Here is a 71,295-nt window from a genome sequence, read left to right as displayed (position 1 = left end):
GTTCATCATTAATTCATAATCATTCATAATCCTTTCGCGACTTTTCTTTTCTTTTTGTGAATTAGGCTGACTTACATGCCTCTTGTCCGTTGTACGATTTAAATGTTTAGTTCGTTTGACGCTTCGAATCTCATACCCAGACAGCAACTGTCACGTGTCTGTCCTGTCTTGTATTGCACTTGGGTGTCTTTGTTATGTTGGGCCATGTGCTCTCGTTATTGTTTGATCCCTCCCCCTTGTTACCTGATTAGTGTTTGAGTTCTTCCACCTGTTCCCTCTTGATTTGTCCCCTTTTAAGTCTCCTCTTGTTTGCAGTCTTTGTCGGAGAAATGAAGGAAATATTACAAATAAATTCAGGACATGTAGGGTATAGAGCGATATTTGTGTTTTTGAGTAAAACAGGACTTAGTAGAAGAATATGAGTTGAGTTGTCTTAGAAAGTTGTATTTAATAATAATGATCATGTATGAATATTAATAATGTTATTAAATATTTATGAAGTTATTTATTGGTTTTATTATGGATGTATGTATTTATTTATATATTTATTTAAAGGTAGTGAGGAAAGGCTATTGTGATCCACACTCCATATCAGAAGGTGGCGGTAATGCACACTTAAAAGTTGTTTGCCAACCGCCATTAAAAGAAAGAAGAAGAAGAAGAAGAAGTCTTTGTCGGATCGTTGTCATATGTTTCCCAGTTTCCGTGTGATGGTCTTCATGTTCAGAGTCAGTATTTGTTCTTTAAGTTCAGTTTTGTTTAATGTCTCATTTATTGTGTTTTCCCCCTTGTGGGTCTTTGCTTTGCGTTTTTGTTTTCTTTTGTTAATAAATCATCCGTTGCTGCACTTGAGTCCTCCTCTCCACTTTTGTAACTGTGTCGTGACAGCAACATGTGGATTCCACGCGTACCAGATGTGGGCCAGTTCTACCAGAAAGACTCGGGAAAATAAATACTGTAACAATAAATACATTTATTGATAGCCCAGCAAGCAATAAAGTTCTTTGGCGTAGGCCCCGTCCATAGCTCGCAATCCGAGGGTCTGGACTCTGCATTTCCTGCCTGAAGACGAAGGCAGGGGCGCAGCCGACCCCCTGGGAGGTATAGGAAGGGACCATCCTGATGGTGGTGGGGAGGATGGAGGGGAAGGGACCATCCTGGTGGTGGTGGGGAGGATGGAGGGGAAGGAACCATCTTGGAGGTGGTGGGGAGGATGGAGGTAAATGAAAGCGTCAGCATCTGCGAACTCAAACATGTGTAAGTACCCGGCTTATATACCGCAAGTATTAGACACGATTGGATAGATGAGAAGGTAATAAGTGACGTAGCAATTGAGTCTTCCTGGCAGAACTTAACGCTAAAGCTTCCATATCTGGGCCGACACGATGTTGTTGTCTTGATGATTTAAAACGTCAAGTTGTTATTTGAACTGACCGTAATCGTTCCAGCAATGACATGCTGTAATTACAGTTCGCACTAAAATCCTCCTGTGTCTTTGAAAGCGGTTATTTGTTTCAAAGGGGCGAGGCTTCAGTGAATGATTTGTTCACTTACAAGATTCATTCAAAAATACTGATTCCTACAGTAAAAAAAGAATAAATCTTGGGCTGTAACTTTTTGATGACATGACCTTGTGAGTTTGACACTGCCAATTCATATTGTTCATACTGTCTATCTCCTTTAATCAACCACAGTTGTTTTATTCACTCTATCACAGTGTTCATTAAGAAGCTCTGGCTAATCCACATTTGCCTTGTCTTAATTCAACTCTCTCATTTATTTCCAATCAGTTGCAGGTCTCAGAGCTGTCTTGCATTTAGTTAAATCTCAGGTAGCGGCATCCCTCACAAAGAGACTGGTGGTCAGAGTCTATTAGAGTCTGACCTCCTCGTATCACTGTGGATGTTAATTACATCCTCACTCACACACACACACACGCTCTGGCTGTCCCTCGTATAAAGGTATCGACTGTCTGGTCACTCAGAATGGTAAACGTCGTCCACAGATCTATGAAATCGAGGTCACCTTCATTTTAGTAGACTGTTGTAATCTTCTTTCTCTCAGGTCTGAGCTGTCTGTCAGCCCCCTGCATTCAGACTGGGAATAACTTCTTTGACTTTAATCTGTCCTGGGGAATTGCACATCACATTGCCTTGATGGAACTGCCATTTTCACATGTTCTCTATCTCCCATACAGATTTGCGCATGTCACACACACACACACTTAGACAAATAAACAGAAAGCATCGGGTGTGTGTCTCAGTAACTGGAGAGCGAGTAAACTGAGCTGGAGAAACAAGATTGCTACAGTGCGTTTGTGTCCATGACCTTCTATTTCTCTTCTGCCCCCATCAGCTTTTAGTACAGAGCCACTTGCTGCCTCACCAATACGCAGAGCAATCTCACAGAGAGAGGGGTGAGAAGACGAAAAGCTGACCTTTGATCCAGGACAGAATTCAATTTGGGTAAAAGACCTTGGTGGCATCAGCTTTCTATGGGATCTCTCCACCGCAAGATAGATAAACAGGAGTGATGGATGCCCATGAGATTTTTTGGCAAGCAGGATATTGTTAAGATGACAGAGAAGGGTATAGCTGAGGCAGGAATGTGACGTGCTTAAAGGCAGTGTTTGGTGTAATCAAAGACTTTATATATAGAAAGTGCACTCTACTGTGAATGAGAGAAAGTGCAATGCGCAATATGGCGGAATAAGTCCCGCCTTATAAATAAAAGAGCCTATCGCCAATTGGTAAAGTCATCACAACTGTATCGTATGATTTTAGAAGACTTGTAATATAGTACATGGGATGTAGAGGTCAGTAAGCCGGGCTGAGTTGAGTGGGGGACGGAGGGCGGTGACTCTGGGACGCCAGAGTCACTGTCGAGCCCTCTTGAGGGGTCGTGGGCTAGTCGACGAAACACTGAGGACGGAAGGTGCCCAGACCCTAGAGATGTCCCCTACTTGGCTCAATCCAGACAGTTGTCATGCTGGTCCACTAGGGAGACCACACTGTAGTTGCAGCCGTCGTGTGTGCTGACGCGCCAAGTACACTGCAGTTGTTAACGCCGGACAGAAGGGGAGTCACACCACCATATGGAAAGAAGCGTAAATGGGTGAAGCATAGTTTACTGTAAAGCTACGTCTTAGTGTTGCTTATCTTGGCGAAAGCCGAGTACAAATCAGCATGAAGTTTTAACATCTACTCTCGTGTAATGGAAATCACAAGTAATTTAATGTAAAAAGTGATCAGTTGATTTAACTTGAAACTATGATACTTTATGGTGCTGTAGGCTATGTCATTTTCGAAACTTGAAAGCATTAGAACCTATTTATTGTCATTGTATGGAAAAGACTGACCCACACAATTAATTAATTTGTAATTTATCCTTTTGTGTTCCACAAAAGAAATAAAGTCATACCGTTTTGGAACAACACAAGGGTGAGATGATGACAGAGTTTTAATTTTTGGATGAACTATCCCTTTAATTCTGCTTTGCTTCTGGAGAGGAGGCTGATTAGGTTTACCAGAAAAGGTAATGTTTCACAATAGCTCTGATATTTCCTAAGACTAAAACAGCTATTTATGTCTTATAGTTAATTATATTAGAGTGGTAGGTTATTAGTGTGTTCAATCAGAGGAAAGTTAAGAGTTCCTCAAGTTACACAGTAAAATGCCACCGTGGATTTCAGTTTTTTTTATTGTGGTGGTTTAGTTTTAATGAGAGTGCATTTTAAAATGATATTGCACAGTAAGTACTCAAAGAGTCGCCCTCATTAGGTCTCTGTCCTTTCCAAACACTGTTAAAAAGAAAACCCTGAAGAAACCTGTGGGTTTGCAGCCCATTATTTGCTCTTCTTAAATGTTTCTGTTATGAAATAGCTGTTTAATAAAAAGTTTTTCTGAATTGAAAGTGAGACCAGGAAGCTAAAGAGCACATTCAAATATGTTTTCACAGAACTTCTGAACATACCAAAGTTTTTTGAACTGTTAAAATAATTTTTACCAAATGACTAAAGACTAGTCTTTACCAATACCAGTTTGTGAGCATCTTCCATATTTTCGACATCCAGGCCTCATTCGCATCCTGAATCATCATGAAGCACACCCTCCTCCGGTCCTCCCCCACAGGGTGATGAAGCTGAGATGTACCACTCAGTGACGGCACATTTAATCAGCACTCCGAAATGTATGATCGCAAAAGACACGGCTCCACGCCACACGTCTCCGCACACCGCTCTTACAAGTACGGAATAACCATGCGTGATCACACAATCAATCCACCAGCAGCTTTTAAATTAGCATCTCAAACCCTCAGCACATGTTTTGTCACAGACTGCCAAGCAGTAAAATTGATATTAAGAATATTGACTGTTGTACATGACACTCTATTAATAATGGCAGGGGTGAATAGGTATGAGGAATATCTAGGCCTATAGCTCCGTCAGATTGGGAGGGTGAAAGGTATGATGGGATAGGTGTTCCTCTGGAGGGTGATGGATTGTGCTGCGCGATTCATTCCCTGATGGCACTGGCTTCAAGAAATTGGTGTATATGCAATCCATTGTTGGAGAACAATAACAAATTGATCAATCAATTTTGAAGTTGATAATGAATAGGAATCTTATAAAGGGAATAAATCACTGAGAAGTACTCTCTTACACTGTAAAAAAATTAAATTTGAGGGTTCCTCAGATCACAACCACACTGATAGAAGCCTCTGAAGAACCTAAGTGACAGTTTCAAAAAGGGCAGTTCTCTGAAAAACGTACCTGAATGAACTCTAAAGGCTGTAATCTGTTTCTTCATGAACCATGCCATAACGTGTCCTAACCAGGCGTGTCGTCGTTGTATGATTGTCCACACAAAATGCGGAAAGCACGCATGAGGTGACGCAATAGCACTGTCAATCTGAACAGTTTTTCCTCTCTCTCCTCACAAACGCACTGCTGAAGAGCGTTATATACCAGCAGCGCCATCTTTGCATCTTCTTTATTTTTAACAGGAATGAAAGCGAGGCTGTGTGAGGGATAGACATACTTCTCTTCAGTGGGTTGATACTGTTATTTAATGTGTTTTTGGATTGTTCTGCTCACTATTTTTCCAAGAAATTTCAGTAGATAAAAAACTCCAGACAACATGAGCTGATCAAATATAAGTTATCTAGCAGCAGCTTTTCACAGCCTCGTTGTCATATTGTCAGCGCCGGCGCTGCTCAAGGTCTATACTTTTATATACTTTTGTATGCTGTACCCTCACACTAAAAAAAGATGGTTCTTTAAAGGTTATTTACACGTATAACGGTTCTATTTAGAACCATATCGCCCTGAGGAACCCTTTATTATGCTGAAATGTGTTGGAGTTTAGGGTTCTTTACTCAGCTATACAACTACACAGACTGTCAACATACTCTCAAAAGGTGTAACGGTCACCAGCTGGAGTGCCCTTGAGAGCCACCAGAGGGCACTCCACATCAGACTATTGTCATTCCCTCACAAACTACATTTCCCATAACTCACTGCCCGGACTCATCATCACTGATTGCATCCACCTGTGTCTCATTACCTTGTCAGTCTCAGCCTATTTAAACCATGTACACTCATTCATTCCCTGTGAAGTTTTGTATGTTGTAGCGCTGCATTTCTATGTATTTTGGTTTTTGGATGCTCTGCCTGCCTTTGGATTACCCGTTTGCCTTGTTCCCAACCTTGTGTGTTTTGTTTGTTTGGACTGCCTAAGTTTTGACCTGTTGCCTATACATTGGATTACGTGTCTGGATTGACCCATTATTAAAAGCTGCATTTGGATCGCAGCCTTCTTGTCTAAGAGCAGTTCATAACAGATAAATGATTTCTTGATTAAATTGTCAATAAATTAAAACTTTATAAATTGTAACCGGTTTCCTACCAATCATGTCTTTTTAGTTTAACTGAACATGTAAGTGTGAGCAGCTCTGTTTAGTTAAGGATACTCTCTTCTCCACAAAGTAAGTAAGAGATATGGAATTTGTTTATATTAATTTGTTCATGATTTTTTTAAATTATTACTTTATGCCTAACCATACCCAGTCACAAACATTAAAGATATCCCATGACTTTATATCACTTTTTCCTTTTAACATGGTAAAGGGCTCATACTGTCCATTTTTGCTAATGTTGGCCTTCATGAACATAATTGTTTTTACACAATCAAATGGAAGAGACACTAATGTAACTCTAAACTCAACTGTATTTCAGATGCTGTCACGTAGCCTATCATAACCTCATCATCTGCAGAGAGAAACTGCCACTCAGAATACACACATAATGAAGGACATAAAGACATCATAGAGGATTGTGAAGATATTTTACTGGAACTTGGTCTTCATCATATCTATATCGTGTTTAATGTCAATGTTATTTATGAATGTATTCAGCTAACAACTGTTGTTAGAGGACTGTCATTTTTGCTACAATCTGCCTTGTCAATAAAAAAAATGAATTTTTCTTTTTTTTTTATGTAAACCCCAAATTGAGGCAACAAGATATAATAAGACCAGGCAGATAGAGAACTAAAAAACAGTATTAATAAATAATATACAAATATAAAATGAAGATACTAATATTCTAATATTAATGGAAATAAATATTCTTAAAAGTGTACAATTAACACGAATATAGCACTTTTAAAGCATGGCTCTTTATGGAACCTTATAAAAAGGGTTCTATTTAGCACCAAAAAGGGTTCTGCTATTGTGGCAAGCCGAAGAACCCTAATTTGGTACTGTTAGAATCATTCTTTTTATTATTTTCCATGTAGAACTTTGATGATTTGCTTGTGGATTTGTAATAGCTTAAACTTCATAAACCAGTTTCTCCACGTACATATGTTAAGTTTTTTAAAGTATTTTTCTCATTCATTTCTCCCATAGAGATTTGAAAAAAAGTCTTTGTTAAAGATTGAACCAAAACAACTATTTATGAGTTGAATCACATTACAAGGTATAGACTGTGTACTCAACACTTCAATGAGGGAAACAATCCAATGAGGCACTCTAAATTACATTGATTACAAAAATTAATAAATATAAACCTCACAGTAGGTCTGTCTTTGTTAATGGTTAATAAGTTATCGCATTCTACAGAATATTGGATGCACTTTCTGAGGAACACAAAATGGTCCCGTATGCATCTGTACATCTTGACAGTTTAAAGGGTGTAAGGTGTGCCTTCATGTGCAAAAAGTTAAAATCTTAAAATGATTAGTAATTCATTGAAAACTGGCAAGAATATTCCCCAGCAGGATTCCTCTCCTCAAAGGTAAGCAAAGTTGACAACTGAAGGAGTCTCCATAGGATTTGACAATGAACATTCTCACTCTCCCTGTCTCAGCCTTGCCAAATCACCGGTGGTCACTAATAAATTCAGGCATGTAAAAAATGGGCCTTCCTCCATGATGCCCTCCATAAAGTTGAAAGCTTCTGAACCTCAGGTTAGAGATGCTGCTGGAGGGGGGAGTGGGGAAAGGAGCAATAAAACATTCATATTTTCAAAGAAATGTTTTATTTAAGCACCTCACAGCAGAACTAGGGAGATGATAAACATTTACCCATTGGAAATGATATTATGACCCTGGCAGAGGCCATGTGGTGGCTTGTTTATTTTGTTCCAGGGAGCTATTACGAGAGGTGACTGTGTGAGACGGAGAGGGCAAGACGGAATAGCATTCTGGTAATACAAAACAAAGCCAGGTAGCCTACTATTTTGTCCTTTAAAGTACTGACATGATACTGCCTTGCATGTGTATACAGAATCGGATCTCAGAACTGAGAGCACTGAGAAAAAAACATTCATATTTGCTGGGTAATCATATTTGCCAGGTGCGTATTGATGCTAATGATCCTAATAACTATAAGGAGCTGTTGATTGTTCATTTAAATCGCAGACATATTTCAATGTGCATAATGATCTCAAGATGCTTTTGTTTCAATTAAGATGGATTTGGATCCTTACAGCACACGGGCACCTACGATTTGTCAGAACCCCGGCTGTTCTCGTTCTTCCTCACGGCTCATTCAAAGTGGATTAAAACATCTAAGGAGGTAATCAGACCTTCTAACACAAAACAGAAAGCCTATGTGCCCGATGACTCTCAGCGAAGTGTAACCAATAACTGTTCCATTTCCAAGACGCAGCTGAGCTTGAAATGAATACAAATCTCTTTTATTTCAAAACTGAAGACTTTGAATTGCCAGCAGCACTTCCAGGTGATCTTACTGTATACCAATTAGGCCGCTTGCAACGAGTAGCTCGGCTTTGCCTCTGATTGATGTCTGACCTCTTGGGATCCTTGAAAATCACTCGCTCTGCATTCTGCCGCTGCTCCCAGTGGGATCCTGATGAATGGCGACCCAAACAAATGAAAATGTTTATCGTCCTCTTATCAAATTAACCACTCTATTGCACAATTAATTGTTTATTAAAGGACTTAAGATGGAATCACATAATGAACCTGGTACCGGTCTTAAGCTTTTTTCCAATTAGGAAATGCACTGACTCATGTCATCTGAATGATGTCACTCCTATGAAACTGAAGCTGCAAACTTTTATTTATTTCATTTTTACTCATTTGAGGAGGAGATGGACATCAAAAGGAAATCTTATCCTACTGTATGATCCGCTCTTTGTTATCAGAAAAGCCACAGCACCCCCTAATGGATGCTCAACACTGGATCATCATTAAAGGCTTAAACTTGAGAGAAATAAAATCTCAAGACCATGTTCAGAATATTTAATTATATTTTTAGATATATTTTCTGAATATATCTTCTAAATTTGGTAGCAAAAATACAGTGCAACATTTTAAACCCTGGAGGCTGGAATAATACAGTGGTTGCATCACAAATCTGAAAAATACAGGAAGGATATTGAGGCACATCCGACTCTGTTTACGTAACATCCTAAGGTCTTTTCTAGTTGGTATACCACAATCACAATCCTGTGCATGCATTTAGATAATGAAAGATTAAAAGCAGTGCCTGAATGAAGTGGCTGAAAGAAGTAAATCAATTAATAAACATTCTTTTTATTATTATTGTTTTATTTCTACTGAGAAATAAGTATCACCAAATGTGTCTAAAGTTTTGTCTAAAGCTCACTTGAATTTGTTTTAGACTAGATATGATGTTACGGTGCATTTGAAGTTTCCTTAGAAGGTTAATTGACTGACTGAGCAGTGAGGCAGAAAAGCGGCAGATTCACGGTGTTTCAGAAATAAGTATATGTTTGTCAAATATGCTGTAAAATGCCAAAGCGCATACAAAGTAACCTCTGCTAGAGTTTCCTAATTACAAACTGATCTGCCATAATGTGAAATGGCAGTTTACCATCAAATCTGAGAAACCTCATTAGGCACAAACATGTGCAAAAAATTCTACATTTAAGCTGTTGAAGTGTAGAGATGTGTGAAGCACAGATCACACAGAAACCAAGAAAATTTCTGTTGGTCTACAATCCGTGACCAACAGAAAGGTCCTGGGTTTGCAAGTAACTTTGTGAAATTCCAGATTGCATAGATTCCTTTTGACTTTCACCTGCGAAAATTCGGCGAACAACAGTAAATGCGACTGTAGGAGTACAACTGCTTGTCACTGGAGCCTTAGACAACTTTGTACCTCTTGTAACCCTAAACGGTTTACAATAGTACCTTGAGGGAACATTACTTTAAAGTATACTAATAATGAATGTTTTAGGGGTAGATGAGGTGCAGAGTTGTGCCTTTAAGGTTACAGCCTCAGTTGCAAGCTGTTGTGTAGTTACAAATTTTGCACTTTTTCTTTCTGAAAGTGTATACAGTTTGTTCAGTACTGACTGATCACAAACATTACCTGTGTGAATTGTATGTGCAAAAGTATAAGTTTGACTATAATTGTTGTGAGGGCCAAATTATATTAAAAAATTCGAATATAGTGAAATACTGGCCAAATCATGTTTTGCTTTAAATCTACTGATTTCAAGAGGTTTGTGTATAGCAAAAAGTACATTTCATTACCTCCATATTAAAAACCATTGTGTGCATCCACCTTTTTTCCTACACCCCATGATGCTTTTGCGCAAATTATGGGAGTAACTTCCGTTAAACTGTAAACAATCAGTTCGATCTATGAACACAATAATAAGCATTTACAAAAACTGGATATAACCAGATGACATTATTCTACTCGCCCTTCAACCATCAAACATTAAAAGGAAATTTTAAAGTGTAAAAGCAATAACAAATTACAACAGACCATGAATAACCTAAATAGCTTGTTGCAACATACGTTGCCTTCATCAAAAACATTCATTATAACTGGAACATTGAGTGATAATGTTTCAAAGTGACTTACGTCATTTTGACACACAGACAATAAATATTTTATTTACCAGTTTCTGAAACATTCCAGTAAACACTGCTAGTAGGGATTAAAAGTGGAATTGGGAGACAAACAGAGACGTGAGGATTTAGGGACAAAAACGAGAGATTCTTAGTGCATTTCAGTTAATTATTTATAGGATATATCGTAAATGAAATTAATTAGATCTTCTTGTTATACCATGTCATATTAATTAAAAGCATTGACGTCTGAAAATAGACCATGAAGAGAATGTTTACAGCACATACAGTCAAACTGACAGATAAGGATTATTTGTGCAACCTTATGATTTGAAATGATTTGTTTCATCTTTTTGAGTGGAATTTCTCTAAACTATGAATACTAACAGTAACATAGTGAAAGCAGCAGGTGTGTGTTTAGGTATCTGTAAAAAAAACAAATACAGTGAATCTCTCTTATAGGCTACTTTAGATGACTAGTAATGATTCTCCACAATGAGTCACAAGTCAATGAGACATCACAGATCTTTCACTCTGATACCTATAGTGGGCTATTGTAAAACTGGGGGCCACTACAGTATATTTAAGCCTTTTCTCTAATTCTCTGTCCTACTGTTTACCTTCCACTTCATTCACTCATAATCACACATTTGTGCTATATGATGTCCATAAAATGGAGTCATTCCATCTTGGCTGCATGGCTAAAGCTCAACAGGGCAGACCTTCATGCCGAGTTGACTTTAATGACTTTTTAATAGGTCTCTCCATTTTAACGATGCAGTACAACAGCTCCAGTCATTTTATTGGAATGATGAATGATTGAGAGGAGGCTAACATTAATTTAATTTACAGCACATGCTTCCCATCTTTAAAAGACCAAGACGGTATCGCAAGAGGCAAAGAACGAGAGGGAAGGGGTGCGTTCATTATGTCGGAAAAAGGCTGGGGTGATTTATGATAGCAGCATTGTTGTTTTCCCTTATCTCTAATTAGACGATTTTGTCATGCTAACTGATTTCAGTGTCAAAGCAACAAACATGGTTAACAAGATAGGCCGTCTTGTTCCTCATCATTCATCATTCTCAAAAGAGTCACTTGAGTCAAAACGTCCAATCATTTCCTGACACCCCACGTGCTTAATTAGTCTCAGTCACCTGGAGGGACTGGGATGATTTCCTCTACGGATATATGTCGCTCAGAGAAAGCGAGCATTCATTTCTCCTCATATGTGTGTAGCAGAGGGTTTGACGCATGTGTGTGCCCTGTCCTCAAAGACAAACTCTACAGTGTGCTTAAAACTACATGCCCTACAACAGGAATGATAAACAGGTTCTGTTTGGCACTAGTGCCCTCTGCAGGCTGTAAGATAAAGCAAATTCACTTAGCCAGAGTTCAGGGAAAACTTCACTAGGTTCAACTGGCCGTAGGTTGTATTGTGAGAGTTAATGTCCTCATCAAGGGCCTCAAATGTCCTAGTTTGCTGCCCTACACCTGTCATTTCACCTCTTACCTGTAAAACTCTCTCTCCCTCTCTCCTCCTTTCTTTCCCTGACTGTATAAAAATAGTTCCTGTCACACAAGGCAGTGAGAACTGTATTGGTATTGTAGTCATGACGTCCATTCTCTCTCTCTCATCTGTTCTGTTGGCTCTAAAGCTCTGCTCAGGTAAGGTAGAATATCTATCTATCTATCTATCTATCTATCTATCTATCTATCTATCTATCTATCTATCTATCTGTCTGTCTGTCTGTCTGTCTGTCTATTATCTGTCTAACTATCCAACTATGTCTAACTATCTATCTATCTGTCTGTCTAACTATTCATCTGTCTATCTGTCTATATTTTCATGTATCTGTCTATGTCTTTGGCTGGCTGGCTGGTTGTCTATGGCTGAATACAGTTGAGTGAATGACTGCTCTAAGAAGAGGCTGAATTTTGGCCTGACAAAATACAACTACATTTTTTTGTATGTCTTGCATAGAAATAATATATTTTTAAATAAAGTTCAATCTTATTTGATACAGTTTTTAGAATACATTTTTAAAATGCAATATTCGGTAGGCTAACTTTTATTTTGAGTAGCTACCATTATCTGTATTGTAGCCTATAGCATAGCTTTTAAATATAATTATTCATTTAGGGCTCCAAATGATAAAATAAAAATGTACAAAAACTGTTTAAAATCTAGACAGTCTGGAAAACTTTGTGTGCAATGCATCCATATTATGTTTCATCAGATAGACCTGTCTCTACGCAACGATGAACCGCGCCAGCAATGATGTGAATGTGAATCGTTCATGTTACGAGTTCACACACAACGGTCTCCCTCACATTCGATTCGAATTTCGAAATGAACCGGAACGTTACTGTTTCTACACTTTAACAGCGTGAGTTGTTAATTACAACGTGTAAATAAAGATACAGCTTTATTGTGGACTATAGCCTGCGTTAATAATAAAGTATGGATTTAAAATGGTTGGCTACTATAACAACATTTGGGAACCACCACAACTTAAATAGTCATCAACATAAAACATCAACATGATAGCCTACCACTAAACATGCGTTTTTCTAGAACACAAGTGACACATAGGCTTAAAATTCTAAATGACATATAGCCTATTGTCATTAAAAAAAAACGTGCACCTACAAGTAAAAAAAAAATTTTTAAAAAGTAAATAATTCAAACCAAGTTATTCCATATTCCAACCATCTGTCAAGTTGTTTTAAAAAATATATAATATAGCCTACATAATAATGGTCATCAGTTAAAATTAGAAAGTGATTCGTACCTGTACGGCGCAAACATAACTTCCATCCCTTCACAATTTTGCCTTCTAGCAGGTGAACAGAACATTTAGAAGGCTGGGCACGCGGAACAGAGCGGGCGCGATCCCGTGAAAATTACGTGAATAAGTGAAGTCTGCACCCTGCACGAAGTAGCTAATTAATAAACCCAAATATATGCACACTTTTGAAATATGACATGTGGCTTGTCTATTAATGACCCATAAACAACAGAGTCAAAGTTAATTTACTAATTTATATTCGGGACTATAGAAAAGATAACCTTTGGGCTTCAATGTTGCCTACATATAGGCCTTTATAACTTTTTTTTTTTTTAAACAAAGCCATATAACCTACTGTAGATATGATTATATCACATAATTATGTGGCAAGTCCTGTCCACTATCTGAAAGCTGTTGACTTGAGATTGCTTAACCATTGTGGGAAAATTGTAGCCTAAATGTTTGTATTGTTGTTGTTGTTACAAAACAATAATCAGCGGTCCCTATGCATTAACAGCTCTACCAACTGACTGGTAGAATTTTAGTCGAATCACAGCCTCTCATTCTCCTGCTCCTTGTCCTTTGAGTGGAATGGAGTTGCATTCTTGAACTCTAAAATAATTAATTTCTTCTCTACCCGCCCTCTTTGTTTTGAACTTGAATATGTCAGGTATAAATTGTTGTAAAAGCCCTTGCCCTGAAATTGCAAAACAGAGGGGTGTCAGGATTATTTGAAAAGTGGGGGTAATTTATTAAGGTATGGGAAGGTGGACTGTTTAAAAATAATTATGATCCAAAAGTAGAGGCAGATGCTAAATGTATCAAGTGTGTGTTTTGTTTAGGTATGGATATTTGTGCATTTATATAGGCACTAGGCGTACTGGTTAACTTACCTCCAGATAATAATATTTGCAAAAAAAAATTGTTAAAGAGGGACTTCAATATGATGTTTGCACATGTCAAGTTCAAGTTGCAATGTATTGCTGCACATTTACTCTGTCACTGGTTAATCTAGCCTGTACCGCAGTGCATCTTGGGTTACTGAATCCAGACAGGTTATTTTTTAACAGAAGTCACCTTGTGTTGTGCATATCGTTTATATTGTCTGACCTCTTCAAAGTTCACCGTTTCCTTAAGATTTCACATGCTAGTACTTACTGGACAGATGCAGATGTAATACATGCAGGTGCCATGTCAGCTTCAGAACAACCTTTGTATAATGTTTTTTCTGTAGTCATCCTCATGCTTAACACCCAGCATCACACTCTCAATTCAACAGAAGTTTTATTTGCAACATTGTTCACTGCAATGAAGAACAACTGTTTACTTGGAAACAAAAAATTCAAATGCTAAACTTAAAATAACCAAAATAATCTCAAAATAATGAAGAAAGAAAGTCGTACATGTTTGAAACAACTTTAAGGTGAGTAAATGATAAGAGAATTTCCTTTTTGTGCAAACCAAGTTGAATGGGTTGAAAGTGCACAGGTGGACAGTGGGTAATAATAAAAAAGAACACTTAAGGTGCCTTTGCATTCAAGCACATGTTCTGCTGTCGATCAAACCTGGTGATCAGGAGGGGAACTCTGTTAGATGGCTCACTGATTATCAGGAAAAACTTTGTGAATCAAAGCATGGCTTTATATGGCCACAAAATAAACAAATTTGTTAGTTAATGACCACCATCAAAACTGGCTCTGAACCTTGGCTTCGAGTCACGGATTTAAATACTTTCCAAAAGTGGTCCATGGAACAGTTTTTTTCTCTCTGTTCCAGGCGAGTGGTGCTACGAGAGCCAGTCCTGTGACAGCGAATGTAGAGGTGAGAACTGGGGCTCAAGTTTTTGCATTGTCATCACTAAAGCAAAGTCCTTGTTCTTAAACAGTTGAACGTATACAGTTAGAAAAATGTGTTTTCCATTTGTGTCATCCAGGGCCTTCAGAGTGGAAAAAAACGTATCTTAAGTGTGGAGGTCCAAATCAATCGCCCATCAATATCATCACACGCAAAGTGAAGCATGACCCAAAACTGACCAGTTTTATCTTCGATGGTCATGAGGACATTTTCAATATGAGTGTGGAAAACCATGGACAATCAGGTAGATGGAACTGAACTTTAAAGGGATAGTTCACCTAAAAATGTCAATTCTGTTTTCATTTATTCCGTATTCAAAACACAAATGAAGATGTTTTTTATAATCTTTTATCACTTTTGTCCATCTATTGAAAGTCCGCCCAACCAAATTTTTAAAGCATCAGAAAGCGTAAAAGAAATGACTGAACAAACCTCATTGGTATACGTTTGAGCTACCATTTGCATATTTTATGAGCTCTATATGTGAATTTATCAGTGTTTATAAAACGTGGATTACTTTTATTATGTCTTCATAAACTTTTTTATTGTGAAAGTTTTGGTGGAATGGAATTTGAATGGAGGGAGTGAAATCAAATTTCACTGTAAAAGAAAAGTTTTTAAGTACAATCAACTTGGATGTTTAAGTAATTTTTTTAACTTAAATTACATTAAACTGACTTAAAGAATCTTGTATACCTTATAAAAAAAAGTTAAGCAATTTAAAAATATGTGTTGTAATAACTTATGGATCATATAATTATTTGCAGTGTCAAAGATGAACAAAGTCTTATGAGTTTGGAACAATGTGAGAGCAGGAACAAAGTTTTGGATGAACTATCATTTAAAAGTGGACATGAAATGACGCTTTACAAGGGCACATGAATTTGAAAAAATACTGATGTGCACGGATAAATACTGAAATATTCCATAAAAAAACAAGAATTGTCAATTTTGAATTCCATTCAATTTAATTCAATTGACTTTTGAATATTGTAATCGTACAGTTAAGGATGATAACATGCTCTATACTTCTTCCCAGCTCACTTTACACTCCCTCAATCGGTGCGTCTCCGTGATGGGGGTCTGTCAGGCACATACAAGGCTGTCCAGTTCCACCTGCACTGGGGAGAGGACGGCGGCCAGGGCTCAGAGCACTCTGTGGACGGGGAGCGTTATCCCATGGAGGTGAGAGTCCATGTCACGGTCAAGGATATTTGGATGATTAAATGCAAACAAAGCCTATTATTGTTTTAAGTTAAGTTATAATGGGTATTAATTATGCATTTTGCCTCCCAGCTGCATATTGTTCACATTAAAGAAAAGTATAACAACTTGAGTGGGGCTCTAAACGACTCTACAGGGGTGGCAGCACTAGGCTTCTTTTTTGAGGTACTGATGCCTTTCTGATATTTTGTCTCATAATTATACAAATTAAATAAAAAATTAAAAATTGTGAGGAAATCATCTGAACACAAGCTCTTAAAGGGATAGTTCACCCAGTGTTATTTTAATATTATTGAGATACTATTATAGTTTTTGTTAATATTTTGAATTTATTTTTATTTTTATATTCGGTTTTAATTTTAGTTAAAGTTTTAGTATTTTTGTTGTTTATTTCATTATAAGTTGACAATATATATATATATATATATATATATATATATATATATATATATATATATATATATATATATATATTTATTTATTTATTTTTTATTTTTATTTTTTTTGTTATTGTTCACACTTTAGATTAGGGTCCAATTCTCACTATTAACTAACTATTAACTACGACTTTTGCCTCAATAAACTGCTAATTATTGTTAAATTGTTAAGTTTAAGTTGTTTTAGGGTAGGATTAAGGGATATAGAATATGGTCATGCAGAATAAGGCATTAATGTGTGCTTTAATAAGTACTAATAAACAGCCAATTTTCTATAGTAATATGCATGTAAATAAGCAACTAGTTAAAAGTAAGAATTGGACCTTAAACTAAAGTGTTACCTATAGTTATTTTAGTACATGAAGTTAAACTACATTTTTAAGTTAAATTTAAAACTTTATTTTATTTCAGTTGAAGTTTATTTTATTTCAAGTAACAAACGTTTTTATGGTTTTAGTGTTAGTTAACTATAATAATCCTGCACCAAAAATTGAAAAAACCTATTGTTCCAAAATGACAGACATTCTTCCATGAAACTCAAAAGGTGAATTTATGAAGAATTTTCATTTAATGAAAGTGAACGAGGACTGGGGTTTTCAAGAAGAAAAAAAAAAGATTTACGGTAACTAAATTATTTTCACTTTGACCTCATACAATGCTTCAATAAGGACTACTTTTATGACATTTTATGTTGCATTTTTGTCATTTTGTGCTTGACAACCCCAGTCCTCACCATTCACTTTGCAGCCATTTTGGGTGAAATATCCCTTTAATGAACCATGCCGATAATAACTAATAAAACACAGACTTTTGTCATCCCCCATTAGGTGTCTTCAGAGAAAAACAAAAAGCTTGACCGAATTATAGAGGCTTTAGGAAAAGTCAGACATGAAGGTGAGTACTTAATCTTTTTTTGGGAACTGAATTTCTCATTTTTGATTAGTTTATCTATTTAACATGTTTTGTTTGTCTGTATTTTGGTCCCACATTATGCAATTTGATCAAAAGGGAACAGCAGTGAAATTGAAGACTTTCGACTGGCTGACATCGTCCCTCAAGCCAATACACTCAGCTACTATCGGTACTCGGGTTCCTTGACCACACCAGGTTGTGACCAGTCTGTTGTGTGGACGGTCTTCCAACAGACTCTGCCCATAAGCAAAAATCAGGTACAGAGAGAATTTTTGGCATAAACCAGACTGAGATATAAATGTTAGTCCAACTTACAGTTTTAATCAAAATTATTCAACACCCATTGTAAATCGGGTTTATTGGCAAATTTGACAGACTTACAGCTGTTTGTGATGAACAAATCAAGCAAAAATAATTGAAATAGCTTAACAACAAATGTTTCAAGTGGTTTCCCCATATTCAACTGAAAATGCCACTTTTAATGACTTCTGCAGTCTCAAAATTATTCAACCCCTTAATGGCAAGCATCTTTAGTACTTAGTAGAACACCCATTTGCTGTTATGACCTGCTGCAAACTAGATGTATAACCAGACATCAGCTTCTGGCAGTGTTTCTGAGGAATCTTAGCCAATTCCTCATTAACAATGGCCTCCAGTTTAGTAATATTCTTGGGTTTACGTGCTGCAACCACCTTTTCCTGCAGGTCCTTTGCAGTCACTCAACGTTTTTTCTGAACCTGCCTTCTCAGAAATCTGGTTGCAGCCTTTGATAGCTTCCTTTTTCTGCCCCATTCAGGTTGTGTAACCACTGTTCCTTAAACTTTGAACTTGCAAACTATGTTTCCAACGGTGTCTCTAGGAACATTTAGTGCCTTCGCTATCTTGTTGTATCCAGTTCCTTGTTTGTGAATGGCGATGAAATCTTCTCTTAACCTTTGGGCCATTCTTTTGATTATTTTTCCATATTCTAGCATGCAATTAAAAGTAACACTCAACAAACTTATTTCATGTGTTCTTGCACAAGCACACCTGGTGCAACTAATGAAGCCCTTGATTAGTTGCATCAGATGTGCTTGAGACAACACCTATTTTGTAGATTTGTGCTGTTGTGAGGGATTCTATTCAGGGGGTTGAATAATTTTGAGACTCCAGAAGTCATTAAAAGTAGGATTTTCAGTTGAATTTGGGGAAACCACTTGAAACGTTTGTTGTGTTGAGCTATTTCAATTACTTTTATTTGATTTGTTCATTGCAATGGGGGTTGAATCATTTAGATTACCACTGTAGGAGATCTCAATTAAGTAAATAATTATGGAAAGGTTGAGTTCACTGGTGGCAGTTTAATTCAAATGTACTGATCCTTTTGGCCGTCTTTCTTTTTCTACTTTAGCTGATGTCAATGTATAAACAGCTGTTATTCGCAACAGAAAAGCCAATGACTGGAATATTCCGTCCTGTGCAGAATCTGAATGGACGAGTTGTTTACACATCTGTGAAATCTCACTGTCTGTGTGTCCTGCCCAATCTAATCACCCTGTTTCTGTGCCTCTTTTGTGTTTTTGGACAACAAAGGTGTTTTCACTGAATGGTAGAGAACACGCCTCTTTTAACACAGGATGTTCTGTTTCCAATTTCTACAAACAAAATACAGCTAATAAATCTTTCAAGCACTGAACTGAAGTTAATGGAATGGATCAAGGCTATTAAACCTGACAACATTATTATTTTGTAATTGTTTGTTCACAACTATTAATTGTTTCTCTCATACCTCTTTGTCTACTCTCATTCTCCTTGGACCTTTAAACATGGGAGCTTTATCCGACTTCTATCAAATTCAGGATTCCTATCTGTTTTCCATGACTTGATTGTTGATGATTACTGCATTTGAAGTATTTTTAAGGAGGTTTGGGTTGTCATTGTACAAATAAAGTCTTCAAAATACTAAACAAAACCACTTGGGATGTGAATGTGGCTCGTTTGAAGCTTTCTGAACCTCCACTAAGATGAATTCACTGGGTAAATTTCCAACATTTTCATGATTTTCCAGGCCTGGAAATGCCCCAAAAAAAAATAATTCTCAGATGTTTCCTGGGAAACCCTGTAAATTGAGTGTTTCATACAGCTATGATTTGATGATTTAACAATTAATATGCATATGCAGGGCATGTGATGTTTAAGTTGTACATAATGTACGTTTCCAAAGATGTTAATAAAACTTCAAATGAAGTGACTGCACAAATTATTTATTCAAATGTAACTGCATTTCATTGTACACGTTTTGTCATGTAAAATCCTTATTCTGAACCAATGAAACTTTCCTTAAATGTAACACACAGGCAAACCCTTGACTTCAACTGAATCTGTGATGACATGAGATAATAGCAGGCATAACATGCCAAATTCATCTCTGAAGAAAGAGCACCTACTGCTGACCTTGAGACTATGGTTACTGTTTTTGTGCCTGTAACCAGGTTCTAAAGTGCTCGATTTGAGCCGTGATGCTACTCCTCGCTGTGCCACCGGGTGCGCTGTACTGTTCAACGCTTCTGATGTAGTCCCACACTGAAGAAACGTCTTTGTCAAACAAAGGGCTGGAGAGAAAGAGAGAAACAAATAAATTAAAAATAAAAACATTTCATATACTTCTATATGCCATTATTGTTTTAATGTGCCTGCTGACCTGACGGTTTGAAGGTCCTCTAAAGTGAGTTCAGACAGACTGACTTTCTTAGTCTCTGCAATATAGACGGCTTTTCCAGCACAACTGTGGGCCTCTCTGAAAGGCATCTTTAATATACATGGATATATATCAGATTTCATTTAGCTCAATTGAAACACAAAAGCTATATACTATAAGTAGATGAATTGATGGACTCACTCCCTTTCTGACCAGGTGGTAGGCAAGATCAGTGGCCAGCATATCTGGGCTGAGGGCCGCTTCCATCGTTATTTGGTTGACCTGAGCGATGGTAAAGTATGAGTGCTTAAGATCTACCACTCAGGAAATAAAACAACAATTCGTTACGTTGCTCAAATTGCAGACTGACAATGGATACATGCCCAACACATTTGCATCTTATTCATCATGTCACCTACTGGCTATTTAAACAAGGTAACAGTTTTGTTCTTGATTGCCACTGTCCATGACAAAGCCACATTAACTTGTAGAATAACCCGTCTCTTACCTTTAGAGTTGAGATGACACCTGTAGCCACCTGCAGCACAGCATTTACTGTATCGTATGTGTCGAACATGGCCTCCTTATCCTCCTGCAGTGATAAAACATATAATCAGAGGACAGTTGAAAGCAAAATAATCGCATTCTCTGCCTGTTATGGACATACCTGTAGGTCTTTGTTGTATGTGCTGGGTAAGCCTTTGAGAGTCATCAGAAACCCTGCAAACTGTATTACAATGAAATTTAAATTAGATAAAGACTGACGGTTTTTGTTGTCCAAATTGTTAACTGTAAATTTGAGTGTTAATATTTGATAATTTTATTAAATAATATTTTGAATATTACTTTTAATATTATAATATATTTAATCTTCTAAAAGATTAATCTAAGGATGCACTGTTATGAAAATTTTGGCCGATAAGGTTATAATTAATTTTATGTTATGGCCAATAACGATAAATTGCCAATATTAAAATATGTTTTTATCCGTGTTATTAAATATGATCCCTTTTAGAGTGAATTTAGGCATCACAACATTATAATGTACAGTATGAAAAATGAATAATCGGTCACAACTTATATTAGGTGTCCTTAACTACCATGTACTTAGATTTTTAAAAAACTACAATGTACGTATTGTGTTCATATTGTATTGCAAAACACTCAAGCTGCTATTGAGGTGCGATACGGGTAAGGTTAGGGACAGGTTTACTGGTATGGTTAGGTTTAAGGGTAGGTTATGGTGTAAGGGAAGGTTCAACAGTATCATTTTAGATGGAATTACAGAAAATCATTACAGCTGTAATTCCATGCAGGTATTTTTTCAAATATAAGTACAATGTAAAAACATGTATGTACATAATAAGTGCATTGAATCAAATGATTAATTTAAATGTTCTTACATAGTAGATAAAGACACCTAGTATATCATTTTTAGATTTTCTAAACAAAATCTAACAATGTTATTCAATTATTCATGTTTTTAAAGATTAAGTGAGAGTTAGATGACAGCGTCTTAATTTAAAAATAGGAGAAATAAGCACGCACATTACATATCCATTATCCGATAACCAATAAGGTACCATTATATCGTGCATCCCTAAATTAATAATAACATTCAATTGACAGCCCTAGTACTAATTATTCAATTTGCCATAGATTGACCTTAATCATAAGGGCAGTTCTTTTAAAGACGTGATTATCTCTGTAGGTCAGTATCCATGTATCGTGTTGGCTTCATTAGTCAGTGTTGTATCTTACTCTGCCAAACACTCGTCCTGCTTTGCTGCGAATGAGCTCCAGGCTGTCTGCGTTCTTCTTCTGAGGCATTAAACTGCTCCCAGTGCTGCACTCACAAACACAAACGCTCTGATTAACTACACACACTAGACACACATACAAAGCAGAAGTGGACTGAATCTCTCAGTACACATCAGCCAGCTCATGTTCACAGTCTCTGTGTCCCAAGGCCACTTGACGCCGGGTTGTTTGCTGGCTTGCCATCGGTTCTGCCTTATGTCAATTGTTTTATATGCATAGTTATGGATGATATGGTTGTTTGTGTTAGAAAACACAGCTGCACTCATACCTATGATCGTCATTTACTTCTCTCTACTACGGACTGATGCAGCAGACGCATCCCTATTGAGGACCACTGCCTAAACTCACAGGCTTCTTCTACCTTTCCAGGGGTTACCTGTTACTCGACGGCTTGCACTCTTCATCACACACTGTAAAAAAGTATTGTTGGTTTAACTTAAAATTTTAAGGCAGCCAAGTTACTTTTTTAAGTTCATTGAAATTAAAAAAAAATTGTTGATAGTGATACAATGAAGGAGATTGGTTTTATCAACAGAAACTCATAATATTATGTTATCTGAACCACATAAATGATCTAAGTTGATTTGACAAAAGAAAAATTTGATAAAATCATGATTTTTTCTAGAAATGTACACCCATTCGCAAAAAATCTGGGTATATTTTTTTGATTCAGAGTTGAATTTTGCAAAACAGGTTAACGCTGTGGTGAAAACTAGTTTCTACTACCTAAGGTTAATTGCTAAGATAAAATCTATCCTTTCATCTAGAGATCTGGAGACAATCATCCATTCTTTTATATCATCCAGACTGGAATATTGTAATGTTGTGTATTTAGGACTCTCCCAGGCATTGATGAATCGATTGCAGCTGGTTCAAAATGCCGCTGCTACACTATTGACCGGTATGAGAAAGAGGGACAGAATCACTCAGATTTTATCTATGGTTACCTATCAGATATCGCTCCCTTCAATGGTTACCTATCAGATATTAGATCGACTTCAAGGCCCTATTAATATTTTTTTATTTTAACTGCATGGTCTCACTCCCTCTTTTCTGTCAGATCTTGTTATTCTACACCAGCCAGTAAAAAATGTGAGATCGGGCGATAAACTTTTGTTTCAGGTACCGCGGCCACAACTCGAGCGAAAAGGAGATTGTTTCTTTTCGATAACCGAACCTTACCGCTCTCCATTCGCTCTGCCCCTACTTTGAATGCTTTTAAAATGGCTTTGAAGAACCACTTTTACATCTTGGCTTCTGAGTCTGACCCAGGAGAGAACTAAATATTAGTATTTTATGTTGTTTGTCTTTATGTTTGGTCTTTGTTTGGTTTTCTTTGGGCTGCACTTGTGGCAGTGGAAATGTGCTTTATAAGAAACTAAACTAAACTAAACTAAACTGTGTTGAGTGTCATCCACCAATTAGACAACCCCTTTGAATCCTGCATTCTGTGGCAGATGGTCAGCTTTTACTAACATGGTTTTGGTGTTAATAAATAGGTAATAATTATTTTTCAGCAAGTATTTACTTGTTAACTAAGGCTTGTTAATTACCAGCTTCATCGTCAGTTAATGTTAAAAGACCTAAAACTTCACAGGCCATTAAGAATTATAGTATGAGAATAAAATTGATTGCTCCAACAATGGAAAGTGTGTAATGGCAGGAACATGTACATGTGTACTCACTGACATTTCTTTGCAAGTGCACCATAAAAGTCATCTGAATTCAAGACCCATTCATTTGCAATTCTGCCTAAAGCACAAGCCAGCAGCTCCTACAGTTTCATGATGAAAATGTGCATACGTGGCTAGTGGGGTAAAAATAATGCAGAACATGTAAGGAGAAATGCCGTTATCCCAAGGGCTTCAAATTAATGATCTCTGTCTGCTGTGACATTATGGGTTATTATGGGGCCTACACACGACATATTCTTGAGTTCAAACTACTAGGCAAAATGTTAGGTTAATAAGACAAAAAGAGGCTTTGCACTTCATGGCTCAGTATGTCAAATTCAGTCACATTTAAATCTGCAATCTGAACGGTGAGATTATTTAATGCTTTTGAAAGAAGTATTTTATGTTCACCAAGTTTGAAAAAAAAAAAAAAAAAAAGTTAGTTATTTCACAATAGTATTACAATTTAAAGTAACTGTTAACCATTTACATTTTTTAGCATCATTACTTTTCTGTTTTACATGATCGTTCAGAAATCATTTAAATATGCTGATGTGCTTTTCAAGACACATTTGTTGCATTCATTGGCTGGACAGTAAAGCACAGACCAGAATGGGATTAGAACATGACCCAGGTCAGACTCGAACCGTCAGCCAAGAGCTCTTATATGTCATGGGTGTATGCATAGCCAGATGAGTGTAGCTTTTAATTAAAAAATTGTATTCTATTCTCAAGATTAACCACTGCTATCACTTCCCATTATGGATCATATGCTGTCCTCACCTGTATGCATCAGTCAGAGTGATGAAGGAGAATTCCTTGGTACTGTACAAAATCAGATCCTCCGCCATCTTGCTGAGGTGTGTGAGACACATTGATCCCCAGAAGAGAAACTCCACTGTCCAAAAACATACACAAACACGCAGTTAAAGAGATAGTTCGCCCAAAAATGAAAATTCTGCCATCATTTACTCTTATGTTGTTCTAAGTCTGTAGGACTTTCTTTCTTCTGTGGAACATAAAAAGATATTTTGAAGAATGGAAAGTTTTGGTGACCATTGGCTTCAATTGTATGGACCAAAAAAAACAAAAGTCATAAAAAAAAGTCATACAGGTTTGGAATGACACGAGGGTCAGTAAATGATGACAGAATTTTCATTTTTGGGTGAATAATCCCTTTTATTACAATGATATCTGTTACTTATCATATGCTTAGATGATTTTTGAAGCATTATTATACATACCAACAAAATCCCTCTGTCCAGTAGCATCCATGCTGTTAATGCTAATCCTGTCAAAATTTAGTTCTGGGGAGTGATACAAAAAATTATAAATCAGATTATAAATCAAGTGAACAATTCTACCTGTGTGTACACAAACATACATCACAGGAACATACTTCACGAATCATTAATTATATGGGAATTGGGAAAAGAAATAAACTCACATTAATATTTAATATGAAAACAGAAAAGCAAATAACAGGAAAGCAAATTCATAAAACTATGTCAACCTTGACGAAGAAGTTCTCTATCAATGTTGAATGGATTCCCAGCAATGGCTCCACTGCAAGGCAAATATATACATCATATTTCAATGTATCTAAAAAAGATCCATTTAATACAATGAAAGTGTGAAGTGTGTAAACAACCGTTCAGCAGATTTTTGTTTTTGTTTGAAAGAACTAAATACTTTTGCTCAGCAAAGATGCATTAAAAGTTATGCACTAAAGTGTCAGTAAATAATTTCATAAGGTTACAAAAAAGTTGTCAAATAAATGTGTTTCTTTAAAACTTTCTATTCATCAAAGAATCCAGAAAAAAAAAAGTTTTTTAAACATTGATAATAATAAAAAATGTTTCTTGAGAACCAAATCCAATGCATAAATAATGCAGCCTTGGTGAACATAAGACACTTACTGTACAGTATCACAGTAGTGTATATACACAAAACTAACCTTCCTAGGGGCATCACATTAACACGTTTTCTGATGTCGTCCAGCCGCTCAACATCCCTGCTTAGCGCCACTGCATGACTGCGAGAAACGATGAACATTGAACAATTGTGACCAAACATATGTATCAACAGGATGAAGGTCTTGACACTTCACTGTAGCTTTACCTTGAGTAGATAATAATTAAAGGGATAGTGCATAATTTATTCACCCTCAAGTTCCAAACCTGTATGAATTTCTTTCTTCTGCTGAACACAAAAGAGGCCCATCAATGGGGCCCATCAACTGTTATTACCCATATTCTTCAAAATATCTTCTTTTGTGTTCAGCAGAAAAAAGAAATTCATACAGGTTTGGAACAACTTGAGGGTGAGTAAATGATGACAGAATTTTCATATTTTGAGCCTACTATCCCTTTAAGACTGAATTTGAAATGCACCTGAGAATCCAGTGACTCCATCTGATTGGCTGGGCCCTCTGCATGTGAGTGTATCCAGGGCATAGGATGTCAATCTCTCTGATTGGGCAAAGGAAGATAGTTTGCGATGTGTGTGTTTGGTAATTGTACATTAGTCCGATCTCTACAGGTATCTAGATTATTGAGCATTCTTACGCTGCAGCTCTTTCCACCATAGTGTTGATGAGCTGCAAAGCTAGTCCTTTCAGAGTGGCAATAGCGTCCCGTAGCCAGAGCCGCATATCTGTTGCAACCTATATCCAACAAATGAAAACTGTTCAGTCAAAGCCATGCCTACAGAGAAAATATCATGTGACCAAATTCGGTACAAGCCAAACCTGATCATTCCTGCTCCTGCCTGTGTGAAGCTTTCCAGCTGGATCACCAATAAATTCCTTTAAAAAGAAAAAGACATTAATATTATAGGAACCAAAAATTCAGTTAAATGTTCTCTTCATAATACATAATACAGACCTTCAGCCTGCGTTCATTGGCTGTGTGAATATCCTCGTCTCCTGGTTTGATCTTGAACTCGCCTTTGGACCACTCATCAAAAACCTAATGAAGACATTCATAAATATCTGTGAACAGGCAATGACAATGAAGTAAAATGTCTGAGAACTCTTTCTGATTTCAAATTTACAATATTTATTTACAGCCATATAGGGGAAACACAGTGCTAGTCGGAAGCAAAATGCTATATCTCAGTAGCTTTTGAATTAAAAATACAATTACATTTCTCTAGCTGTTGTGCCCTGGTTTCAAATTCTGTATTAAATTAGAACATCTTTGTGATTTGTTTATCCTCCAAACTAAAATACAAATATTTTCAACTTCAAGGGTAAAATATTCACTTTATTTTGAATTTAATACAGGGTGAGGACATTTTTAAATTGAATGTGCGAGCTTCGGGTGTCATTCACTTTTAGATATTATTTTAGATGTACAAAAACAGTGCTGCTAGATATTGCAAACTGGTATTTTTGTCATATTATTTTAGTTTATTATAAACACACAGTTTTATAGCCTAAATAATATACTTCTAGTTATTTACTTAGAGTGGCTAATGGATCAGAAGTCTTGAACCTTCATATTCATAGCTTACATCTGAGGAGAACTAATTTGAATAAAACGTATATATTATATAGCGAGAACTAGATTTCCTCTAAAAATAATAGATTACATTTTTATCAGGGTAAGTTGTCACTTATTATGCGTTTTAAATGTATACCGTACATTAATTACAGTAATTGTAGGTAATCTATTACCCTTCAGAATTGTGCTGTAATACTGTTTTAACTTTTTAAATACCAGGCCATGTTCACGTGATCAATCTTTTTTTCCTGGTCAATAAGAGTGGAAATTTACAATAGCTTTTTTGTAATGTAATGTACCTATACAGAAACTGATATACAAAAATGAAATATGCACTGCATTAAAGGGATAGTTCACCCCAAAAAAAAAAAAAAATTTTGTCATCAAACCTGTATGAGTTTCTTTCTTCTGTTGAACACAAAAGAAGATATTTTAAAGAATGTTGGTAACCAGTCAGTTGACGGCAGCCATTGACTTCCATAGTATTGTTTTCCTACTATGGAAGACAATGGGTGCCATCAACTGTCTGGTTAACAACATTCTTTAAAATATCTTCTTTTGTGTTCAAAAGAAGAAAGAAAATCATGCAGGTTTGGAACAACTTATGGGTGAGTTAGATGATGATTTTTAGGTGAACAATCGTTTTAAAACGTGTGACAACTAGCCCCAGTTGGCTGGTTGTTGTTATGTTGTCAGAACAATATACAACATGTTAAACGACTGTAGCTTCGGTGAAGTTTACAATAGGCATCATCAGCAGCATTGTCACATGGCTATTGTTGTGTGCACATGGAGATGTCTGTGTCAGGGCATATTTTTGTCTGTGATGTATTAAGCTTTGGTGTCAAAGGGGGAATGGACTATGGTATCCTGGTAAATATTTACAAAGTGCACTGGGGTACATGAAGTTTCATGAAAAAGATTACTGTAAAAGAACACACATATAACCTGGAAGCAAGTAGACAGGTTTATGAGTCAGGTTGTGTGGTAAATGGTATAATCACCTTGTCAAGGCCTGTGCGAATCTGTTCCATCTCGTTTTGGGTGACCAAACCTGCTTTCTGTAAGGCTTTGACATATGCTTTACTTCCTTTAATATCAGCTTCCCACATACGCTGGTCGTACGCGATTGACGCATTGAACTTTTCCATTATAGGGTCTGTGTTTCCCACAAAACGACCACCCCATAGCTTATTTCCCTGTTCAACACAAAATAAAGAACATAAACATTACGGTAAGGCATGGCAGGTTTGGAAAGCCTGTGACAGACAAGAAACGCACTAAACTTTAGAGAGATGAGCAATCTTTACCTCTGAAGTTGCCATTGTAACAGTCTCACTTTGACTCTCAAGCAGTCTTTATGTGCGAAGAACAAACGGGAAACTAAAGCATATTATTTAAATCAGATAGAGGAAATGTCAGATAATTAAAGGATCGATTCAGCACCGAATGCTTTCACCGATTCATAAGAATGAATAACTGTAAGAGGCGAGGCTTTAACGTTACATCCAGCAGCTTGCAACATTTCCTCGTTTATTTTGAGAGGGCGAAAGCCCCGCCCATTATATGTAAATGAGGTGCTCGCCTCACCAACCAACCAAAATTAAGCGTCATTTTTCGGGAGCTGTCATTTAGCCTAAAGAACCAGTGGATGGCGCTATGCCCCTGTGTCATTTAACCGAAAAGATAAGAATGAATCTAACTATACTTCATATATATAAATAACAAATAAATATATTAAAATAAACATATTAAAATTAATTAATTAAAGTGTTCTATTGTAGTTCATCTTCTTTTATGTTTAATAACTTTCAAACGTATAAAAACAGGAAAAAGCACATCCTCTAACCCTTGCTTTGAATTATTTATTTGCATTGACCTACGCCATATATGTTAAGACTTAAAAATATTACATTTTTAATCAATATTTTTCTATAGAATTGCTTCCACAACATTTCAAAACCGTTCAATGTCCGTGATTTATTGATGGTTTTGAATTTTGAGGGTTTTAATGGATTTATTTTGCTGTTGGGGGAAATAGTCAGATTCAAATCTCGTCAAAAAAATATTTTTCAAACATTAGGCTAATAGTTACAGGAATACTTAAGCCTAAACAAATGTGAACATGACCGAACATGACACCTGGGTGGGAACGTTTAACAGAAAGCTTCGTTTTCTCGCCGGATGGTTTTTAGTTGTCGAACCAACAAGGAAAGCAAGATGGAAGTGTAAGCGATCTAATTTACTTCTACACGTTTGAAGTCAAACTCAGCCCATATAATAGTTGGTCTTTTGTTGGGAAAAAAAGTAGTATCTGGCGCTCTGATGAGTAAATACATTTTCCTAATTTATAATGAACTGTCGATTATATGCGGCTCACGTGGTGGTCACTCTGTTATTAGCCGTAAACTCTGCATATGATGTACAGTGGTTCCAGCCATAACTCTCGGATAAACTTGATTATGAGCTTTTCTAACTAGCTGATCTGTTTGAAATACAATATATAGTCACCAATAATTGCTGAAAAATAATTTGGGTGTAAAGAAAGACTGTATAATCTAGTACGTGTTGAATACGGCCGTATTGTATAGGGCTAATATCGAGAGCAATTTTGAAAAACTCGCAACAAATAGTTAACATGAATAGACATCAACACAAACTACTAATCCAAGTGAAGTAAATCTCAAAGAGATTGTAAGACTTCGAGAGCAGCTCACACTGAATATTCGTATTCGTTGTTAAAGAAATGTTAAAACATTGTGACAAAATGGTGTCTACTAACGATCAATGTCATACTATTAAACTCGATCCACTTGATTGTGTTCACCAAAAAAAAAAAAAAAAAGCCCAGTTCCTGTCACCATCTGAACTTCCTAAACCAGGGGTGTCCAGTCCTGCTCCTGGAGAGCCTGAGCCACTGTCCTGCAAAGTTTAGTTCCAACCCCAATTAAACACACAAAGCAGCTTAGACATACTAGAAACTTCCAGAGAGTGTTGTTGAGGCAAGTTGGAGCTAAACTCTGCAGGACAGTGAAAGTCCAGGACTGTCACTGACTGTGTCAATAAATAGTGTTTAGGGCAGGGGTGTCCAGAATATTTTTTGTACTGTATTTTTTTATATAGTAGCCTAAAGATAGTGCAGTCCCACTGCTCACACACATGCATACATTTCAAATGCACAAAATGCAGTGGTGTTTGTTGCAATGCTCCAAAGTGTTGAAGCTTGTTATTTTGCCCTGGAACATATAAATAAACAAAGGTAATTGCCACTGTTTATCTATCTGAATTTATCTTAAACTCGAAATTGCAATTAGAAAAAGTCACAATTGTGAGACATAAACTCGGAATTGCGAGATAAAGAGTCAGAATTGTCAGTTAAAAAGTCGCAGTTAACTTTTTTAATTATTATTCCGTGGCGGAAACAAGCTTCCATAAAGGTCTATTATAGCTGCTGTTAAAATACGTTTAGGTCATTTAACACAAGTTAATCCTAATTTAAACATTTTGTTTTGTAGGAGGGACGCCAATGCTGCAATGCTGAGCAATTATGAGGTCAGTATATATACATTTAACCTTTTTAGATTCAATTTGTACCCATTTTTGGTTGTACATTTAAAGGTGTGCGTTATCAAAAATGCATGCATGCATGCAGTTTTTGTTCTTGGCTGTACAAATGCCCTCTACTCCACCAGGTCTATCAGCTGCTGACAGACCTGAAAGAAAAGAGAAAGGAGATGGTTAAAAATAAGCACAGCACCGGGCAGCAGAATCTCAACACCATCATGTATGAGGTGCTTGTCTTTGATGTGACTTAAAGCAAAGATGATATTTATATTTCCATCTTTGTGAGATGAAAATCTTCAGAAAGGGTTGCTCGCTCATGCACTTTAACATTTGATCTAAATGCCTCAATAGACCCTGAAGTACCTCTCCAAGACACCATGTGTTCATCAGAAACCAGAGACTGTGAAGGAGTTCCTCACTGCCATGCTGCCTCACAAGCTCACTAAGTTAGTTTTGTTTCTTCTTTTTAAACAATTGCTTTACACATTTTTGTATGGAAAAAAACTTATAGACCTGTCACACAAATAGGTCTATTGTGACAAATGCAGACTTTGTCACATTAAATACAGTGTATTACAACAACTTTGTAAGTCTGAGTTTGAGATGCATCTTAATGAAGATTTGTGTCATGTGATGTGTGAGACTACAGTACTCGTCTGAGTTGCCTTTTTGCACTTGATAATGAGTGAACCTGCTTTTTTTTAGCCAAGAGTTGACTGCTGTTTCTTTTTCTGTTCCTGTTTAAAGAGCTGAAAAGCTGCAGCTCCTTAACCACAGACCCCAGACTGCTGTTGAAATCCAGCTGGTGAGACTCTTTCATAACCTTCCTCCTTTTTTACATCATTGCCAATTTCTTGAGAAATACTGAGAATGTGCAATGCCATTCAAACGTTTGGGAACAGTTAATTATTTTATTGAAAGAAATGAATACTTTTATTCACATTCATTTAAACAACATGGACTGTAAAGATAATATGTAACAAAACAAATTATATCTATTTTAAATAGATGCTGTTCTTTTGAACTTTTTATACACCAAAGAATCATGTGACACTGTGGACTGGAGTAATACCTGCTGTCATGTCAAATTGTAGTATTTCAAAATATTTACTGTTTTACTGTATTTTTGGATCAAATAAATTCAGCCTTGTTCAGCATAAAAAACTAATCTTATCGACCCAAAAATTTTGAAAGATAGTGTATAAGCAAATATTCACATAGTTGATTAGAAGTTAAACTTACAGGAAAAATAAGCATACAAGAATATAACAAACAAAAAGCAATGAAATTGAAGTAGGAAATTCAGATAAACAGAATTTATTTGTCCTCGACACAAAATTCTGTTGAATATTACCTATGATAATATAATAGTATGAGCAGTGTTGGGCAAGATGCTCTAAAAAAGTAATTACTATCTACTAATTACTACTTCAACAGTGTAATAAGATTAATGTACTAATTACTCTCTCTAAAAAGTATTGCATTACTTATTACTAATAACTTTCTAAATCCCAGGTCAACCTTAACCAGTTGAACAATACAAGGATAGACATTAAACTGCTCTTAATTCTTTAAAATAAATAATATAAAATTGCATAAATTATTATTGTTTAATATGGAATTAACTGTAGAAGTAACTAATTAAATTACAGAAAAATTAAGAGTTATACCTTACTTTAAAGTAATTAAATTACAGTAATGAATTACTTAATAATGTGTTACACCCAACACTGATTAGGAGTATTATTATTAATATTATTACAAGGAAAAATGTATTAATTCTGGTACCCTGAAGCCCTATGATTTATCTGTGCCCCTGTAATAAACTAATAGAACAGATTGTATGGAGAAAAGACTATTTTCTGAATGGCCAGCGCTGGATGTTAGATGTATAACCTATATATGACCTAACCTTACAGATGGTAGAGGAGAGTGAGGAAAGACTGACAGAAGAACAGATTGATGAACTTATACAGAAAGTCACAGACATCCTGCCTGGTGACCCCGAGAAAGAAGGCGATGCATCTGCTGACCCTGTGATGGAGACAGACCAGTAGCATCAGCCCTGGAAACACAATGATTTTTTTTTTAAACATGCTTTCAATCCCAAACACACAAAGAAACTGACTTCAGCTTTGTTGACGGTGCTAATTAATTAGTATATACTGTTAATCTTAATCATAATTAATATTATATATAAAATATATTCTCTTTATAACATTATATTAATGAAAACATGTTAGCCATAGATGGGTAAATTTAGAGCAAAAAGTGAGGTCTATAAAGTGTGTATTTATTTAACCCAATGTATATATTGTACTAGCACATGATACCATATATAATTTTGTCAGCATTAGTAGCTTTTCAAACCCATTTGTAGTTGCATTGATCTTTGTTCAGAGGGGAAGTATAATCTTCTGTAGTCAAGACAATCTCACTTCCTCTATAAAATCCTTCCTGTATTGCTTCTCTTTAATTTGGTATTTAATTATATTGTTTTATCTTCATTGACCATTTAAAGGTGTGAACTGAGAGTGATTGAACAAAGCAAACTTGGCTGTTTATCATTTGTCAAACTGTCTCTATTGGCCTGTGTGAATATGAGATATCAATGTGTGACTGTTTCGTCTGAGCTCTTATAACAAGATTTTATCCATAAAGTTGTTTAATGTGATACTTGTGTAATTTGTCTTACAGTAGAATTATAAATAGACGTTTTCTCATTTCAGCCCTCCACAAACAGCATGGAAACACTGAAGTTGCAAGTCGTTATTTTCTAATAAATCTGATATATTGATGTCAGACAATAAGACATTGAAAATTGATTTTATTGATTAAAACATTTTCACTGACAGAATTCTTCTGAGGAGAAAAGAGACTGATATATATTCGACAGGAATTTAATTTATGACAGCAATGTTATGTCACAGAGAAAGCCAATGAAAAGCATCTGATTGGTAATAGACGTTTGCTGTAACCAATGAAATTTGAGAGTTCCTCTAATAGCGCTGTGGTAACTGGTATGGGTTTAAATACTCTGCTTGTAATTCAGTTTTTCTCTTGAATTGAAATCGTCTGACAGTGAATCCTCACATATAGACAGAAAGAAGATTCACGAGAAATGTGCCCGCGGTGAAAGATTATCTCACCGTCAGAGCTTAATAGCTCCGTTTACACGATCTTACGTCTGCATTTCATCAGAGAGACGTGATTCTGGAGAATGTAGGATTCGAGGAGTTGCACTTTCTGTACGGTAAGACGCGTCACGCTCTTGAGCTATTTAAACTAAGAGTTGTTTGGGGGGTCTTTTTTTACGTGTCGTGAGTGTTTCACGCATAGTTTCCTTGTTGCAGGCCGCCAGTCAATCGTGCTGAAGAATAACTTTGATCTCGGCTAGATTGTCTCCGATTTCCCTTACGACCATTTTAAACGTCTTCGTGTCACAGCTAATACATCCAAGTGAAATCAGCTAATTATAAGCCAACGTGTGCATATCACATTTATTCAAGTGAAAAATGCGTTCAGCTATACACGGTCATGAATCATGATCGAACGAACCGACGACACATATTGTAACTCTGTCGACTTGTTGCATTATTGTTGTACGCGCGCTCACGTTTCCCTCAATTACAACGATCTGAATCACTGAACATATTCGGTCTGCAACACTTGGCGAATTCGAATCCTGTTGTGATACCCAAAAAAATGCGTTTCAATGTTGAAGGCGCTTAAAAATGCGTTTTCAGACGCATGCAGCCTCTCTTGAATGATGAAGACCACCAGACAACAACCAAAGTAGCGAGAAAATACACTGTTTTAAGCGATTTTGAATACTTTTCCCTGTTAAATTTATTTTTTTATATATATGTCGGAACAACTATACGTTAGTTATTTGTAGTTCGTCGATTTGACTGAAATGTCAAACCACTGTGGCACTATCATAACAACTTTTTTTTTCTTTTTTTTAAATGAGTGTCATCGGCTCAAACGTTGGCGTTGAGTCTGGGGCGGGACTAGCTGTTTGTTCAACCAATGAGAGACGGATAAAGAGTTCCAAGGAAAACCTGTTTGATAACCGTCATTGGGTCTAAAATTCGAACTAATAATTGAGTAGATTATTAACAGGCACATTATTAATATGATGAATTAATGAAATTAGAGTGTTCATAATAAGCAACTATGCCTCAGGTTAGAAATTTGCATAAAGCACACCCAAACATCTCTATATCAGGGCTTTATTTTCCAAATGAAATTTCTATGTATGAAATTTAATCTTATCATGTAGGCCTAAAAGGCCACACAGAATATGTGCCATTTGCATGTGGCTTCAGTTCTTACATTTTTCTATAAATTTAGAATAGATTTTAGCATGAAAGTTATCTGATTAATCATGATTTGTTTGGCATTTATTTGTATTTTACTTATTTACATACATTTTTTTTACTGCATTTGCTTTCATTTGGATAAAGATGAATCAGTTTAAGATCAACTATCAGGTGTTAGAGTTTCATGTGCATAGGTGTTATTTGGGAAACATGCATCGCAACTAAAAGCAACCACTGATGCTGCCCACAACAGGATGTGTGGGTGCTTATAGGTGTTAGTGTGCATGTTTTGCCAAAGTTTCATGTTCACATTCATAAAAGGTGCTGTAGACACCTCAAAAACAAAGGAAGGAAGGGTGACCTACACATATGGTGGTAGCAGTGTAAAACCATACCTTTTAAAACCATTAAAAATCAAGATGAACAACATCTAAACTGACAAATTATTTCTTATTTATTTTGTTAACTCAAAAACAAATTATTTTGATCTGGTCGTTTCTGTTAGTGAAGAGGTAGTGTTGTCATCATTACAACATATACTGTTGAATATTGAGTCTAAAAGGTTGGGAACCACTGTACTAGATTACTCCGCTTTGACCTGGATAACTTCACAATCTTAAACTACACATGGCACCTAAAATATAGTCAAGATACGCACACCATTCTTTGCACAGATTTTACATTGTTTTTCTAGTTACATTTGTCGTGTTTAGGCTTGCATTTCAAGCGTAGTTCTTGAGTTACAAATTGGCTGACTCTAATTGTCTAATACCATTACGGTAATGTTGTACTGTAATGATATTAGATGTGACATTTAATGTAACGTGAGACGCACAATAGTAGCCAATGCTGAAACAGACCTGGCAAAATCTGTTTTTGAAAGCGTTTTTCCTTCTCCTTTCTACAGGCACAATGGTGCTGACAGAGAACGTAAGGCTTGACTTACCAAGTCTAAATTTATTGAAGCCCCAAGCAAGAGCCTGAAGAGCTGCTGGCTGGAAAGAAAATTGCATATCCCTTCCCTCCCCCATTAACTTTTACCTAAGCTACATTCTTTCACCGTGACCCTTTCTGGAAAGCATTCACTCTGTCTTTCCAAGATCCCTCCTGACCTTTTTCCCCCTTCTGTTTTACCAATTTTTGCCGGTCTCATTCTGCTTTTTATAACCACAAACCGCATTCTCCCCTAACTATAAGTCATGAGAAAACAAACATGCAACATTCTCCTGGTCTGCGGAGTCATCAGCTCCATCACAGTATTTTATCTTGGCCTCAGCACGATAGATTGTCCAAATGCCCGTTCTCGCGCGGCACAGCATGGGTGGGCAGTAAACCTACACGCTGGCAGAAACCTCAGTGACCCGTTACAACTCCCTGAGGAGTACAATGAGGAAACCCCTCTTATTTTCATTGGTGGAGTCCCTCGGAGTGGCACCACACTAATGCGTGCTATGTTGGACGCCCACCCTCTTGTTCGGTGCGGAGAGGAGACCCGGGTCATCCCCCGGCTGTTAGCCATGCAGGCCACCTGGAGTCACTCGGCACGTGAGCGGCTCCGTCTCAACGAGGCTGGCGTCACCGATGAGGTCCTGGACTCCGCTGTACGTGCCTTCCTGTTGGAGATCATAGTGGGACACGGCGAGCCCGCTCCGAGGCTCTGCAATAAGGACCCCTTTGCTCTGAAGTCCCTCTCCTACCTCTCCAAGCTCTTCCCAAAAGCGAAGTTTATTCTTATGCTTCGCGATGGCAGGGCCACTGTACACTCTATGATTTCCCGCAAGGTGACTATCACTGGATTTGACTTGACGAGTTACCGGGACTGTTTGGTGAAGTGGAACCGGGCAGTGGAGGTGATGTATGACCAGTGCCTGGCTGCAGCTGATGGCAACTGTCTGCCCTTGCACTACGAGCAGCTGGTGCTGAACCCTGAGCGGGTGATGCACAAGCTCCTTCAGTTCCTGGATCTGCCGTGGGACACCGCTGTGCTGCACCACGAACAGCTTATTGGGAAAGCTGGAGGAGTTTCACTGTCAAAGTGAGTGAGTTTGGTGCTTTGATATATTTGCTGTCACACTTTTGAGCGATTTTTGTTGCATTCACATGTGTGGTGATAAACAACAATATATATACCCTGTATTAAAATATTTTGTCAAAGTAAAACACTATGGACTGGTTTCACAGACAGGGCTTAGATTAAGCCAGGATTAGGCCTTAGTTTAATTAGGACATTTAAATAGCTTTTATAAACGTGCCTTAGAAAAAACATTACTGGTGTTTACTTGAGATAAAACAATGGCACTGATATATAGTAGTCAACATTTGAAGTGGATCAAAACCACAATTTTGAACAATACCCGTTCTTGTCTTAGGACAACTTTGATGAACTTTTTTGATCCACTTCAAATGTTGACTACTGTAATTTAAAGGTGCCATAGAATGCATTGGTACAGTATTTTAAATTGTCTACATAGGTATGTGGCTTAGGTAAGGGCAAAGATTCTCCAGATACGGTTTTACATGTCCATATACAACTCTAGGATTTGTCTCTAGAATAAAATGGGCTGTTATTACCTCATTTGGAAGGGTCATGAATAATAATGTTTAGCTCTGCTCTGATTGGCTGTTTCACAGATTTGTACGCAGGAGCTGTGATGTACTCTGAGAACTGAAGTATGATTATTTTGCACGTTTGTAACAAAAAAATATTTTAACAAATTGACTAGATGCATTGTCAAATGACAATCGTTTCAACTTAAGTGGTGGAGAAGGTCACGTTCGCTAGGGGCAAGTGAGCTATCTGTAAGCAACCAAACTAACCTAGTTAGCTCCTGAGTTATGTGTTGTTGAAATATAGGCTAAATTATAATACTACCCGACAAAAGGGATTGACATAGATGTATAGTTGTATTTTGTAGATTTATATGACAACACAGGCCGCAAATAATATTAACCTCCGTGTCAATTGGTTATTCATACTATTTAGTTATCTATGCCCGTTACTTGGAACTTGCTAGTTAGCTAAGGTTAACGTTACTGTACTAGCATCTTGAGTTCGATCTCGACAACAATTTAGGGTAAATTATCATTAATGTTGTTAGCTCACTGAGAAACTTTCGATTTAAACAGAAATGGCTTCAACAGTCAAGAAGTGAATAAAATCACTAATGTTACTTACTGCTTGCAGTAGGGGTTGTAATGGTAATATAGTTGGAATTTCCCCCTTCTTCAGTATCAAACGCTGAGCGAAGACTGCTTGATATTGTCCCAGGTTAGAAAAACTGTCAGTGGTGTAAGGCCTGCGCTCAATCGATCCAATGGCGGTATTCGATCAGCGGGTGAAGGTCTCTGCGTGTTACTGTCTTTCCGTGTGGCAAAGTATTTTGATTAAAGGTACAATATGTAGGATTTTTGCAGTAAAATATCCAAAAACCACTAGGCCAATGTTATATATTTTGTTTAGTTGATTACTTACATTATCCCCAATGTTTCCAACTATTTGTAAATCGTGAGAAAATTGCGATTTTAACCAAGGAAACGGGACGTGTCAGCAGGGGTGAGGAGTCGCGAGTCAATGGCGTCATATCCGCGTTACCCTCGGTTTCCGCTCGTACTGCCATAGTAACCATGGCGACAGACGTGGACAACTGGGTTATGCTTAGCAGGACGCTCACGCTGTTGTTGTTTTGTTAAAACATTATGGACCATGTCAAGCAGACTTTGAGACAAAAAGAGGACTAGAACGAAGATCAACATCTTTCGAGATGCCGCGAGCTCCACGTCCGCGACTAACTTCGACTTGACAGAGACGCGAGTGTTGCATGTACTTTGATTAGTTTTATGTACATTTTCTCACCTGTCTAATAATGTTATTTAGCTCAATATGATGAAATGTTAGAATATGATCTGTATGTTATTCTAATGTTGATCTAGCTTACTGCTAGTCTCATACAGCCAACAAACAACCTAACTAACAACATTTAACACACTCAAATGCCGTTTAGTGTGATAGTGTAACTGATAGAGAAAATGAAACAGCGCTTCTTTACCTCAAGTTTAATTCATCTAATAAACTGACCTGTGTGAGTAGTAATAAAGCACTTGCGTGTAGTTCGGTAGAGTGAAATGTCCTTATTCCTTTATATCCGCGAGACTTGCGTTGCGTGTGGCGCTGGTATCTGTCTCTCATTAGCACTCGCGCCCTGCTTCACACCACAGTCATGTTAAAAACATCAAAGTATCCACTCATCCATAAAAAGATCCATCAGCTTGACGACAAGATCCATAATTCCGCTTGATGCTTTGCGTCATCGATATACGCCTTTGTTATTGTAAGAGATTAGCGACCCCTGGTGGCCAAAAATTACATACTGTACTTTTAAATGAAATACATTTTCTCATTTGCATTTTCTCGTTATTTCATCTGACTCCATAAATGAAAAGGTTTTAATGATATCTGTGCATCATTAAATGTAAGCGAATGTTTGACTATTGTTTTTAACTCTTTACTGAAAATAATGTCAGAGTCCGTTAGAATAAAATCAAATGTTTACTATTTATTATGTCAGGGAAATGTATCATGCCAATTTCACAATCAGTTCAAAGATAATCAATATAATAACATCAAATGAGTAAAAGATGTTGGTTAAACCCGACATTTAGAAAAATACATGATGCTGAAGCCCTGATCGGGTCCTTCAACATTATGGACGAATCCGAGTTACAAATCGCCCGAGCCTTTTGCTGCATTTCATTATATAGACAGAAACCTCTTTCACATGGAAACATTTGCTAACAATGGAAATTTGCATTCAGAGGTTACACCTTTTGAGAGCAGAAGACCATTTGCCTGAAAGTCACACCCTTCTGCGTGCAATATATTTCTAAACTCTTAAGAACTTTATTACCTTTTGGTTTACTTCCTTGGGAATGAGACATTTGTACCAGTCAAATGATACCAAACATTTATAAAACTGTATGATAATTGTTCACATTAAAACTATAGATTTTGGGTGAGTTTCAGGTGATCTCAGCATGAGGGAGAAGGAGTGGGGGAGAGAGAAAGAGATGTATTCTGGGGTGAGACTTTTCGTCTCAAATGGTGATGCTAACTTCACCAGAGTGATTTCAAATGTTAATTTCCTTTGTTCTCTCAGAGAGTACTCTTCCAGTTCTTCCAGTTTTTCCAGTCTTACAGTGGTGAATTGGGCAGAGCAAACTAACAAGTTTGAATTAAAATGGTGTGATATCCTGTTGTAGATAAACATCACCCATGCCTGTTGACAGTTCTGTTCTGTGGGAAGGGTATGAAAAGTGCTCACATCTCCCGCACAGCCTGGAACATAACATTTATATCCATGATCTGCCATTTTCGCTATTGTCCTTGTTTGCTTTTTCACAATACCTGCAGAACCTTTGATGATTCGGCTGTGCAGGTCCATGTTAATACTGCCTGGCCTAGAACATGGGCTGGTATATGCAAATTTTGGGGCGTAAATATTACTGATCCCGACTGCAACGTTATGTTGGGATTCGCCCGTTTTTCAGTGGTCTTTTGCAAACATGAGATTTACATGGAGGAAACAATTGTGTTTGAGGCTCACGGTATGTCAGTTCCATATACAGAACTCTTATTATTCAACTATGCCAAGTTAAATACAGTTTTCCATTTTATGACACCTTTAAGATATGTCAGTGCAAGTTGCTTTTAGTTAAAACAGCTCAAACATGCATTTTAGTCTGAGACTAGCTTGAGCCGTGTCTGTGAAACTGGGGGTTAAATTAATTGTTTTAAATACTAACCGTGAATTTAGGCATCCCAATGTTAGAATGTACAGTATAAAAAAATGGATATTCATTTTGGAGGTTTTCTGAAGGTTACATTTAACAGTGTTAGTGTTTTTAAAGATTAACTTTTAACTGATAACCATCAATCAGTACGGTGGTTGTCATGTGTGGGGCTCTGTATTTGATACTGATATATACTTGAAAAAATATAAGTAAAATAAAAAAAAACTTTGTTCTATTTTAGTCTGACACCCATCAATATTTTAATTCACCATTTCCTTTTTACGTCTATGGCTTTTCCAGACAATGGGTCAGACATGCAGGTTTACGTTTCCTAGTCTAGAGCTAGATTTAGAGTTCTCTATGTAAATATGCCACTACATTGTAATACGATATGTAAAACAAATTGATTAGGGGTAAATAGGGTGTTTGTTTGACCAGCAAGCATTTTCAAAGACATCTGGTGAGCACTAATTTCGTCACAGTCCTATACTAATGGAACCAATGGTAGACGTTAAAAGTTCTCCCACTGGAATAAGTTGATTTTTAATTGTCAGTTTGTACTGCACTTAGCCTCTAGTCTAGAGGGCAGATTATTTTATTTTCATGATGTCTTAGACAAGCACTTAGGCCTTGTCTGCCATATTTCTAAGTCTATATGATTGTTCATTGTCTCTTTTATTCCTGTTTCTCTTCCAGAGTGGAACTGTCATCTGATCAAGTCGTCAAGCCAGTGAATACGGATGCTCTGTTTAAATGGGTGGGCAAGATCCCTGCTGATGTGGTGAATGAAATGGCCAGCCTTGCCCCGATGTTAAGCCGTTTAGGTTATGACCCCCTGGCCAACCCGCCAAATTACAACAAGCCTGATCTCTTATTTCTGAACAACACAAAGTCAATTGTGAAGTCAATCCAAAATTAAAAGGTCCTCTGTGAATACTTGGAAGCAATAAATATTGTGCATTTTATGAGCACGCAAAGCCTCTACTTAAGTTACCAACATGTAGGATGACAAAACGGAGCCGCGAGCACCTCTGTTTCTTATGGCGAGAGTTTCATAAAGTGATCAAATGTTCTAAAACCAAGTTTTAGTGATGTATTGTAAGTCATCAATTAAATTCAATTTAGATGTTTTGTGTTTTGTAGATGCTATGATGTTGCCAGTCTAATGACTGTATTGTGGTTGTTGTCTTTTTATTATTTTTGTACGTGTTAATGCATGCGTGTCGTGGCAAATGTTTTCCAAATGTGTCCGAATATCACACAGGAAACGATGCTTGTTGAAAGAGGAAGTCAACAGTTGCACAGAACTTGGTTTGTTCTCTATGACTGCAGGTGTATAAAGGATGTTTAGAAATGTTTCACATGCTTTTAAAGATGGTCTCATTTTGCTGTAGGCTTTTTATTATAAACTTATGAATAGCCTACTTGACAAATGTGTTCCAAATATGCAAGTGTGGGTATCTGCAGGTCAGAGTAATGCTAGTGCAGAAAGGTTGGAGTCTTGTCAAAAGTTCTTTACAATTTGTTACAATTAGTTTGATGGGTGTAGGTGTAGGGCAAGGGTTGAAGAACTTCGGACATGATCTCTGCTGTGGATGAACTCTCAGTCCTCAACATTCCTTCACAATAAAAGTCCAGTAGGCTAACATGACCAGTCAGTCTCATCATGTCACTTTTTGATGCGTGTTGTAACATACTTTTTGTTACATAAAAACCATGTATTTATTAAATGTTGGTTATTTCTAAAGAAACCCTGTGTGTACGTGTATGAGATACTATTATGAGATTATTATTATTGTTATGTGGTGTAATGAAAATCACATTTATAGGACTTTTAAAAACACTTTACTACCTTTTAATAGCGAATCTTATTGTTATCGCATTGAGGAAAGGAAAAAAAGGACTGACCCCGACGTGATTTGAACACGCAACCTTCTGATCTGGAGTCAGACGCGCTACCGTTGCGCCACGAGGTCTTGTGGTTAATTTGTTACTTTATATTAATTATATCATATCATACTACAATTTATCGACTTGGTTTATTTTTTCATGTCTTATTTAAGTTTTGGGGTACACATCTGATACTAAAACATTTCTCTAATGTAATTTGGCACCACACAATGAATGAACTGACGATAAGCTTGCCAGCTGCCATTTCATAAATGCATCACAGGATTTCGAAGACAAACTGTGTAGCTAATACTTCAGTCCACAAAGTGCAATTCTTCGGATTTTATTAAAGTCTGTCCACAAAGTGCAAGTCTTCGGATTTTATTAAAGTCTATCTTGGGATCACAAAACGTTTTCTCAATCTCAAAGCACGCTAGTTCCCAAATATGTTAATACAAGTATATAAATTAAAGACGGTAACTTGTGTATGATTTAATTATATAAAACTGGCAAGATAAAATTTTAATCGCTACAAAAAAAGTCACATTATTTGAAAAAGCACACTAGTATTTTACGGAGTCTACATGAATCCTATTGCTCAACATTTACTGCATGTCCCTGGTGGTCTAGTGGTTAGGATTCGGCGCTCTCACCGCCGCGGCCCGGGTTCGATTCCCGGTCAGGGAACAATGATTTTTTCTTCTTCATTTGATTACACTCTTCATATCAACTATAACACTATATATACACCAGTTGTTAAACAGTTTTTCTGAATTGCTAAAACACTAAACCTCATTCTCTGAACTAAATTCTCAATATCCTAAACCCATTCGTCGAATAAATCCAGGTATTTAAAACAATGTTTGCAACTGATGCACTTAGAGGGAACTATAGAGACTGTGACTGGACCACTTTCTTATAAAGTGACATGTGGATCAAATTCATGGCCGACAGAAATTGCTTATGAGACTTTCAGCGGAGGAAATGGACTGTAAATCTCCTGATTTTGACATGTTTGACAACTCTGCTTCTGTAGTTTCTAAAGAGACTGAGGAAACAGGGGCTGAGGACATACCTGGGGAAGTCAATCCCTTTGAAGCAGCTGGGGATTCCTCTCAAGCTGCTGAGTGGTTACAGGATTGTTGAATGAAGTTAGTATGGTGATTATGTTGTAAACTTGGGGGGAAGGGGATGTTGTAGAGTGAGCTTTTGTGTATTGGCCTTTAGGGGGCAATCTAATGCCGTTCGACTGTGAGAAGAACCTTCAGTAGTTCAACTGTGAAAAGAAGAACCTGTGAGTAGGTATACATGCATTCCACCTGGGCTGTTATCAAGTGTACTGTTGACTTTTGATGTTCCCTGAGTAAGTTAACTTTCTTGAACGGATTTGTCTCCTGCAAGTTATTACAGTTTCAAAATGCTAAACACAGGCAGGCAAAAGTTAAACACATCTACAACACAGTTGTACTACAATCACAGTTTACACACAACGACTCAAAATTGTTCACACTTATTTCTAATAAAGAGACCAACTGTACATAACACAAGTCAGAACCAGAGCCAAAACTGACTCAAAATGTTGCACTGATTGTTGATACCAACAATGGATGGAAACAATATAAGAGGGAGAGGAGGAAGAATATGTGTAAGAGGTGAACAAGGAGGAAGAGGATGGGGATGAGGAAGAGCAGGTGTGGAGAATGTTGTCAAGGCTGGATCTCCTTTAAGGTTTTTCCCTTTGCCTGCAGAGATGATAATGTCTGTGATGTGGACAAAGTCCTCCGGCTGGAGCCAACATGGAAGACATGATGCTGAAGCAGAATGAATCTCTCATTGACCTTGAACTTTCTGCAGTTGCACACAACTCCTCTGAGTGACTGTAACATGCTTTTCATTTAGAGTATTTTACTGTAACCTTTTTGGCTTTTGCAGTTTGGCCACTGTATTTTCACAGCAAGTGCTGAATAAACAGACATTCAATACTGTATTCAGTAAATACTAGCCTATAGGCTACTTGCAGTGAGTGCATACAGTATAAAAAATGTTCACCTTACGTAGCCCTAAGTTGTCATTAATATACTTTTTTTACGTAATTGCGAAACATGTTTACTTTGTTACAATATACTTTTTTTCTGTGTTCTTCATTTTTCTCTGATGATCTGTAGGCCAGTGTTTAGTATAATATTGACTAGCTGTGTGTAGGCTATGATCTGAAAGCAGTTACATCTGTCAGTTGCAGGTGCCATCATGTGCCAACTGATGGCATAGTCCCTCACCGTTTACATTAGACTCTGTTTTTCCCGGACTTCATTTCCCAGAATCCTTTGCTCATTATTAGTTTATCTGTTTCAGCTGTGTCTTGTTTCATTTGATCATCACGGTGTCTATTTAAATGCCTTCTGCCTTCTGCCTTCATTCAATATGAAGTCTTGTTTGGTTTACACTCTGTCAGTATTTTGAGCAGTTGTTTCTTGATATTTATCTTTTCCCGTGTTTTTGATTTCTTATTCCTGTCATCCATTGGATTTGTATTTCAGACTGGATACATGTGCTTGACCCTCGGCCTTGTATGGACTATGACCTTGGATTACATTTGATAATAAACTGCGTTTGGATTTTCACTCTGTCTGCTGAATGCTGTCTCACCAACACAACCAAATCATTACAGAAGACTTCATCGTCATTAATCCAGCAGTTGAACTAGTTCGTATGCGTCAAGGTAACCGCACACTCGAAGAACATACACATTTTCCTTGACATGGCAAATGCTTTTGATCTACCGGACTGTGCTCTCATAGACTTTTTCTGTTACGGACTTAACCCTCTTCTCAAGGATAAGCTAATTCATGATGAACCTCGAAGTTTGTTCATTGACTTTCTGGACTATGCATTATTGTGGAGCGGGTCCCAGTTTACTGTGGTAGATGGTGGCGCTTCGCCTAAACCTTTTTTTTGGGTAGGGGCTACGTGAGACGAGCTCCGATGGCCACGGAGCTTGACCAGCAATTTCCATCCGTGCCCACTCTAGTGCTAAATACCCCAGTGCTTACAACATTAGCCAGAACTGTCATGTCAGAGCCACCAGTAGCCATTGCAGTCATGTCAGAGCCACCAGTAGCAATTGCAGTCATGTCAGAGCTGCCAGTCACCAGTATAATCACGTCAGAGCAGCCAACTGCCAGCACAACCTTGCCTGATTTTTCAGTGGTCAAGATCAACAATCCAAGGCCTCATATTGTGAAAGAAACCTTTCAGTCTTCAGCCGTCATGGACACCATTCCTGTGTTCCCAGGTGTCGTTGACGCAGCGATTGAGGACGGCAAAGCTTTTTATCCACGTTGGGGCTTGATATCTAAGTTGGCAGATCTACCTCTGAGAATGGTCAGAACAGCAGGCTTATCAAAGCCGCTATCATCGAATATTTCTGTTGACACTTCTCTAATCCCAGAGTTCATCCCATCTTCCTCTGTGCTTTCAGTGATGGCAGTGGCGCTGTGGTGTGTTTGGTCGACGTTCGTTGAAATTACTTTGAATATGACAGTTGCACATAATTCAGAGGGTGTTCCAGTCCATGAATCTGTTCCTGAGTTTCTTCCTGAACCAGTCCTAGTTTGCAGATCTTTCCCTGATTCGGTTCCTGAGCCTCACGTCAGTCCTGCCGAGCCTGAGCCTCAGGTCAGTCCTGCCGAGCCTGAGCCTCACGTCAGTCCTGCCGAGCCTGACGGTACTGATCCACTTTTGCGACACGACTGAAGCGTGGTGTCGCACGCCTCTCCACATTTGTAAGTTGATGGGCGTTCCTCAAGTTTACCGCTATGGGCGTGGTTTTGACCCAGCGGCCAGTCTAGAACAAAGGCCCCTCGAGAGACTACTTCTATTGGATAGACGCGTCGCGTTTGGCGGATTCATTTGCATAAAGATGGGCATCGGTCAGCTTTTTGACTCGCAGTATTTTTCCAAATGAAGCGCCGCCTTCCCGGGATGCTTTGCGGGCGCGTTAAAGTCGCGTGACGTCACTCATAGGAATAAAGTGGAGTGCGGCGCAACTGAAGTGTCGCACGGACAAGTGGATCAATACCGTGAGCCTCACGTCAGTCCTGCCGATAAGATGGCCCCCGCCACGCTGTCTGTTCCTGTTCCCGAACTGTCTGGGCCGCCTGAAGGGTCGTCTCCTCCCTGGCCGCCTGAAGGGGTGGGGGTGCCACAAGGCTCCATTTTGGGCCCTCTCTTATTCAGTGTTTATATAAATGATCTTCCAGCCATTTGTCCTGAAGTTCACGTACAAATGTACGCCGACGACGCCGTGATATATGTCCATGCAAAACTAAGACAGAATGCAGCAGCTGTGCTCCAGGGAGCAATGGAAAAAATTTCAGATTGGATGGTGCAATCATGCTTGACACTAAATTTTAGCAAAACTGTCAGCATGTTTTTTTTCAATAAGGAATACTTATCACTCTGCGCCGGAAATTATTGTAAAAGGAACAAGGATTCACGAAGCAGAGTCTGTCAAGTATTTAGGCGTAGTGTTCGACAGGACACTGTCATTTAAAAAGCATGTTTCAAAACTGATAAAAACTGTAAAATTTAATTTATCGCAGTTCAGATATATTCGCCCGCAAATGAGCACAGATGCAGCCAAGCTTTATTTGCATGCGATGATATTGTCACATTTTACATATTGCATCACAAATTGGTCTTTATCAACCAACTCTGCGTTACAGCCGCTTCAAAGCTTGTACAAACAGGCACTCAAAATTTTAGATAAAAAACCTGTTTCATACCATTACTGTAACATTGTGAAGAAATATAGATTATTAACGTTTGAAAATTTTGTTTTGTTTTCGAATGTTAATTTAGTATATAAAATTTTTCATGATTTGGCACCACAGCCCCTGAGTATGTTTGTTAAATCATGTGAAGAGGTAGGACTTAGAACAACGCGAGCCACCTCCAGAGGAGACTGCTATGTCCACTTTAGGTCCTCTGCTTTTGGACAGAATTGCTTCTCTGTGAAAGCTGCAGGGATGTGGAACTCGCTGCCTTTAACTATGCGAGAGAGTAGCACCTTGCAACAGTTTAAACTTAACCTGAAGAAATGGTTGAAAGAAGGTCAGATTTGTGATCATTAGCACAAAACTGGTTAATTGGGATTTGGTTAAAAATGTAAGAAGGTAAATTTAAAAGGGAACTGTAAATAGTTGTAAACACTACTGGTAGTGCAATTGCATGTTTTGTTGAGATGATCCTTTTGCTGGTGTTTTATCTGTAATTTTGTATTACGAAAGGACTCATCATTGGAAATGCTCATTGTCCACTGTATTAACCTGCTGTCACCTTGCCTCTGTCCAGGGACTACAGATGAAAATTAGCTTCTAGCTATTTCTGGTCTGTGCAACACATTTATTGTGCAATGTCCCTGTTAAATAAACAAATAAAAAAAAATAAAAAAAAAGGGTCGTCTCCTCCCTGACCACCTGAGCCGCCTGGTCCGCCCTGCAGCCCTGAACCGTCTGCTCCGCCCTGGCCGCCCGAAGGGTCATCTCCGCCATGGCCGCCTGCACAGCCTGCTCCGCCCTGGTTGCCTGCCCTGCTGCAGTCTTCAGGTCCTCTTCCTCTCCATGATCCTGGCCCACCTTCCTGCCCCCGGATCCGCTCCACCTCCCATCTGTTTTTTAGCGTCTGGAAGCCGCTCCTTCGAGGGGGGGCTATGTTACATCTGTCAGCTGCAGGTGACATGTGCCAACTGATGGCATCCTAGTCCCTCACCGTTTACATTAGACTGTTTTTCCCGGACTTCATTTCCCAGAATCCTTTGCTCATTAATAGTTTATCTGTTTCAGATGTGTCTTGTTTCATTTGATCATCCTGTCTATTTAAATGCCTTCTGCCTTCATTCAGTATGAAGTCTTGTTTGTTTGCTGGTTTGGTTTACACTCTGTCAGTATTTTGAGCAGTTACCGGTTTCTTGATTTATCTTTTCCCGTGTTTTTGATTTCATCCTCTGTGGATTGGATTTGTACTTCAGACATGGATACATGTGCTTTACCCTCTGCCTGGTATGGACTACGACCGTGGATTACATTTGATAATAAACTGCGTTTGGATTTTCACTCTGTCTGCTGAATGCTGTCTCACCACCACAACCAAATCATTACAAAAGCATTGTTTGATTTTGAGCCCAAATAAAATAGTTTGAGGCAATAGTTTTTTTTTGCCAGAAGATTCAGAGGTTCTCTGAATGTGGTTTGAAAATTTGGTTTTGTGTTTAAGGTTTTTGAGAAAGTGAGGGATGGTTTTAAGAAATGTGTTTTAGCAATTCAGAAAAACTCTAACAACATAATTATTTGCTGATCCACTTTACCTGAATACACGTAAATGGAACGTCACAGTAAAGCCTAGCAAGCTTATGCAGACTACATAACAAGGCACAACGTTTCACGTGCCAGAACTCACAAGTACAAGTCACACTCTTCAGAATTAAAATAACCATAAACGCCAATGACATCCGGAAGAGCGCGCGCCTAGCCTCCTCACGCACGCGATTGGCTGAGGTGTGATAATAATGTGATAAACTGAGTTCCATCAGTGCGCTCGGTTCAGATCTCCAGCTACAGTATTGGCACGGTAAGTTCATGCAATTTTACTTGCGCATTTATTGTCTTTCGTGTTGTTTTTGTACTGATCGTGTCATGTTACCGCGTTTAAAGCATAGTTTGAAGAATATTGCACCGATAAGAAAAGCATTAAACGTTGAGCATATCTGATAAGATAATGAGATTTAGCTGTAGAGTTCATTAAGTAGGCTAAGTTATATCAAATAATGTTTAAACTTTTTAAAAGAGGAGAAAACGTGTTAGTTATATCGCTTTGACGTGGCTTTAGTTTTTAGATGGAATATATTTGTTTATTTTGGCAAGTAGGCTAATGCATTTACAATTCAAATTCGGAATGCCGTTTTTGTCACATATAACGTCATATGCAAATATTTGCAAATAACGACCTTAATAGTGTGTTCCCATCTAGAGATCACGATGATATTACAGTTTTTTTTTTAAATGCTAAAAAACACTCAACCCCATTCTCTGAACCAAATTCTCAATAGCCAAACCAATTGGTCGAATTTAAATCACTCTTTCTGTAAAATATTAAACAAGTTCAGGTTAAAACACTGTTTGCAAATCTCATGCACTCTTTTTTCAAAACTCTAAACACATTTTCACTCACTAAAACACATTCGCACCGTGATATGTTTCAAAATGCTCAACGCAGGCAAAGTTAAACACAACTACAACACAGTTGTCATCTTTTACACACAACGACTCAAAATTGTTCACACTTATTTCTAATGATGTGATCAAACCAACTGTACATAACACAAGTCAGTTCAGAGCCAAAACTGACTCTGAATGTTGCATTGAATATTGATACCAATAATGGATGCTAACAATATAAGAGGGAGAGAAGGAAGAGTATGTGTGTAAGAGGTGAACAAGGAGGAAGAGGACGAGGAAGAGCAGGTGTGGAGAATGTTGTCAAGGCTGGATCTCCTTTATGATTTTTCCCTTTGCCTGGAGAGATGATAATGTCTGTGATGTGGACTTTTTGTGATGTGCTTTTCTTCTCCTCCTCCTCATCCTCTGATGCTGAAGCAGAATGAATCCCTCACTGACCTTGAACTTGCAGTTGCACAACTCCTCTGAGTGACTGTAACATGCTTTGTATTCTTTTTGGCTTTTGCAGTTGGGTCACTGTGTTTTCACTGTATGCAAGTGCAAGTACAGGCATTCAATGCTATACAATATTCAGTACAATACTATACTTGCAGTGCATACAGTATACAATTTATTCACCTTTCTACTGTAAGTTGTCATTACGATACTTTTTTACATAATTGCAAAATTTGTTTACTTTGTTACAATATACTTTTTTTCTGTAACTGCATTATTTGGGTTCTATGTTCTCCATTTTTTTATGTAGTGTCTAATGAATGATCTGTAGTGTCTAAAGTATTGACTCGCTGTGTGTATGATCTGAAAGCATTGTTTGATCTTGAGCAGAGATAAAATGGTTTTAAGGCAATTGTTTGATTTTGCCAGTAGAGTCAGAGGTTCTCTGAATGTGGTTTGAAAATGTGTTTAAGGTTTTGAGACAGTGAGTGATGGTTTCAAGAAATGTGTTTTGGCAATTCAGAAAAACTGTAAAATGAAAGGAGTAAAAATACGAAAGCATAGGACTCTCTGACCTACAAATAGTTCTAATATTTTAAACTTGCGTGTGAAAGGGTTAATATAATGTAGCATGCCAGTAAATATATGCTACTCAGTGAGATTTTTGTGATTCATGCACCTGACCTGCGTAAACGATTATGCCCTTTTTGCATGCTGTTTTAAATGTACAGTAAATGTAAAATATTAAATATCAGATCTCTTGTATCAAACTCGCTGCTAGGTGGAAATTAACCTTTCATATCATTGGATAACATTTGAATATTCCTTGTACATCCAAAAGTAATTTTCCTATTTTTTCCCCATTCACCCCTCTGCTTCTGTTCCAATTTGTTTGTGTTTCCTTCTTCATTTGCACATTATTTAGCTGTTTTCCTTTCTAATATTTATTTTAAATTAACTACAAAGTAATCTTGAGTCCTTGCATTCATTTCAGCAGTCTTGAACTCTTGGAGTGTGTGTGTACTGTAAAGGTATGGCTGTTTTCGACTCACACATGATTTCCATTCATAGGCCGCACCTTTTAATTCTTGGGAACTCTATGCTGAGAAATGGATGGCTTTCATGTGACCATTCGAACCTCAGCATCTTCTCTCTCAGGAACGTATGGCAGCGTTTGGATCTCGTTGGTTGGTACTCTGTGCGAGAGCCCTCCAGTAAAAGTGGACCAGCGTCTCTTGCCAGACTCAGTAAGACATTCACCTTTTTTGAGAAGACATCACATGGCTCTAAACACAAATGAAATTAAGGAAGTTAACAGTAGAGGTTTAACAGTTTGCAAAAACAGTGAAACCATAAGAACATAAGCCTATACAGTTTCAGAAATGAACTTTTTTTATTAAGGGACAGTATTTGGCTTTTACTTTCATGGAGGTATATACTTTTTGAACCACATTAACATTGTCCCTATTTATGTCTAAAACTAAAAGTCTCATTCATTTCAAATACATAAGTAGTTGCAATGCACAAGATATTACAACACAGATATTCAATAATTATGTTTGATTATGTACGCTACTGTTCAAAAGTTTGATATGTATTTTTAAATATTGTGAAAAGCAAAATCGTGAAATATTATTAAAATTTAAATTAACTGTTTTCTATTAGAATATTTTACAATTAAATTTATTCATCTGGTGGCAAAGCTGAATTTTCAGCATCGTTACCCCAGTCTTCAGTGTCACATGATCTTTCAGAAATCATTCCAATATGCGGATTTGCTTCTCAAGAAACATTTCTTTTGATTATCATGTTGAAAAAAGTTAAAATTTTTTCTGTAAACCCTGAGACATTTTTCAGCATTTTTTGATGTATAGATGGTTCAAATGAACAGCATTCATTTGAAATAGAAATCACGTCTTAATAAATAAAATGCCACTTGATAAATAAAAGCTTTAGTTTTTTTTATTTTTTAAATCGCAGTTACCCAAAACTTTTGAACGGTAGCGTATTAAACATAGACAACGTGCAAGAATGTTTAGCAAGCACTTAACAACCCAACACCCTTAATTTATACACTTACACACACTTGCAACCGCAAAAAAAAAAAAAAAAAAAACCCTCTCCCTTTCTCCTCTTCTGCAGCTTGCTTTCTTATCTGATTCTCTAATAAACTTGCCATTACTTTATATAATTGGCTCTTTGACAAATTGTTTTTTTTTTCCTCTTTTGTAAGTCAGTTTGGATAAAAACAACTGCTAAATGCATGAATATAAATATAAATAATCTAAAAAAACATAGTATCTAACAGCTCCAGTTCACTCCAGTACCTGCTAAGGCACTTGAACCCACACTAAACCCAACTAAATATGCCTAGCATGTAATATATCAAATGACATATATCACTATGGTAGCAGTCTTTAATACTGTGATCCCATAGTAAATTAATCTAGCACGAATGCAATGCAAATGTGCTGTTTTTCTTTTTGAGACAGGCTTGTACAGTTGTCATCAAGCCTAAAGAGGAAGTTGGTGTAGTGGTTCTGTTGAGACTCCGTCTTGAGGCTCAGCCTGGCTTTCCGGACCTGGACTGGCACTGTCGGGATGTGCAGGTGAGACGGAGTTCTGAGGATCCTGAGATGGAACTTTTTCCTTGCCATAAATGGATCCGGACAGCAGATGGTTGCATTGAGCTTCGGAACGAGAAAGGTGAGCTGTGTCTGTTTATTTTCTTTCTTTCTTAAATAATTTTCTTTACTATATATCAAATTCTCTCTATCTTTCCCAAAATTCCTTTAGCCTGTCTGAAAAAGGAGGAAACATTAGCAATCCTAACCGATCATAGGGAGAGGGATCTCCAACATAAACAACAGTTTATCAGGTAAAACATTTTTTACACATCAATTAGAGCTGCACGATTCTGGATAAATTTAGAATCACGTTTTTTTTTTTTTTTTTAATTGAGATCACGATTCTCCCACGATTCTGAACAGACAACTAAACAAAATAACACGTACTTTACCAGAGGCTCTGAGAAATTGTTAATTGCTGCAGTCTATTTGAAATGTTTAATTCATTTGAATAAATTATTTTAAAAAATCGAGTTGAGTGAATGATTCAATGAATTCACTCATAAATACTTTGCTTGTTTCATTACTGGATGAAGCACCATGTTACTTTCAGAAGGTGATTTGCTCTATTTATGATAGCTTCCAGAGACATCATTGTTTATATCCAAACTATAAAAAAATTTATCATTTCTTTTGTTGATAATTTGAATATTTGCAACACAGAAATAACAATAGTGTGTGGTTGAAAAGACTGTTTGTGAAGCTGTTTCATACCTATACATGATAACTGCTCTCTCTGGGTCAGCAGCAGTGCGAATTTGAATGTTCTGGTGTGATTTTATCACATGTTTATCAGACACAGGCAAATCGCTGTCATTTATCGTGTGAACGTGTGTGTGTTTAATATGGAAGTAAAATAATGCCAAATGTTTTTGAAACAAAAAGCCTGTTGAATTGCACTACTTGAAAAAAATAGTCATTGCATTAACCATGCTTGCATTTTAATGCATTGTATTTTTAGGTCTTGCATTTTTATGGGGTGAAATTCAGCATGGTTGAATATTTAAGCTGTGAATATTTCAATTCAAAACATTTCAAGCACATTTTCAATTTTCATTTAAAAAAAATCTATAATTCATATTCACCTTTCATATTTCACTTCCAAAATATTCAAACTGTTTAAAAATACAACCTATAATATTCAACAGGCAATTTTCGGTCCATTTTATTTCGCTTCGCAAATTCGCTTCCACAAATTCAGTGGTTCAAATTCAACATTGACATTCAGGAACTGCAGGAAAAGCAGTAGATTACCGAGCATAATCTCCATCTGCTGTTAGTGGACCTCACCAGCAGTGTGTTGTTGATGAAGACCAGAGCAACAGTTAGAGCAAGCCATTCATAAAAACTCATTTACAGCAATTGAGCATGCATTAAGTTTTTGTGATGATTATCTGGGTCAGTATATATGCGGAAAAGATGATAAAGACAGAAAAGCTGTGTTTAAGTTTCATTCAATAACTTCATTGTTACTTCCATGTGTAGCCTTACATGTTATCAGCTTTCTCTACCATGAACAGGATTATAATCGGTTTCCCTCAATACCTCATCATACTCAAGGATTCCCCTTCCGTCGGGACAAAACGCTTAACATAGCTTAATGGACTAATTCAGAAATATAAAAGACCAAAGCAGGCAGATTGACTCAGAATATGAACTTAACACGCTAAGTTTCATTCTGAGCGTTTCCCAGTTATATACTGACATAAAATCAACACTTGATCAATTAATACTAACACTTTCTCTTATATATATATATATATATATATATATATATATATATATATATATATATATAGCAAAAATATGTTGGGAGATTTGTCACCATGGGTGTTAAAACTATCACTTTCAGGTTGAACATACAGGTCCATCTTTGCTAGTGTTAAAACAACACTAACGAAAGTGTTTATTATTCAAACACTGTGTTAGTGTTTCATTTAAATCACTCAAGGTGTTGAGAAATGATAACTCGTAAGTATACACTTTATTGGTGATTAATCACACAACCCCAGTGTATTTTTATGTTGATTTAATGTAAATAATGTAAATACTTATTTTAAAAGGGTAATGCAGATGAAATTTTTCCAAAATCCAAGTGAATATGAATGTATTTGAACATTCATTAAAATTGGAATATATCAAACATACAATTGAATAAAACAGCTCTGTTAGTCTCCATAGCATCTTAACACTGGTATGAAAATACACATTCATTATGATAAATATTTCTTAAATATAAATCTCTACTGAGTTTCAAACCAAAAAATTTTTTGTGTAAAAATGTAGAAAAATGAGTCAGCACCATAGAACATCTGTACATGTTGATATACTTTGTCAAATAATCTGCTTAGAGATTTTCAATAGAAAGTTTTTTTAACAAGTAAACAATAACATCTTTAAATTGAAAATACAACAACAATTTAATGTCATCTTTAACTCATCAATGTTAAACAGTGTCTGGTTTGAAAATACACATTCATTCTGATAAAATATACTATTCCTTTACAGGCTAAATAATCACATAAATTTCTACTGAGTGTTTCAAACAAGTTCATTTTTTGCAACTATGTAGAAAAATTAGTCAGCACCATAGGACATCTGTGCATCAATTAAGTTGTCTTTGTTCACTACTCCATACATGTTGAGATGCTTTGTCAAATAGTCCGAGGCATGGACCTGTTTAATAAACGTCGACTCGTAGTCTTTTAACAACAAAAAACGTGTTCTCTGAGCAATAATATATTTAGTATTTTGCTGAAAACAGGTATTTCATCAACAATATCAGAACACACGAAAAGGCCAACTCTGTACTCTGCTCCAGAGCATTTTACCCACTTTGTATGTTGAATTTCAGTTTGAGAATCAATGCAAAGATGTTCAGAAATCTCTTTAAAATGATCCAAACACAGAAGTTTATGTACCTTCACTGGTCCTGATTCCAGAGAATTGTATTGAATTGAATCGAGGAAAAATGTGAAAGATGGATGTGGACTTCTTTGGGTCCTTTACAATCTGCTGTCTGCTGACGGTACTGAAAAGTTTCTTTCATCTTCCAGAAGATGATATCACGATCAGTGCTGTGTTTAAGCAGTGAGATCGCTTCCTGGCAATCATCGCCTGTTAGCTGATCTGTAAGGCAGATATTTTCCTCCATTCTAGGACCACAAGTTTCCTCATTTGATCGAGAGGGCAACTAGTGAACTAGTGTTTCTCTGAACCGTCTTTAGGCGATTCATAATAAATCCTGTGCCTCTCTGTGTGTCATATTGTTCCTGTTAAAGAGACAAATTTGGGTAAAACGAACGCATTAAAAAAAGCTAAAAAAAGAGAGATCACTTCCGGCGCTTGTGCAGACCGAAGCGCCCGCGCCCTCAGATCACTTGGACGTGGCTGTGTTTATAAGAGGTAAAAACGATATAAATACTGTTCGTTTTCTCACACAAACCGCTCGTTTTGTGTCTTAGGCCATCAATGTGTACTTGCATTTACGAGTCATTAAATCATGTTTAATTTGGACTTCTCTGTGCATGCTCTTTGAGGAAGTGACCGTAGACCTGCATTATATGACTGACAGACAAGAACGGTTTGACCTAAAAATATCAAAATTGAAACTACTGCGGAAACAAAGACACGTACATCTTGGATGCCCTTGAGGTAAGCTAAAACATACCAAAAATTAATTTCAAAGTGAACTATCCCTTTAAGTGGTATCCTTCTGGAATAATAAACAATATACCATTAAAAAAACTAGTCTATTCTGCTCTGTTTACTCGGGGTAAAAACAATAGCATCTATAAAAACTGTTCTTGGTACACTTGGCGTAACAAGGGGTGACAAAGCAATATTAATGTTACAAATATTACAAAATTTCTGTCTGTTTCTCAAGCCCAAACTGATTGGATCACTTTAGAAAACATGGGTTAAGCAACTAGATAATGTATTTATTTAATATTAACTTCATCTGTGTTTCACAGGCAGGGTCACATTTGAATAAGTTGTTAGTACAGTGATATGGACAGATTAAATGAACAAAGCTTACCCTTCTTGTTCATTCATGTGTGCAACCAATATATTAATCGTCTCCTTTCTTTTGGATGTTGACATATTACCAGTGTCTTTATAGTGCTGCATCACTTCTACACCACCAGGTTTGCACTTTAGGATGTCTTCAATGGTCTAAACAGACAACACCAAAATGTACACATTGTCTATAGAACAGCATTTTTTGATAAACTGGAGAACATTTTCTTTAAGCTGGGTTAGATCCCTTGTCTTACCAACCTCTTTTGCAAGCTTGGAATCACCCAACCTGGGTCTTTTGGAAGGGAATGCAGAAGTTGTGTTGCCTTCATTGCATTCAGAGTTCCCTGACAGAGACTTGCTGACAGAGTTCCCATCAGTCAGGAGGGGGGACAACTCATGTGCAGAAGTGGAATCTGTATACAGTATATAAAAATATTACTTGCAAAAATGTAAACACCACAATTTTAAAATAAGACCAAAAAAGTATAAACATAATTACCATCATTAGTATGTAAACTAAAGCACATACCCCTTTCAACAACAAGTTCAGGAAATACATCCACGTCCACTTCTGTAGAGGTGTCATCCGTTACCTTCAAGGGTTAGTTCACCCAAGAATGAAAATGATGTCATTAATGACTCACCTTCATGTCGTTCCAAGCCCGTAAGACCTCCGTTCATCTTCGGAACACAGTTTAAGATATTTTAGATTTAGTCCGAGAGTTTTCTGTCCCTCCATTGAAAATGTATGTACGGTATACTGTCCTTGTCCAGAAAGGAAATAAAGACATCATCAAAGTAGTCCATGTGACATCAGTGGGTTAGTTAGAATGTTTTGAAGCATCGAAAATACATATTGGTCCAAAAATAACAAAAACTACGACTTTATTCAGCATTGTATTCTCTTCCGGTTCTGTTGTCAATCCGCGTTCAGTGATGCTGCTGACGTAAGACGCTGCTGACGTGTTATCTGGTGCGCCCGAGCTTCGTTTACAGTCTGAGGGAGACGCACGCTGTAAACAAAACAATCTTCGCAAACATTTCTAAGGATTTCGATACAGAGGAAGACTTGCATTTTTTTGCCCAGCCATATTTATTTGAACCCAAATACATGGACGTACCAGATAACACGTCAGCAGCGTCTTACGTCAGCAGCGTCACTGCGGACTCGTGGACGCGGATTGACAACAGAACCGGAAGACAATACAATGCTGAATAAAGTCGTAGTTTTTGTTATTTTTGGACCAAAATGTATTTTCGATGCTTCAAAACATTCTAACTAACCCACTGATGTCACATGGACTACTTTGATGATTTCTTTATTTCCTTTCTGGACAAGGACAGTATACCGTACATACATTTTCAATGGAGGGACAGAAAGCTCTCGGACTAAATCTAAAATATTTTAAACTGTGTTCCGAAGATGAACGGAGCTCTTACGGGCTTGGAACGACATGAGGGAGAGTCATTAATGACATCATTTAAATTTTTTGGTGAACTAATGGCGCTTTTCCACTGCTGGTACGGCTCAGTACGGTTCGGCTCGGCGCGACACGGTTTGGCTCGCTTCGCTTTTCCACTGCTGGTACGACTCGGCTCTGCACGGCACGGCTCGCTTTAGCTCGGTTTGCTTTTCCACTGCAGTTGAGTAGCCCCAGAGTGCAGTCTGGACGATGGGGCGGGGCGACACTTTTGGGCGGGGCGACACGTGTCGCTCCGCCCACACCTGATTTTATTGGCTTATAATACAGCACTCTTATTGGCGTAGATGCTTAAGGCATGAGCATGCGCATTCCATTATGTACGAGTCTATGGTAGGAGTTTATGGATGATCTACGACGCTGTTTGGCCATAGCCTACTACAGAAATATTAAGTTATAACCATGGCGATTTCCTATTTCAGTAACGATCAATTGGATAATGTTTTGATGAATTTACGAATCAAGTTAGATGAAGTTCCTGTCAAAATGTATTCGTATAGCGCTCAATTCACATCGTTTCAAAGCAGCTTTACAAAAAGTATTATTGTAAGCTTTATAGGCTATAATATTGAGCAGTTTTAGGGCTAGGCGATATCACGAAATAGCCTATGTTGCTGATGATACACTGTTTGAGATTTAGCCTAGATACTATTGTATTTATTAATTTACCCTGGAGATAAAGTCAGTGCCACTTTTAGTGAGCAATGATCATGACGGCATGAAATTACTGGCATAGAAGGAGAGATAATTTCTATAGGCTGATTTAGGCTAGACAATATTTTTCCGCATTTCATGCAGTGCTCCGGAATTTTACATCATTCGTAAATGCTTCTTCGTTTTTCCATTAGGATCAGTGAATAAACACAAACTCGGGATTTTACACAAATGATGATAACTGTATTTCAGTAAAACATTGTATAAATCCAAAAGTGTGTTTTATTTTATTTTAAAGCAAAACCACGGTGACAAATAAGACAATGATAGGCTACCAAATAGCATACAAGCCCTGGCCATTGGGGTTTGTGCGTAGGCTACAAAAGGAATAAAAACCGTGCACTGCTGAAATGTGGGAAAAAATATATATATTTATTTACTAAAACAGATTTATTATGTCGATCTAGGCTATAGCAAATATTATTATATATGTGCTCAAGAGCGTATTTAAGCAATATGCCTACATGTTCATATCACTTCTCTGCTGGGTATTTTATTTATTTTATTATAGGCCTTATAATTGCACAGATTTACAGCAGTGTTTTTTTATGGTTATGCAGCTAGCCTATATGTGAGTGTTAATATTTAAAACCATTTTTATCCCGTAGCCTATACTACGCAGATTAAAACATGGACATGTAATGCGGGGGTGGATAAATAAATTATAGGATTTTTATAATGTCGCAGTCACAGATAGTTGTAGCTAGCCAACATGTTAACTAGTTGACACTTATTAGAAAACATGAATCTTTTAAAACTATAACATAGGGCTTTACAGAACCATATATAGGCCCTCATTTTATTAACAGGTAAACAACAATGAAACATGAGTTTGCCATTAAACATTTTATTTTGCACTTTGTAGCCTACCAAATAATGCACGCATTGGACAACATCTCGTTAAAAAATGAAACAAAAACGGTCGTGCTTTAAAAATTAAAATCAGCTGCTACATTCTTATAGTGAATTATCATCCTTTGCGTAAAATCCCGAGTTTGTGCTGATCCACCGATCCTGATAGAAGTATAAAGAAGCCAAGTGAATGACGCGCTATAATGTAAAACATCTCACTGAAGTAGGCCTACAGGTGCTGTGTCACCAAGCGTTCGTTTTTAAACAATAACTTAATCAATTCTGTGTCTTAAGTACAATAAAACAGCAATAGATCTTAACTAAAATCACCATGGTAAACCGATAAGATAGCCATACGATTAAAGTATTTAATAGTTATTTAATACGGCCAAATCATTAATAAAATCGCACTTAAAGGAATGCGCATGCTCAGACCTGAATCGTCTACACCAATAAGATTGCGGTATTATAAACCAATAAAATTGGGGGTGGGCGGAGCGACACGTGTCGCCCTGCCCAAAAGTGTCGCCCCGCCCCATCGTCCAGACTGCACTCTGGGGTACTACCTGCAGTTAGTACCGCTTCAAAGTGGGTGGGATTATAGTCGGACCGTTATAGTTTATCCGCTCCTCGGCAACCAACGAGACGAACGTCTGCACTTCGTCCACTGACCACGATTCAGCCATTTCTTTTTTATGGAAGTTTTCTTTCTTTCTTTTTTCTTCAAGCAAGTCAAGCAAGTAGTTTTAAAACAGGTGCTACAGCGGTGGCTGTTGTCTACTGGCTATTTAAATCTAGTGGGTTTAGTGTCTCGTGTCACAAATACAATGACGCTGATAGTGACGATTCTGTCTCTCTGACCAATCAGTGATCTGTAGTGTTTTCACGTCACATTTAGTATCGGTACGGTACGCTTGGAACCTCAACAGAGCAGGTACCATTTAAAGCGAGCCGAAGCGAGCCGTACCGTACCGTACCATGCAGTGGAAATGCGCCATAAGTGAGCCGTACCGAACCGAGCCGTACTGTACCATGCAGTGGAAAAGCCCCAAAGCGTGCCGTACCGAACCGTACCGTTCCATGCAGTGGAAAAGCGCCATAAAGGGTTAGTGTCTGTTCTCGAATGGCAAATTATTTTTTTGCAGTAAATCAATAACTTCATTACTACCCAAAAATATTTATTAATCATTAAGACATCAAAGTACTTTGTGCATTTACTGTATAATATAGCTTCATTTACAGACTTTCCTTCCGTGACAAGGAAGATAACCGTGTAGCCTAACGGTTGGCTACACAGGAAAAGTAACCGTGAAGACACTGAATTTAACATAAAACAGCCGTCATAATAATCAAAAATACACTTACATTGCTGTAAATGTGTTTTTATGAATGAATGGCTTGCTCTAACTGTTGCTCTGGTCTTCGTCAACAACACGCGCTTTTGCACCTCCTGCTGGTGAGGTCCACTAACAGCAGATGGAGATTATGCTCGGTGATCTACTGCTTTTCCTGCAGTTCCTGGATGTCAATGTTGAATTTACTGTCGAATTATTTTTTTACAGTCTGATTAGAACCAATGAATTTGTGGAAACGAATTTGCAAAGCGAAATAAAATGGACCGAAAATTGAATATTATAGGTTGTATTTTTAAACAGTTTGAATATTTTGGAAGTGAAATATGAAAAGGTGAATATAGATTATTGAATTTTTAATAATGAAAATGTTTTTGAAATGTTTTGAATTGAAATATTCACAGCTGAAATATTCAACCATGCTGAATTTCAGCCCATAAAAAATGCAAGACCTAAAAATACAATGCATTAAAATGCAAGCATGGTTAATGCAATAACTATTTTTTCAAGTAGTGCAATTCAACAGGCTTTTTTGTTTCAAAAACATTTGGCATTATTTTACTTCCATAGTTTAAATCTAGATCACAATCTTTTAATGAATAATTGTGCAGCTATACTTGTCCTTCCATCTTTTTTATTAGTTAAAAAATAAGTTGTTTTTTATCTGTAGGTGGGGCACATTTGTTGAAGGCGGTCCTCACTGTGTGAACATGTCCAGAGTGACAGCTCTAGGGCTCAACTTGAGTTACATCCGTCAACGGTATGGTTGCACTGTATTATTGATTCAATTTAAACTAGTTTAATATTAATTCAATCTTATATCACCTGAACTGAAATTCACAGTGGGATATTTTCACTTTGTTTGTCTGTCAGCCCAGTTAACAATGTGCACTACATAAAGGGTTTTATTGAAAGAAGAACATCTTGGAGCAGCCTACAGGAACTTGAGACATTTTTCCTTTTCAATGGAAGAGAGAACACCATTGCCAGTATGCCAAACAAATAAATTGCATTTTACAAATTACGGTAATAAAAAAATATATATATACATATATGATTTTTTTTGCTGTGCATTTTTCTCGTAGGATATGTTCAGGATCACTGGCATGAGGATGCATTCTTTGGATATCAGTGCCTAAATGGCTGCAATCCTTTGTGTATCAGACAGATCCATAACCTGCCACCTAACCTGTCTGTCACTTCAGAGATGGTCAGACCTTTTCTACCAGAGGACTCATCATTGGAGCAGGAGATGGAGGTGTGTTTGGGTGACTTTTAGGGCATTTGTATTCATAACTTTGTAACATAATTGTCATTGTTTATTACTTATATTTTCCACAGAGAGGACATGTGTATCTTCTGGATTTTGAAGTGCTTGATCAGCTGCCTGCTAATATTATCAATGAGAAACAGACATACTTGTCTGCTCCCTTATGTTTGCTGCATTACAACAGACATGGAGAACTAAAGCCCATTGCCATACAAGTATGGTTTTATAACGACTTGTTATTGTAATAGTCAGCAATCTGTGAATAGTTACGCAAAATTCCTTTTGGCTGAGTTTCATTGACCAAATGAAAGCTGATATCTTAAACTATACTTATATTTCAGCTTCAACAGGTTCCTGGTCCACAGAATCCTGTTTTCTTGCCCTCTGATGCTGCACCGGATTGGTTGTTAGCAAAGATGTGGGTCCGTAATTCAGATTTCCTGGTCCATCAACTACTTTCCCATTTCTTGCGCACTCATCTTTTAGGAGAGGTGTACTGTACCGCCACGCTCAGACAGCTGCCGGAGATTCATCCTCTACACCAGGTAGAAACAGACAATGCTCAGCCCAAAGATACAGAACAAATTAATTCATCTTCTCAGCAGAACAGTTATTTACAGAAGCCCTGAAGGCAAAGGTGAAATAATTTCCTATTTATTTTTTATACTGTGTGAAAAATGTGTTTCAATTATTCTACACACATATCTGCCACATAAGAAGGAAATGCTTTGGTAAATTGTAATTATGACATAAATGTCATAATTATTGCATAAAACGTCAAAATTATGAGAGGAAAGCCATAATTAAAAAAAAAAGTCTTATTTTATAATTATATGGAAGCCCATTTCCGCCATATACTAAACAAATATCAAGCTTTGGTAAATTATAATTATGACATACTATATCAAAAATATGCATATAATAGATTGACTTATATCATTGACTTTTTAATGTAATGATTTTGACATGATTTTATATCATGATTTAGACTTTTTAGAGACTTTGTCTCATAATTGTTCTTTAGAATGTCATAATTTTTATTATGACTTACTATGTCATAATATTGACTTTGTATCTCCATAGTTTTATTCAATGGCCAATTTTATGTTGGTTCAACTCAATTTATTAAAAAAAATTAAATGTTAAGTTAATACAACTTGCAATTACTTAGTAGATTCTATTCTGTTCAATATTTTTAAAGTAAAGTATGATGAGTGAACTCATATATTTAAGTACAACAAAGGTTTTCTTGTTCATTTTTAATAAATTTGATCCAAGTTGGATTTACTTAAAATAAATACAAGTAAATTCAACATTCATCATTTTTTTTCATTATGGTTATTCAAAGCATGTTTTTTAATTTGCTTATAATGGTCTTCCATATAATGACTTTTTGTCATAATTTCAACTTATGTCATAATTTTGACCTTTTTATCTCTTAATTATGGCTTAATTATGACTTTTTTATGTCAAAATGATGATTTACCAAATCATATTTCTTTCTTATGAGGTAGAAATGGTCTTCCATAGTAAACCCAAAACAATCAGAAAAATTATTTACTTTTCTTCTCTTTACAGACATGTACGATAGACAATTTATTAGGCATTGAAATACAATTAATTTCACCCATTTTGTTTTAGCCTGCCATTCTGGGCTTTTGTGGTTAATTGATCATTTTGATGTTTTAAAGAGTTGGGCCTCACCATGAATGGACTTAAGAGTGAAAGTTTGATTTCTTTATCTAAACCTATAAATTGTGCCTTTATTTTTTAGCTCCTGATGCCTCATATCCGCAGCACACTTCAGATTAACATTCAGGCTAGAGCCACTCTTCTGGCCACAAAAGGTGTTTTTGACAAGGTTGGTGTGTTTATTTTCTACTTAATACTCTGAAGGGAGTGAAAGAAAGAATCTATTTTTAACTCCTGATTTAGTTTAATTTTATACAGTTTATGTTTCTGTTGTCTATAGTCAATAGCGTGTGGCCTGGAGGCAATTCCGCTGCTGATGGCTCGAGCAACACAACGCCTCAGTTACAGCTCAATGTGTGTGCCAGATGACGTAAAAGGGAGAGGACTGGATGCACTACCTATCTGCTATTACGCTCAAGATGCTCTCAGGGTCTGGGACGCTCTACACAGGTACATCATCAGCATTCAGCATTTTCTGAATCTGTGTCTTTAGGTTTGAAGTAAGCACATGATTTGCATTTCACATTCAGATTTGTTGCAGGCTGGATTCGTTTGTATTACTGTAACGATGAGGACGTCCAGCATGACTGTGAACTACAAAACTGGATTAGAGAGATCTTCACGGAGGGATTTCTTGGCCTCACTCACATAGGTTTGTAGGGAAATGACAGATAGGCCCTGTTTACACCTGGTATTAAGATGCGTTTTGGTCGATCGGATCACAAGTGTACGACCCTAAATACAGGTGTTATCGGGGTCTAAAACATTTTGAGCTTGTCCACTTGGGACCACTTCCAGAGGTAGTCGAAAACGCATTTGATCGTATTGCTTTTGTCGTGCTAATACTCATGTGGTCAAATGTGTTCTAACTGCCACAAAAGACCGTCTTCTCTCCGATTGCTGACCTAATGCGTTAAACATTACAGGAAGTGCACTAGCCAGACGGGATTTAAACTTTGTCGGCTGGAGACCTGAGTTTGGTTTGATGACGAAAAACGTACCTAGCACAATGTTCTCTCACCATTCCTTTTTTCTAACAGCGTTCAGCGTGGGTTTCAGAGCAGAAAGAAAAGCTGCTGCTCTCCGTATGTTTTTCCGTTGTCTCCGGTCGCATTCATATGTGAATTGCGCAAGCTTATTTTGTCCATTAGATCAAAAGATATGAAAAAACACACACATAGACCCTCCTCTCAAAGAAATCAGGACAGAAGTAGTTGAAAGAGGACAAAAGAGACGGATTAAAACACCAGGTGTAAACGGTTATGTGTCTCCCTTGTTTACTTGTGAACCGATCAACCAAAACGCATCTTAATACCAGGTGTAAACAGGGCCTTAGACCACATAGAGAGACCAATATGCTCAGTGAAGACCAGGAGTCAAAGTTGAAGTCCAACAAGTTGACAGAGAGTTTACTGAAGACAAAGTTCTCCACACTTTCATGGGCCATAGAAAATGAGTAAGAGGACCCAGCCTCGAATTAACATAAATATAGATAATAGGTTGATGTAATTCCTACATTTTTTTCTTTGCAAATGTCTCTGCAAACATAAAATAATTTGACCTTTTTATGACAAGGCTAGATTAGTTCAGGTTGTAAGATGTCATGTGGTGCAACTCCCCAAAAACTATATTTTTCATATGAAAAAAATAAATAAATGTATAGCTTGAAAAATATATTTACATTTTTTAATAATAATAATTAAGATATGTACACACATGTGTTCAATGTTTAAGGAAAATATTTTATTATATTTTACTTGATGGTTACACCACATCAGAGTCATTACATTTTATTACATTTCTAAATGTTCAAAGCCAAATGAAACCAACATGAATACAAAGATTAGGCTTCTAAGAATCTGAAACACATTTTAAAAGATGAACACTTTTACACATCACTTTTACTATCCATCTACTCCATATATTCTTCATAGTGATGTAAAATGCATAAAATGATCTTTGTTTTGCCTTCATATCATCTCTAGGAGTTCCACAGTCATTTCAGACCGCATCTGAAATGTGCAAGTTTGTAACCATGGTGATCTTCTCCTGCTCAGCACTTCATGCAGCTGTGAACTTCTCTCAGGTATGTTCAGTTATTAATAAATGGACAGAGGTTCTCCGAAACAGCATGTTATGTCAACTTAGCTAATGCAAATTTACTAAACTAATTCTTCACATTTAGTTGGATTTTAACCTTTGGATACCGAACAGTCCAGCGGCCATGTCACGCCCCCCTTCTCAGACCAAAAACTCAGTGTCTGAGGAAGATCTTTTCTCCTTCCTTCCGGAGGTGAACTCCTCTTGCCACGTCCTTAGTGTCCTATCTCTACTGTCTCAGCCTGCCATTGACTTTGTGAGTGTTAACAATGGCCTCCAGAGTATAGCTGCATGAACTTTACACTGTATATCTACTGTAGGATGCAGATGTGTTATTCATCTAGCCATTACTTCCTCTATAGGTACCCTTGTGCCATTATAATGAGTGGTACTTCCGCAATGGTGCAACCGTCAAACTTGTGGAGGAGGTCCAGAGAGAACTGAAGAAGATAGCAGAAGACATCGCAGACAGGAACAGCCGGCTGGTGTTGCCCTATCCTTACCTGTCTCCAGACTACATTGAGAACAGTGTGACTATTTGAGTTCACTGTCCAGCTGAAAATTGTGTCTGCATTTTATGGCCTGGTTTCACAGACAGGGCTTGGATTAAGCCAGGATTGGGCCTTAGTTTAATTAGGATTTTTAAGTGGGTTTTATAAACGTGCCTTAGAAAAAAAACATGGTGTGCATCATTGCAAAACAATGATTGTGACATTTTAAGATATGTTAGTGCAAGTTTCTTTCAGATAAAACAGCTCAAACATGTAGCCTATTTTAGTCTGGGACTGGCTTGAGCCTTGTCTGTGAAACCGGGGGTATGTGTATGCAACTATGTCAGAGTAGAAGTTTTGTCTTAATTTCAGCTATACGTACATTTACAGCTTTAAAAGTTTGATGTTTGATATTTTGGGCTTGCTTTCAACAGTAGGCTACTGTTGATTAAGAATCAACTATGCTGTTTAGTACATGTTCCTATGAAGAATATATGCATCATTGATTTTTCAAAGAAAATACAAATAAAAAGTAAGGTCATGCCAAAAGAAGGTTTAAGTCTGTTTGTCACTGATTAACCAAAATAAATCAGTTTACCCTAAAAACCTGCTATAACAAAAAATGGGCAGCTATCACTCCCGGTGTTCTGACGATTTGTGCTGCCTTGTCGAAAAATGCTACCGTAACGCGAATCGATCACAGAATGTCGATTAATATTATATGAAATACAATTATAATACAATTCTAAGTTATGAGTAGCTACTGTATACTTTAGACTACTGTTTTTATTTTTAAAACGGTGTGAAAATTAAAAATTATCATCAAATATTCATCTTTGACTTGTCAAAGCACACTTTTCCTTAGTAACTGAAACTTTCAGTTATTATTGTTCAGCTGGCTGACCGTACACATATTCATATGCTAGTTAGCATTTTTAAAGGGAAATTACAATATAACACATGAAAATGTACCTTTTGTTATAAAAAACTGTGCGTCTGCACATGCGCATGACCATTAAGTAGCAAATCTCGATGGGTAGCATGAATCGTCAGAACACCGGCATTAATAAAAATACAAAGTTCTGTCATGAAACTCTAGATGGTACAGGCTGATAGGTCCTTAACTCAATCTGCTTGCAGTCACATCGGCTGCATCCGAAATGACATACTTCCCTACTAGTAGGCACAAAACAGTATGTGACAAAATAAGTTAGTCCGAATTCACAGTACTCATGAAAGAGTAGGCAAAAACTACCCGGATGACCTACTTCTTCTGGCGACATTCTAAAGTGTGAATATGATGGACACTTTACTATCCCATGAGGCCACGGGAGAGGATTTGTGAATGGTAGTGAGGCGACACAACTGACTCTGGTAGGTCACGTGAGGAGGAGAGCATCTCGAATGTAGTACGTCCGGATTACATTCATACTACACACACTCATACTATATAGAACACACTTTTTTAGAGGTTGTGAAGTAATTACTTATTCAAAATAAGTACCTGCTCAAGAGAGTATGCGATTTCGTACACAGCCATCATTCTCTATAGGGCACAGCTGATTGGTTCATGCTGTATCAGTAGCCAATGTTGTGGCAAATTCTCGATCTTTGGTTCAATTCTTCAAAGTCTGGTTCAGGTCTCAGAAGAAATCTTTCAGAGTCGAAGTTTCAGGTCTCAGAAGAATAACTTTATTGAGCAGTTCAACAAAGTGAGAAGCCAGCTGGACATCTGATTTTACAATGGTCAGTGCTCAAATCTTAAACCTTCTTCTTATCTTTTGGTACCCAATTAGCGCTCAACTCGTTATTTTTTCTCTCTTTGCTCCTCCTTATTACTCCGCCTCGATTAAAACACCTGCATCGTTATTTTATTTTTTAATTGGGGCAACCTTTTTTTACGCATGCGTATCTTTTAAAAATGGCTTTATACATGATTTTCAGGTACTTTTCCATGCCCTTTCACCCAGTTTCTTCTCCTGTCCTTACCCGACCTGCCTTTTTCATGTCCTTTCACCCAGTTTCTTCTCCTGTCCTTACCTAACCTCCCCTCAGGCCTAGTTTTCTGTTCATCTCATATCCTTAGGCCTGGTTTTCTCCAATATTACAGCATTTAGACCTGGTTTTCTCTAGCATTACAGCATCTTATATTCAGAGACATGTATGAGACAAATGAAATTCCCCAACACATTAAGCTCAACCTTCAAATACTTGGTCAGCATTTGCTGTAGCAGTCGTCTGGCAGCGCTTTCAGAGATCCTCCACCTTCCCCAGCTCCACCTGTATGGATCTGCTACGGGTAATTCATGTACTCTATATTGTACTGCAACATGACATACTTGCTCACATCAGTGTGTCGTGTATTGGCATTAGCAAGTCCCGTACTTGCTCTGCAGCAGCAGCAATAACAGCAGCAGCAGCGTAGCAGATCTATTCCGCCAAGACCAAACATCAACATTGTCATTCTCATTACCATGCCAATCACTCCGAGAGTTGTCGTGACAGAAATATTTGGTTACACTTAAAGGGTTAGTTCACCCAAAAATGAAAATTATGTCAGTAATGACTCACCCTCATGTCGTTCCAAGCCCGTAAGACCTCCATTCATCTTCGGGACACAGTTTAAGATATTTTAGATTTAGTCCGAGAGCAAAATTTCCCTCCATTGAAAATGTATACTCGGTATACTGTCCTTGTCCAGAAAGGAAATAAAGAAATCATCAAAATATGTGACATCAGTGGGTTAGTTAGAATGTTTTGAAGCATTCAAATATTCTAAATATACTAAAATATCTTAAACTGTGTTCCGAAGATGAACGGAGGTCTTACGGGCTTGGAACGACATGAGGGTGAGTCATTAATGACATAAATTTCATTTTTGGGTGAACTAACCCTTTAATTTCAAGGTGTCATTGTTACAGTGTTATTATATATTTAAGTACTGAGTAATAATAATTAACTACATCTACTTACTATAGGGTTAGGGTAGGATTAGGATTTGATAGAGGGTTAGTTGTATGTAATTATGCATAATTTGCTGTTATTGCTATGGTAAGTACATGCAACATATCTGTAACAAGGACACTGTAAAATAAAGTGTTTCAAAATATTTTTTTTATAATAAAAATAAATTTCATTTAATTATTTTTAAAGCATTAAATTCTATTTTCACATTTTTCCTTAATTTGACAAATTTACAAAATTGTTGGAAATAATGCACATAAAAAAAGGTATTCTGTTCACATAGGATTTACTTGATTTTTTTTTTTTTTTCACACATCGTATTTAATCTCAAACATGTTCTTAACTGACTAGGCTAGTACTTTTAAGATTAAACGCCTGGGGATGAGACCAAATAAAATCTTTGCAGAAATTAAAAATTAACAAAATAAATGAAAAGTGATGTTGTTGTTTTTTGTTTTTAAATACTGGTATGACCTCGAAAAAATATCTACAAATCTGTTCATGTTAATAAAAGTCAACCCCTGGTACAAAATAGTGGCAGAAAATTAAGAAACATATTGAGATGTATAGTACAGGCTCCGAAGTGTCTTCAGGAGACCTGTGTGGAAACCATAGACTGTAAAAAAAATAACCCTAACAGTGTCCTTGTTACGGATATGTTGCATGTACTTACCATAGCAATAACAGTAAATTGTGCATAATTACATACAACTAACCCTCTACCAAATCCTAATCCTACCGTAACCCTATAGTAAGTACATGTAGTTAATTATTATTACTCAATAACTGTACAGTTCCGTTTGGTGCCACTAGTGGCGTGGCGCAAAAAGACACTTCTATTTGAATCACTTTTTTTCTGCGTCACTCTTCCAACGGTCATCCAACTGTTGACACCTGTTCGTACTTACATCTAAAACTTGAAGACCAGTATTTGCAAAAAATCGACTTGATTCTTGAGCTAGCCTGTTTGCGTCGAAATATTTTTAAGCATGTTGTAAATGCACAGGTTTCCAATTTATTTAGAGCTAATCTAGTTAAAATCCACAAAATAATTAATTTTGGGTCATATGAAGTCATGTTGTTGCATTTCAGCGACAGTCAGCAGATTGAAGCCGTTTCAGGGCGCCATCGCAGCTATAAAGGTGAGATGTTTTTCTTTATCTTTTTAATGAAAGGGTAAGCTGTTTTCTGTCACATTTTAAACCTGTAGCGCACATTTAGATGGCGCGAGGGCTACTTTTAAGTATT

At 37.1% G+C, this 71,295-nt stretch overlaps 5 protein-coding genes and 2 non-coding genes across 8 annotated transcripts; 5 read left to right on the top strand and 2 right to left on the bottom strand.

The window, feature by feature from the left end:
• Window positions 1-11,921: 11,921 nt before the first annotated feature.
• Window positions 11,922-19,248, top strand: ca4c (carbonic anhydrase IV c). Of its 2 annotated transcripts, none has more exons than XM_056262093.1 (8): window positions 11,922-12,017; window positions 14,918-14,962; window positions 15,075-15,239; window positions 16,035-16,180; window positions 16,292-16,384; window positions 17,484-17,550; window positions 17,665-17,825; window positions 18,959-19,248. In XM_056262093.1, the coding sequence occupies exons 1-8, from the start codon at window positions 11,963-11,965 to the stop codon at window positions 19,151-19,153; spliced, it is 927 nt and encodes a 308-aa protein (XP_056118068.1). In that variant the 5' UTR covers window positions 11,922-11,962; the 3' UTR covers window positions 19,154-19,248. The 2 variants fall into 2 exon arrangements, with proteins under 2 accessions (XP_056118068.1, XP_056118067.1); XM_056262092.1 differs by having other exon boundaries at window positions 11,933-12,022; window positions 14,923-14,962.
• Window positions 19,249-19,790: 542 nt separating this feature from the next.
• asl (argininosuccinate lyase) lies at window positions 19,791-28,698 on the bottom strand. Its single transcript, XM_056262088.1, has 16 exons — window positions 28,556-28,698; window positions 28,250-28,444; window positions 26,625-26,708; window positions 26,489-26,545; window positions 26,307-26,404; window positions 26,133-26,210; window positions 25,697-25,774; window positions 25,253-25,305; window positions 24,984-25,046; window positions 24,523-24,637; window positions 22,007-22,091; window positions 20,913-20,972; window positions 20,754-20,837; window positions 20,447-20,527; window positions 20,249-20,355; window positions 19,791-20,159 (listed from the first exon to the last, which is right to left on the bottom strand). The coding sequence occupies exons 1-16, from the start codon at window positions 28,568-28,570 to the stop codon at window positions 20,015-20,017; spliced, it is 1,398 nt and encodes a 465-aa protein (XP_056118063.1). The 5' UTR covers window positions 28,571-28,698; the 3' UTR covers window positions 19,791-20,014.
• Window positions 28,699-29,391: 693 nt separating this feature from the next.
• On the top strand, window positions 29,392-33,352 carry crcp (calcitonin gene-related peptide-receptor component protein). Its single transcript, XM_056262091.1, has 7 exons — window positions 29,392-29,473; window positions 30,761-30,797; window positions 30,938-31,036; window positions 31,161-31,255; window positions 31,557-31,614; window positions 32,729-32,872; window positions 33,012-33,352. Exons 1-6 carry the CDS (start codon window positions 29,430-29,432, stop codon window positions 32,864-32,866), a joined length of 471 nt encoding a protein of 156 aa, XP_056118066.1. The 5' UTR covers window positions 29,392-29,429; the 3' UTR covers window positions 32,867-32,872; window positions 33,012-33,352.
• A 466-nt stretch (window positions 33,353-33,818) lies between these two features.
• On the top strand, window positions 33,819-41,851 carry tpst1l (tyrosylprotein sulfotransferase 1, like). The gene is made up of 3 exons (XM_056262089.1): window positions 33,819-34,062; window positions 36,042-37,169; window positions 41,618-41,851. The coding sequence occupies exons 2-3, from the start codon at window positions 36,334-36,336 to the stop codon at window positions 41,838-41,840; spliced, it is 1,059 nt and encodes a 352-aa protein (XP_056118064.1). The 5' UTR covers window positions 33,819-34,062; window positions 36,042-36,333; the 3' UTR covers window positions 41,841-41,851.
• A 974-nt stretch (window positions 41,852-42,825) lies between these two features.
• trnaw-cca (transfer RNA tryptophan (anticodon CCA)) lies at window positions 42,826-42,897 on the bottom strand. Its single transcript has one exon. It is a non-coding gene; the product is annotated as a tRNA-Trp (tRNA).
• A 529-nt stretch (window positions 42,898-43,426) lies between these two features.
• Window positions 43,427-43,498, top strand: trnae-cuc (transfer RNA glutamic acid (anticodon CUC)). The gene has a single exon. It is a non-coding gene; the product is annotated as a tRNA-Glu (tRNA).
• Window positions 43,499-49,380: 5,882 nt separating this feature from the next.
• zgc:152891 (uncharacterized protein LOC767741 homolog) lies at window positions 49,381-67,263 on the top strand. Its single transcript, XM_056262085.1, has 15 exons — window positions 49,381-49,438; window positions 51,553-51,728; window positions 52,974-53,187; window positions 53,278-53,359; window positions 62,201-62,290; window positions 62,404-62,519; window positions 62,616-62,788; window positions 62,872-63,015; window positions 63,142-63,345; window positions 64,575-64,661; window positions 64,773-64,942; window positions 65,023-65,144; window positions 66,478-66,578; window positions 66,678-66,848; window positions 66,955-67,263. Exons 2-15 carry the CDS (start codon window positions 51,591-51,593, stop codon window positions 67,132-67,134), a joined length of 1,992 nt encoding a protein of 663 aa, XP_056118060.1. The 5' UTR covers window positions 49,381-49,438; window positions 51,553-51,590; the 3' UTR covers window positions 67,135-67,263.
• The last annotated feature ends 4,032 nt before the right edge of the window (window positions 67,264-71,295 follow it).

Source organism: Rhinichthys klamathensis, unplaced genomic scaffold (assembly GCF_029890125.1).
Source record: "Rhinichthys klamathensis goyatoka isolate OS25496 unplaced genomic scaffold, OSU_Roscu_1.1 h1tg000191l_1, whole genome shotgun sequence".
NCBI lineage: Eukaryota > Metazoa > Chordata > Actinopteri > Cypriniformes > Leuciscidae > Rhinichthys > Rhinichthys klamathensis.
Note: the sequence above shows the minus strand (reverse complement) of the source record. Positions and strands in the feature narration are given on the sequence as shown.

Bases quoted from the DNA above. Each gene is read 5' to 3' on its own strand.
- ca4c (XM_056262093.1), top strand. From the start codon at position 11,963: ATGACGTCCATTCTCTCTCTCTCATCTGTTCTGTTGGCTCTAAAGCTC. The intron at 12,018-14,917 runs GTAAGGTAGAAT...TCTCTGTTCCAG, and splicing joins GGCTCTAAAGCTCTGCTCAG to GCGAGTGGTGCTACGAGAGC. The intron at 14,963-15,074 runs GTGAGAACTGGG...TGTGTCATCCAG, and splicing joins CTGTGACAGCGAATGTAGAG to GGCCTTCAGAGTGGAAAAAA.
- asl (XM_056262088.1), bottom strand. The intron at 26,211-26,306 runs GTAAGAATGCTC...TTGCCCAATCAG, and splicing joins ATGGTGGAAAGAGCTGCAGC to AGAGATTGACATCCTATGCC. The intron at 20,973-22,006 runs GTAAGATACAAC...ATTGTAATACAG, and splicing joins CAGGACGAGTGTTTGGCAGA to TTTGCAGGGTTTCTGATGAC.
- crcp (XM_056262091.1), top strand. From the start codon at position 29,430: ATGGTTTTTAGTTGTCGAACCAACAAGGAAAGCAAGATGGAAGT. The intron at 31,256-31,556 runs GTTAGTTTTGTT...TCCTGTTTAAAG, and splicing joins CTGCCTCACAAGCTCACTAA to AGCTGAAAAGCTGCAGCTCC. The intron at 31,615-32,728 runs GTGAGACTCTTT...CTAACCTTACAG, and splicing joins CTGCTGTTGAAATCCAGCTG to ATGGTAGAGGAGAGTGAGGA.
- tpst1l (XM_056262089.1), top strand. From the start codon at position 36,334: ATGAGAAAACAAACATGCAACATTCTCCTGGTCTGCGGAGTCATCAGC. The intron at 37,170-41,617 runs GTGAGTGAGTTT...TTTCTCTTCCAG, and splicing joins GGAGGAGTTTCACTGTCAAA to AGTGGAACTGTCATCTGATC.
- zgc:152891 (XM_056262085.1), top strand. From the start codon at position 51,591: ATGGATGGCTTTCATGTGACCATTCGAACCTCAGCATCTTCTCTCTCA. The intron at 53,360-62,200 runs GTAAAACATTTT...TTTTATCTGTAG, and splicing joins CATAAACAACAGTTTATCAG to GTGGGGCACATTTGTTGAAG. The intron at 62,520-62,615 runs GTATGCCAAACA...TTTTTCTCGTAG, and splicing joins AAGAGAGAACACCATTGCCA to GATATGTTCAGGATCACTGG.